The sequence below is a fragment of the Melanotaenia boesemani genome, chromosome 7 (genome assembly GCF_017639745.1).
Source record: "Melanotaenia boesemani isolate fMelBoe1 chromosome 7, fMelBoe1.pri, whole genome shotgun sequence".
In the NCBI taxonomy this organism is placed as follows: Eukaryota; Metazoa; Chordata; class Actinopteri; order Atheriniformes; family Melanotaeniidae; genus Melanotaenia; species Melanotaenia boesemani.
The window spans coordinates 3,250,084-3,322,172 of NC_055688.1; the positions used below are offsets into that span (position 1 = coordinate 3,250,084).

Genomic DNA, 72,089 nt, shown 5'->3' on the forward strand with positions numbered 1-72,089 from the left:
TTATTTCAAGTTAATTGAATCAGCAAAAGCAATTTGTTATCGCTAACCAAAAGAATTAAGTATTATGAAAAAGTTCTTTAGAGCAACTACAGCCCAATTACTCTTTTTAGAGAGGGCAAGAAATGAGCAAATGAAATATTTACAACCATAATTGTGCAATAGGTGGGAAGTATGTATGCGGGTGGGTCAGCTTGTTTTAACTTCCTAACTTATTTTAGTTACTCAGTAATTTTCTTAAATTTTATATTACTTGTTTTTTTCAGTATTTCTTTTATATTGTTGAAAGTCAAATGTAAGTATGACATGACTTAAAAGTGACCTTAAACTCATCAACACTTTAAATTTCGCCCTATATGCAGTATTGCAAAGCCTATTTCTATTCATATGATTTATAAAATTTATAAATATGATTTACACTGTCGGACTCACTTACATAAAAAGACTGCAGATATCGTCAGTACCCATGTTGTGATGTTTCTGCAGTGAGCCACATTCTCTGCTGTGAAATGGGTCCATTACAGCCATAAAACAAGTGCTACGTATGTGAGAATGTACAATAACACATACTGTTTGATCCCGACGCTGCTTGTATTTAGTTATTTAGTGCTGTGCCAGAACATTTCCACCTGGCAGTGAACTTGATCTGGAGCAGAGTAGGCATGTAAACTGTAGCTCCCAGTTTGAACTCATTATTTCTGCAGTTGGTGTCAAAAGGGAAAATGACAACAGATGTGTGCAACAATCTGCTGAAGCTTTGGTGGGGGAGGATAAATCCAATTTTAATGTGTATACTGGAGATGCATTTTAACACCAGGTGTAAGTGTAATCCAGCTAAACCAGAGCAGAGAATGGTGCCAGATATGAGACACATGCTGGTGCCAGTTGGAAAAGAGGCTAGCATCAGAGAAAGAGGGGATATCGAGGGATCATATCCATCCTTTTGTTATTCTGCTGCTGATCCATTTCCTGCTTTAGTAAGAGAGCTGGCAGCCACATCCACAGGGAAGCAGCAGTGTGTTAGGGGAGGCTTCTGAGGAAAAGGAAGAGCTCCACCTAGTGGTGTGAGATTAATGCAAACACTGAGAGGTGACTGCACACTGTCATCATGCTGGCTGTGGCTCAAACATGAAACACAAAGACTCCTCTTAATGCAGATGAATGAAGTGGGTGTTTTTGTGAAAGTGCTAATTATTGCATGGAACACAAACCCATACACACACAGGCTTAAAACCATTTCCACGCTACCATTTACAAATAACCCTTCCTCCTTTCAGCAATAACCACTTGTACCTCATTTTCCACACAAAAGCATTTCACCACACACACAGCCGTATTCATATGAGGAATTAAGACATTTTCAGACTTTATTCATGTCCAAGGTTTGTCTCAGGATGAGTTTATAAGTTGTTTGGTTGGCGTTTGTGTGTCAGACATTTGTGATGCAGCTCTGTGTGGAGGAACGTACGTGGTCGGCTCATGGTGCAGCCAAGTTGGCTCTTACTGGATTTTCTTAAACAGAGGCTTGTTGGCAAGCAGAGTGATGCTGGCACTGAGGAGGAGGATGTGCTTACACACACACAGACACACACATAAAAGTGCATCAGTAATTGTTCTCATTTGAATGTCCCTTCCTGCTAGAAAGCAACTTTTTCACCTTTAACCTCTTATTAACGACAGCCCCTGGGTTCAGGAGGCAAGGAGATCCGTGTGGTACAGATGTTAGCAGACACCAGGAAGCAGCGATGCTAACATGTAGCATAGCAACGTGATGGGAGAAACTCAGCTCTCTACCGAGCATCGGCATCCAAACCTTTGGTTGGCATCATAAGGAGTCGAGTCACATGTAAGAGTTTTCAGCAATCATGTGATTAAAGGTTTGGAAATCACTTTCCTACAGTTCTCTTGGGTCCTTTTCTGTTAGCTGATGACATGTCGGAGCTAAACTGAAGCTCATGGAGTGATAAAAGTGATAGATGCTCTCGTTTTACTTGTCAAGATTGTGGTTGCTAAGCAGCAAGTTTAATTTGAACTTGAGCCAATGTTTTAGCTTCATCCATCAGGATGTTGTAGCAGTCTTCTGATGAAGACCACATGAACTGGACTCCTTTGAAGAATCTAGACCAGGGCTATTCAATTCGGTCCTACGAGGGCCGCAATCCAGCAGGTTTTCCATGTATCCCTGCTTCAACACACCTGACTCAAATTAATTAGTCATTGTGCAGAACTTGATTGGCTGTTAGATCCATTTAATTTGATGCACGTGTGTTGAAGCAGGGATACATGGAAAACTTGCTGGATTGCGGCCCTTGTAGGACCGAATTGAATAGCCCTGATCTAGACAATGACAGAGTGCAACAAGACACTGCAATCTGTGCTACACCTTCACTGTGTAGATGCTGTTTTATGCTGTACTTTGTTCTGTCTTCTCGTCCAACACATTTCATTGACGTTGACACGCCTGCACGTTAACATGCATGTGATAAATAAACCTGAACTTGAGTTAGAGACACAACTAGGACTCTCATATCTGACCAACTAAGGAAAGGTGGTAGAGACCAGCATTGCTCTATGAGAAACGCTTTCTCCCTCAGTCTCAAATTTGACTCCAAAACAGCTGCTAAACTAATGATGAAGACTTTTATCTGGGAGACACCTGAGAATGAGAATGAGTGTTTTCTCTGTCCCCATCTCTGTGCAGCTCATACTGCCTTCTGCAAACTGTCTGTATTTACAGGAAGTATTGGGAAAACACACATCCGTGACATACGGTTCAAGAAAGCATCCGGAGGAAGCAGGCGTGAGGAGTCTGGGGGTAGCTCTGAGGTTTCCAGCTGTATGGCCGACTGTCTCAGCTTCCTGGGCTCAAAGTCAATGACTTTAGTTCGGTAAGAATGTGATTGGAGTCTTTATTATTATGTTATCTACAGTAGTGACTTTTGCAGAGCTGGAGGAGACTTTGTGTAAATGTTGAGAGGTTGAAGTGCGGTTGAGCTCATTAGCATATTTATAGATCCCCCACCCACTCACTGAATGAAGAACGAACTGGAAAGTCATGAGTAGCTGCTGTAGTTGGACTTTAAAAGTGACCAACGCAGCTGTGTTACTTTGAGAATACTGAAGACACGACATTACTGTTAATGAGTATGACTCTGTTCTGGAAAGGTTGTTACCTAATTTTCTAACACAAAACTCACACTTTTAGTCTAATTATGCAGTTTATACACCTCTATAATACAGTTTTATAATTCTAGATCACTTCAGTGGCCTCAGATATCCGTTCTTAGTGAGACCCTTGAATATTTTAGTTTCTCTAAAGCTTACTGCACAGAGTACATAAATAGCCAACTTAAAAAAAATAAAAATAGTGATGATAATAAAGACCCTGGGGTGCTGTCTCCCAGGGGAGGAAGCCAGAAACAGGAGCTCTAGCAGCGAGGAAGCAGTTGTTGCCTAATTCTGTCTGTGATTTTATTACTGTTTGATCATTACAGTATGACTGATTTTACTTGTGACATGTCTTGTAACATAAAAAATTAACACATTAAGAAGTTGAATTTTAGTAGAAGGGGCTTAGTTACTGTCATGTTTTACTCAACCTCTATGCTCTTCTTGCTAATATGAACTATTAAATAGATGTGACACATTGTACTGAGAAAACTTTAAAGATTAATAACTTCTCACAGATCCTGCACTGTCCAGTCCTGTATGATCGGCCAATGTGACATGAGCACAGCTGCTCTTCTCCTTTCTTTCTTAGACATTTCTGGAACATTATAGCTTTCCTCATTGATCTCAGTGCGCTCTGCGTCACGCCTGCCTCTGACTCGCTTCGGCAGCCCAACCAGAGTGAACACGGATCCTGTGTATTCCAGTTGTTTACAACGTAATGGTAAAAATACTTTGGGTGGGGAGGGGGAGGGGAGCATTTTTGCCCTCAGTGTCTCCACCAAAGATAAAAAAATAGTTCAGCAGAGGGTAGGATGTGAAAAAACGGGGGGGTTCCACACCCACCCACCCACCTACCCACCCATCACCATCCCCACCGGCAAATCGCACCCTGAGTGTAATTATTCAAATATTTGGTGGTGTACTTTGCTTGTACACTAGGGGGCGCATTAGTGAACTCAGATCAGAGTTGCCAGCTGTGTAGGCAACTTGTGTGCAAAATGATAACATGGTCACAGTAAAGGAGGCTAGCATTTGGTTCATTATGACATCATGGTGGGGAAAATGCTATCACTGATAATATGTAAGGCCCCTAAAACAAGCATGGTCTCTACAAACTGGTCTCTACACTGCCCCTACTGGTTACTTACATGTTCAGCTTGCAAACATGTAACATTAGTTTCTGTAAATGTGCACAACTGATGCTTTAAACTAAAATATGCTACAACATTCTAGAGGCAGTTGAAATAAACACATGTAAGCAGCATTAAAAGCAGTATATTTTCAGCCTTATGATGCCTATTGACCCTTCTCACCCTCCAACCGGGCCAAGCAGGTCGCCGTCCTTCCTGGTTCTGATGGAGGTTTTCCTTTCTGGTTCTGATTCTGATGGAGGTTTTCTTTCCTGGTTCTGGGTCTTTTGGAGGTTTTCTTTCCTGGTTGTGGTCCTGCAGCTCAGGATGGAGGACTGAATTAAAGAGATCTGATCCAACCCGTTTGTTCTTGAGGTAGGTCATTATTTTATGAACTGGTTTATATGAACACAGTTGGACTGGTTTGTTTTACCTGGATCACAATGAATTGGACTATGATGAATTGTATTTTACATTTAACACTAGAAACAAAACAGTAATTTTGACTGTTTTGAACTTTACATATTAAATAACTTTGTCAAATAAAATCATGAAGCCGTACTGGTCCCTGACTTTTCCTAAAACAATATGAATTTTTATTAAAACTAGTTTTAATTTTTAGTCTGTAAAGAACAAAGGAAATGTGATCATTTCTACCACAGGTAGTCATTTTACCACACAGGATCTGGATCAGATATTATGAAAGGATGGTATGCACAGCTTGCTTGGTGCTGTATTTTACATTTGAGACCTTGTAGAAATAAAAGTCTACATCAACTTCAAGAGTGCACTGAAACCCAAACAGCTGAAAGGGGTTTCTGCAGCAGTTGTAGAGGAACGTCTAGCGGAGTTTGTGAAGGGAAACAGCAGCAGGGCAACAACGTGAACTGCAGCACAGTCCAAAGCTGCAGCAGACTCCTGAAGGGAGGCATTGTCAGGTCTGGAGAAGCTGCAAAGAAAAAGAAAAAGACTTTTGACTCCGGCAGCACGTGCTGCAAGGCTGGAGAAGAGACGTGATCCGAGCTGACTTCTAAATACTAGTCTTAATCTCATAGTAAATAGTGTAAATTGTCATGACAGTATTAATATTTTTACCTTCATACAGTCTCATTTTTACTTCGGCCGTGTTGGCTGTGTCTCTAACACTTCTGGTTGCTCCACCCCTCTCCGTTTTTTTTCTTTTTTTTTTTTTTTCATTACAAATATGTAGCCATTGCAAGTTAGAGTTAAGATTTTGTTTCTGTGGCAAACAAGACTACATTTGTTGCTTTAAACTTTGTTTTGGAAAACATTATTTGATTATATTAATATTATCTTAGCTGTGTACTTAGAAGTGGAATTAACTGAGTGAAATGTAGCGGTCCAAATGACCACTAGCGGCCGTTTTAGTGTTAAAATAGTGCTGCATAACCATCTAACCTTTAAACTCTGCTCCTCTGACTTCTTTGATGGTACCAGTATCAGTGTTTCTCAATCCTGGTCCTCGGGGACCACTGCCCTGCATGTTTTAGTTCTGTCCAACTCCAGCGCACCTTATTCAGATTAATTGAACTGCTTGTCAAGTTCTTTGCAAGCCTGCTAGCGAGCCATTCATTTGAGTCAGGTGTATTAAAGATGGACACCTCTAAAACATGCAGGACAGTGGATTGACCAGGATTGAGAAACACTGAGTTACATCTATTGTGCACATCTCTGGAGCCATCGCTGCTCAGCAGCACCCTGAGGCTGAGAAACCGCATGACATTACAGCTGAGTTTCACTACAGGTGTCATGATTGCTGCTCTGCTGAACCTCCAGTCCCTCATTAAGCTCACTGGCTCCACCTGTAGCTTCTCTGATGATCATACTATTCTCCCCTGTTCCCCACCCTTCTTAAACCCTCTCGTGTTCTTGCTTCCCTGCCAGATGGTAAGCATTTCTCACTGTTGATATCTAGTGTTTCACCTTGTTTCTAGATCCCTGTTGCCAACCTTGTTGCGTTCCTTGGATTCCCTGTTGCCTTATTCCCTGTCGGATTCTCTTGCCCGCTGCCTATTTGGATTATGACCCTTGTTCTGGACTGACTACTGAACTCTGGCCCCAATAAGTATCTGCTTCTTGCCTCATGTTATGACACTTGCCTGCCTGACCATTACTTTTTGTGGATTGTGGACCTTCACTGTTTTCTTGTGGAACATTCGTGGATTCAGTATTCTCCAGTGTTTTCAGGACTTTGCCGCCCCTCCCTAAGGAGCTGCTTCCAGACTACATCTGGACCCCTGACGCACAATAAATTTAATCTTGCTTATACCTCATCACTGTGTGTGTGGCTGATTTCCCAAGTTCTCAGGAAATAACTGTTACATACAGGTACCGCATCACACGCTAGCAACTGGACATCAACACACCAGCGGCTTTGAATGCACACTATTGCTGATTCATCAAATAAACATAAAAGGTCATTATCAGAGGAAGAGAGGAAAATAAAAGAGAGAAACAGACGGAGATGAGACAAGGGTAAAGATAAGACTGTTTTTTACTGGCTGGACAGATCTCACAGTACAGGTAGGAGGCAGGATGGATGCTGGATTAGCCGTTGATAGGGGGCACGTCGCTGTTCACTGTCCACCTGGGCTGGAGGAAAATAAACCCTTGCACATCCTGACTGCTTCTGCTTTCTGTTTGAAACCCGCACATACACACACCTAAACACTCATATCAAGCTAATCTGCTGTGGGCAGCCCCGGCGTGTTCACAGATAGTGGCCAGAATCCAGCAAGGTGTTTACTGCCACATACGGAGAGATTACACCGGCTTATTGAGCCCTAACACACACATACACTCCCCATTGTGCTGCTTTCCTGCTGCTGTCACACACACACATACCCACAAACATTAACTGGTGCATCAAGGCAAATGCATACTGGTCAGATACTGGCCAGAATTACACACATACAGACGCCCTCACACACTCTCAAAAACACGTTTTCACACAAAACAACTGAAAAATCAAAATGCTTGGGGTCCAAATGGAGGACAGAAAAAAATAAAGACACACGTGGACACACACATAGGTAATAATACATTTACGCAAAGAAATTCACACACTCACACACACACACACACACTGAGCAGCTATTGTTCAGCTGATGGTCCATTATCTAACCACTGCCAGCCCTTCTCATCATGGCGTGGGTGTGTGTGTGTGTGTGGACAGAAAACCTCCCACTGTGGTCATAAGCTTTCTGTCACACTGTACTGCTGCCACAACCACGCTGCACACACACAACAAAAACACACCTGCCCACACGTAAATGGACTCGCACACAACACAACTACTGCTGCTGCGCTCCAGTAAAAAGCATCTGTTGGTGAAAACAGGAGCGTTTTGTTTGGACCGCAGAGAGCAGCCATGTTGCTTTATGAGAGGTGAAATCCACAGTGTGATTACCTGCAACATGTCTGTTACATATCACACATTTACAGCAGCGGTGTTCAGCTCTTGTCCTCAAGGGCCGTTTCCTCCTCACCAGATAAGCTGCTGATGTCTGAGCTTCCTAACAAAATGGCTGACACCATCGTTTTAGCAGATTAATGCGCTCTTCATGGTTCTAAATCTTGACTCCCACAATGAAACAATAATTAAAAATTCAGCTATTTTTGTTATTACCTGAAAATTTACAGTGGTGCTTGTTTTGTCTCTGTGGACTGAGGCTGCTGCTGCGTACAACACCAGACTGTACATGTCATAACTTTATAGATACTGGACTGGTCTCAACAAACGTATCTCCAAGCTATGTTTTTAAAGCGCTGATTACAGGAAATATGAATCATACTGACTTCCACTTCATCAGCTCCACCAGTTCACCTGCTTGTTAACATGGATCCATCCCGCCTTGGATCAACGCTTCAGGCTGCTGCTGGTGTAATGGTGGGGGAAGATTTTCTTGGTCCACTTTGGGCCCCTTAGTACCAACGTGGCCTGGTTTAACCAGCACAGCCTACCTGAGTATTGTTGCTGACCATGTCCATCCCTTTATGACCACAGTGGAGCATCTTCTGATGCTACTTCCAGCAGGATAATGCACCATGTCACAAAGCTCAGATCATCTCCACCTGCTTTCTAGAACATGACGGTGAGTTCACTGGACTCCAGCGGCCTCCACAACCACCAGATCTCAGTCCAGTAGAGCAGCTTTGGGATGTGATGGAATGGGAGATTCTCATCATGGATGCAGCCGACAAACCTGCAGCAACTGTGTGACGCTGTCATGTTAATATGGAGAAAACCTCTGAGGAAGGTTTCCTCCACCTACCTCCATCTATCACACCAATAATTAAGGCAGTTCTGAAGGAAAAGGGGGTCTAACCTGGTACTAGAAGGTGGACCTGATAACGTGGACAGTGAGTTTATATTACATGCTGTAATTTCATTGACAAGGTAGTGGACTCAGTGGACATGGTTTGGGAAATGCTGGTTAAAAAAAGAAAAGAAAAATCAGCTACTGAAAGTCTCAGATGGGAGGAGGGCCTTCATCACAGCTGCATATTCAGCATGTTTTCCTCCACACATTTAACCAGGTTGATGCCCATCTCTGTCAGGCAGTGGTGTGGGGAGATAATGCTGGTTACAACTCTGTGATCCCCATCAGAGATACAGGATTTCATTAGTTCAGTAGCTCAATTAATAAATAAAAAATAAATAAAGACTAAAGGAATGAAAATATTTTTAAATATTTATATTGAAAGTCAGCTGAAAGTCATGATGAAGTATAATAACGGTGATATCAGTGATGCTGTGAGTTGAACTGAAGGGTCTGTAGAGACAAAGCCTGCAGAGTGATGTGTCTGGTTTCCTGTGGAAGCTGTTGTACCCCAGTAGCTCCTGCAGGGGGCTGTGTTTGGTTATCTGCTGTGTGTCTGCTGCATGCCTGGGCTGCTTGCTGCTGCTGGTAGGATCAGTGGTAGTAATGTGCTGGTAAGAGTCCATGGCTTCCAGTGCACATGGCGAACCTCTAGGTGTCACTCATTATCTAGCTGTTAAGACAACAGGAGGCAGGCGTCTCTGTCAAAGAAAGCCTTCTATGAAACTCTGTGTCTGCATCTGCATCTATTCCTCCCAGCAGCAGCATTCATGACCTCTGTTATTTTTAACTGAGACCACCATCCTACCTTGACTCATATAGAATTGGAGAACACCATCAGGATTGCAAACCAAACTAAAAATAAAACATTTTCTCATGTGACTCTGCAGTCTTGTGATGGGGTTAGTAAAGAAAATCCCGCCTCATCTGGTTGCTCCGTTTTACCTTTTCAGGCTTTGCTTACTGTTTTTTTTTTTTTTTTTACCAGATTTCTTACCAAACGGCTGCAGCTGTTAGTTTCATTGTTTTCTCTAAGCAGTTTTTCTTTATTGCAACTACAATAAAAAATGGTGTAAAATATAAATAAAATCCACATTTTATTCCAGATTGAACGTAATATCAGATGTTGAAACTCAAACAAATATGAGCTGATGGTGAATCTGAAGGCAGCAACACGTCTGTAAAAGTAGTTCCAGTGATGGTCAGCACGGTGTAGCATCCCCTCTTCTTCTAACAACTGTCTGGTTTGCATGGTTTTTTTGAAAGTGCTAATTATTGCATGGAACACAAACCCGCACACACACACACACACACACACACACACACACACACACACACACACACACACACACACACACAAGCTAAAAACCATTTACAAATAACCCTTCCTCCTTTCAGCAATAACCACTTGTACCTCATTTTCCACACAAAAGCATTTCACCACACACACAGCCGTATTCATATGAGGAATTAAGACATTTTCAGACTTTATTCATGTCCAAGGTTTGTCTCAGGATGAGTTTATAAGTTGTTTGGTTGGTGTTTGTGTGTCAGACATTTGTGATGCAGCTCTGTGTGGAGGAACGTACGTGGTCGGCTCATGGTGCAGCCAAGTTGGCTCTTACTGGATTTTCTTAAACAGAGGCTTGTTGGCAAGCAGAGTGATGCTGGCACTGAGGAGGAGGATGTGCTTACACACACACAGACACACACATAAAAGTGCATCAGTAATTGTTCTCATTTGAATGTCCCTTCCTGCTAGAAAGCAACTTTTTCACCTTTAACCTCTTATTAACGACAGCCCCTGGGTTCAGGAGGCAAGGAGATCCGTGCGGTACAGGAGATGTTCTGTACCAGTCAAAAAGTCCATGCAGTGGTTTCCAGTAGAGAATCGTGTCTGCTTTTAATGCAGATTACCAGCATCCAGCCTTGTCCCATACACACAGAGATTCCTTCAGATTCTCAGAATCTTCTGCTGATATTCTAAACTGTAGATGGAGGATCTTCAAAGTCTGAGGAACATTTTTCTGAAATTGTTTCAGTGTTTAGATCCAGTTTGTCTCAGAATGTGAACCTCTGTTCATCTTTCTGAGAGACTCTGCCTCTCTGAAATGCTCCTTTTATACCCAGTCATGTTACTGACCTGTTGCCAGGTAACCTGATTAGTTGTCAAATGCTCCTCCAGGTGTTTCTGCTTTGTACCAGTTACTTTTCCAGCCTTTTGTTGCTCCTGATCCAACTTTTTCCAGACATCTTGCTGCATCAGATTCACTATCAGCTCATATTTTTCATCAGATGGTGAAATGTTTCAGCTATAACATGTGATCCGTTGTTTTTGTTCTACTGGGAATAAGATATCGGTTGATGAGATTTTGGAAATAATTGAATTCTGTTTTCATTTACACTTTTACACACCGTCCCAACGTTTTGGGATATGTGGTTTTAGATAAAGTCTTTTAAATAAGAAGAAATTTCCATCACAAATCTGCAAATCCAAACATTTGTTCTGAATATTTGAAGGGACAGTTGTATTATTAGGCTGTTTATTCTGGTCTGATAGGAGGTTTTCTTATTCCATTTCTTACTTTGGTTTCACATAAAGTTAATTCTTCACTTTGAACCACCCACTGCAGCTTTTCTGCAGCTGTTTTTGTGAGAAGTCCAGGCTGAACACGAACACTTTCCTCATTACTGAGACGTCTTTCTGAGGCAGAAAAGTTCATTCTCCTTTAACTATTTATCTTTATTTTCAGACTAAATTTAATTGGCTGTACTTGCTTTCGGCTAGGGGGATGAGGATTAATGAATGAAGCGGTAAATCCGCAAAGTCTACATGTTTTCCTGGAGTAATACTACATTCATTCAGCCTTATTAAGGAAAATAAATAACTTTAAATTTACCACAAGAATATTTCTGTATTATTTTTATTTTTCTCCCATCTGTTTCCCCACAATTAATCACAAACACAAGTGTCCATTAATTCATTATATATTCGTGTTTACAGGTAACAGAGACAATAAAAAAAGAATCACGATACAAAAGACAGTTTAAATATGCAGAACTTCAATCGCATGTCAAAGTCTTGATTCAGCATTTTGTACTCAACATGCAATAAAATATAAAAATAAACTTTTGATTAAATTTATATACACTTTTTTATAAATATAAGTATACAAATGTATTTTTAAAATACAAAGATAAATACAGTCACACAGTGTACATTGTGTACCAAACTAGCAATTAACAAACATTTTTGGATATTTAGCATTCACAAAACACATTTATTTCATTAGAAATGCAAATTTAACGACAAGTGCAAGTCTTAAATTTATTTGTCTTTGTTTCTTATTCGAGTTCCTGTCTTTCTGTCTTTTGACACCCACCGACTCACTTTCATCCCGGAGGAAAGGAGGCTGTGAGTGTGTTAATAAATAAAGGAGGCGGCTAACTCTGCCGGACGTCCTGTAAGAGTTTGTTGATCTCGGCCACCAGCTCGCTGGCGTCCACCAGCTCGTGTCGGCTGTCGCTGCGTTTGCCCTGAAGGTGACCCAGAACTGAGTCAAAGTCATCCTCCTCGTAGTTCTCTGGAATCTCCTCCATAGCCGGCAGCCACTTGGAGGAGGGCCCGTTGAGCGGGACAGGCAGCGGGGTCGGGGCCATGGAGGGCTGCACCAGTGTTGGGCTGACCAGCGCTGTTAGCAGGGGGCTGCTGTGGGGTTTGGGGCTGTGGCCGCTGTTCTGGGGGCTGTTTTTGGGGGCTTGCGAGCCCTTGTGGTTGCTGCTCTGGGAGCTGAGCTTGGTGTTTGGCTTGAGGGTGTGGTAGCTACCCCCCTGGTGCTGGCCGGATGGACCAATGCTGCTTCCTGGATTCTGGAAGTGAGTGTTGGCAGCCCAGGCCGCCACGCCCTGCTGGTGAACAGAGGGACTGGGCTTACCAGGTAGATGACCCCTCCTGCGATCTAAAGAACCGGTCATTGGCACGCCCACTCCACTTAGGCTAGTCCCCTTCTGGTTCTCGTTGACCTGGACGTACGAGTCCAGACCCTGTGGCAGCAACCTCTGGAACACGCTGCTCATCTCCGACAGCAGCGACGTGGTCCCACACAGGTCTTCATCTCTGGCCTCGTCAGAGCCACCTTCTCCTCCCTCCTCCTCTCCGCCATCCTCCCCACCCAGGTCCTTGCCGAAGGTAGAAAAGCTCTGGTTCCGGGAGGGGCAGGTATCAGTGCAGGGCTGGGGGACTTTTTCCTGAGCAATGTCGGTGGCCTGGCGGGCTTCCTCCCCTGGAATGTAGAGGTTGCTGCGATAGTCGGAGGAGGATGAGGCGGGGGAGGCCAGGGGGGGCATCCAGCACTGATCCGAGTGGCCCAAGACGCGACACTCCTCAGTGCAGAGCCTCATAGCTGAATAAAACACAGGAAATCCTCATGAGTCGTCAGTAAATCTAAGTTGACATGTTCATTGTAGTAAACTGTAAAATGTAACATTGGTTTTACTAGAATACATTTAAGGAAAATAACCTCATTTTACCTCTTTGTTATGAATACTAATCTTAATTAAATCATATGAAAGTTGAAGTGCAGAAGGTTAAAAAAAAATGATGTACTTAAAAGTCCAGTGTGTAAGAGTTACTGACGTCTAGCAGTAAAGACGGGTATAGAAGTGACTTCAAATAACAAACAATTGTGAATGTACGGTAGCCATCAGTAGCCAAACTTCTACCAGACATAAAGATGTTTTCCTGTGTGAGTGGATCCAGTGGCCTCAGGTGAAGCGATGACTGCACTGCAGGTAACTTCAACTTCATGTACGCGTGCCGTGTACTGTCTTCTTCTATGGTGCTTTTTAGGAGTTACTTATCTCAAACGGAGCACTAGCTCCTATCAAACTAAGGTGGTACTACAGTTTAAAAGTTTTACACATTCAATTACTTGACCATTCTGAGACACCGTAGTAAAAATGGTGGCAGCTGCCATGTATGTGGACCTACAGCCAGTAGATATAAATGCTTCATTCTAAGGGAACAAAAATGTAAAACAGTTATTTTGATAAAGTGATTAGATAACAGTACAAACGTGGTTTTTAATGATATAGTGAGATATGTTTCACAGTATTAAAAAACTAATGACACTAACGTGCATGAAAACCAAAAATACATCTATGTTTCTGAGGTTTTATTTATGTTTGCAGTAAACTGACAATATCACCGAGGTAGAGAAGCTTTTAGTTGTTCATGAGCATCTCTTCTTCTCTCTGTCTCTAAATATGGTGGAAATCTGCCTTAATTAGTCTGAAAGGCTCTCTGCAGGAGCCCTGCCTTACCTTCCAATGTATTTACCACAAAGAGACAATTCACCCTGGCCGATCAATGCATATTACACATTCAAAATAACTCCTTTAAAAGCCCTGCATTTTTCCCTTTCAAGTCACTCTTTTCAATATTAAATCTTCAAATGGAAAATCTCTGAAGAATAAATTAGACAAATCAAATATGCCAACTTAAAGCCTTCATTAAAAGGAGTGCGGCGCTTTTCAGTTGTGCTATTGAGGGACTTCATTATCCCCTCATTAACATGAAAGGAACATTTATAATACATCTTAGAGCAGATGAAAAGTGCATTTGGGTGCAGTGGAAAGGGGAAAAAATACTGTGGAGGCAGCGGCTGATTGGGCTTCCTGCTGATGAAAGGCTAAAAAATGAAAGATTTAACCCTGCTGATCTGTGTGGGGAAATGAAAAGAAGAATGCATCAAGCAGACATTAAGTGAAGGCCTGGCTATGTGTCGATCTGACTACTTGCCAATAAATAATATGACTAGTTTATTCAGGGCTCCTTTTCAACATTGTGCTTGTTTATTTCAGAGATCTGGTTTTATTCAACAAATTTGATTTTTATCCCCTTAAATCTCACTAAACTTCCCAAGATAGCCAGCTTTGGAAAATGTTTGGAATAACCTGTCAAGGCTAAAACACGGACAATAAGTAGTACTCTTTAACTATTGCCCATATCTGAGTATTTATCCATAATTCATGGTGGAACACAAACGAGGTCATGCTCAAGAGTGAGGATATTTTTAACCATCGTTCAGGTCGTCATAGACAAACGCTTCTCTGCTCTTCCTCTCTGCACCAAAGACAGAAACCTTGTGCTGATTGTTCAGTTAACAGTTTAAGAATAATGATAATAATAATAATAATGTGGTAAGGGGCCAGCGGGGAGCTGATGGGTCTCTGCTCTATAAAAGCTGGAGAGATCAGTTTCATATTAATATGTTAACATGAGTTTTGACTGGTTAGCCCATCTTAGCATGCAAGTCGGGGATCAGATTTTTTTTTATTTATTTTAATTTATTTTATTTTATAAGTAAATAAATAAGATTTGGGCTTTGAGCTGCTGTTACTTGCATGGCATGGTGTAAAAACGCCTCACTGCCCAGGTGCTGCCCTCCAGAAACCATAACGTTCAACTTTGCATTAGCTTATTTTTCTCCCTCCTTCCCATTAAACAAAGAAAAGTACACAGACGTTTTTGTGTATGGCTTCAGGTTTGTTTCATGTAGTAAGATGCATTCCCTAACAGAAAGTCTTCTGCATAGAAATGGACTCCAGTTTCTGCCACATTTAGTGGGCTAAGGAGGTTTTCATACGCAGTCGTAATAAGAGAGGTGAATAAATGCTGCTCAGAATCATCCACGCAGCAGTGGACACGGGGGCGGGAGGCGGGCTCATCATGCAGATGGAGAAAGGTGAGCTTTGAGGTGTAATTATGCTCTTCTGAGCTTAATCATGAGCACAACTCAGCACTGACTCCATAGCAACAATTCACCACTTGGCAATTAAATGACTCCTTTTGATCAGAGCAGCACGAGGCTTCGGTTTCAACGACTGAAAGTGAAGGATTGAAGGTGGCAAAAGGAGAGAGACTAACGAGCTGAACTCCTCCACAAAGCTGTAAAGGAGGGGAGGAAGGTGTTAGTGATGAGACTGACTGCCCGTCTGGGTCGGCTTTAATTGGGATGTAGCTCAAATGCAGTATCGAGTGATGGCTGTGTGGGAAGCTGGCTGGAAAGAAGCAGGAGCTCTGGGAGGAGAAGGAAGGCGTGATAAAAGAAGCTGTGGCAGCTTGCAGCCTGGGTGACATTTGTTGAATGTGACTGAGTATTTTCCACTCAACTAGTCTGGAACTTGACAGATATTTGATTGTGAGGGGTGGAATATTTCAATATCTGTTGGGTCATTCAACAAGTGTTCAAAGTTCCTGCTTGTTAAGTCAGCGGTGGGAAGGATGGAAAGACCATGCAGAGCGACAGCACAGAGGAGAGATGGCTGAATGAAAGACAGGAGCAGCTTTCTGGTGCAATATCTCAAGGGCTTAGCCAAAGAGAGAAGCATCATTCACAATCCTCCAAGACAAAAGCACATGCAGCTCACCGAGGGAAGAACAAAACAAGCATGCTCGGGTTTCTGTTCTAACCTGTTTAAACACCAACACTAGGTTTATTATTTGATCATGTTGATGATGATTCTCATTTAAAGAGACAGACAGAGCTCTATTACTCAGTCTGAGTACAATTAGGTGCCATTTAAAGGTTAAATGTAATGCTTCTGTGAGAAAATGTATTTGGAAATTTAGCAAAAACCTAAATAAAGCTGGTTAGATACAGAGGGGATCATTTACATAAGATCCTCCCTCTTCCTGTCGCTGTGCCTGTACAACTGCAGGAAAAATGGCTTATTTTTGTCACTATGACTTCAGAAGACTGAGCTAACTCTGACAGCCTTGTATGACCTCATGCATTTTTAAACAGCATGAAATGAAAAATACTTCATAAATTCCCAAAGGGAGAATGTCAATTATATTATTATAAGGAAATCCTAAATGATAAGTACAAGTTTAGTGTATAGTAGTTGGACTGGGACGAGATCGCATTACGACCAGTACTGCAGGGTTTGTTTGGTTTGCAGGGATCTAGTCTCTTCTGGTGGATGTCCTCTGTGCTCTCCTTCCTGGTCAGATTTGTTTATCGGTCTTCAGCGTGTCTCGTGATTTTAAGCTGCATCTCTCATTACCAACGGGAAGCATGTGAGGCCTTGAAGCAGCGACATGTCGGATCTAGTGACTGAGCTCATCAGATCACCTCTAAATGGGGTTGCTGGGTAAAAACTGAACCTAGTTAAGGTGTATTTAAGGATTCAAGAGAAAAATCTTGAAGCAGTATTTTATCTGAGATGTTAGTTGTATGGAAAACAATCAACATTTACTGGTTCTAATCTCTAAAGAGTGCAGATTTCCAACTTTACTCCTCATTGGATTGTAAAGTTAAATTATAATTATGGTTATTTGCAGCCCTACAATATTTTTCCAAATGCAGCAGGTGCAGCCAACAGGAGAGATTAGGACAATCCTGAGTGAAGATAGCTGATGAAAACCTAAGACTGGAATCTGGCTTCAGGAGTGGATGCTAATAATACAGAAAGGGAATAATGAGAACTAAATGGTAAATGCAGGGTGGGTTGGGAAGTGGGGGGGGGTGGGGTTGTACCTGCATGCGGTCTGTGGTGGCCATCATGGGCATATAGCTCAGTAAAGCCCTCACCAAGGAGCCTCTCCATTGGCGACTCCCTGCCAGGTTCATAGTCGCTGTCTCCGGCTTCACTGTCTCCACGACCGCTGTCCTTTAAACTGAATTTATCCATCTCATTCAGGGCATATCTGCACAGAGCCAGACAGAGATTTGCTGCATTAATCACTGACAGTAATGCTGCCACATGGAGAAACCATGCTACTGATGGATAATAAGGTGCATGGAGAGGCAAAGAGCGCTCTGCAGAAGGGATTTTACATACAATTATGCAAATGTAAAAATATTGAGCATGCAGTTTGACTCTGAACCAAAAAGCTACTAGTTACGGATATAAGAGGTCTAGGTGAAAGTACTGACATCAAACGCAGTTGTGTGGAAATGTTTTGCTGTGTAATGGTACAGAGATACACAAAGATGTGTTTTTCTATTTCTACAAAGTCCTGATAGCAAAGCAGCTCTGTGCATGTGGGTTACCTGTAGCTCCTGGTGTATTTGTTGCCTCTGAAGCTTGGTCGTGGCTGGTACTGGCCCTGATGGAGCATGGACAGAAGCTGTGAGACTTGCTATAATCCCAAGAGAAACAAAAAGAGGACAAAAAAAAAAAAAATAATAAAAATGAAAAAATGAAGAGGGGAAAATGAATGGAGTCAAACAAGCAAGGCCACAAGACAATGTTGGGTGCTGGGGGAGGGGGATGGGGGGCATTCTAGGAAAGGGGGGAGGGGGGGTGGGGGGGTTGACATGATTTTGTGATTTGCTTTTAAATGTGATATGAAAACATGAAACAAAGAATTCAGGCACACTATGGGAGCAAAGGGATCAATTCAAAACAAATAAGAATTAACGATAGAAACATGTTAAAAGTAACATGTTTGGTTGTTTTTCTTAATTTTGATGATCCATAATAAAAAAAATAAATACTTAAAATCAACTGGCATGAGAGAGAGCGACAGAGGGGGGATTGACTTACCTCTACAGGAGGTGTTGCATGGGCCAGCTCCAGAGCAAAGTTCTCTGGGACATGGTTGGAGGAGATGGTGACCAGGCTGTTGAGTGACTGCCTGCTGTGGTGGCTCTGCCTGCTCCCCAAGGTGCCTCTCTCAGGTGTGGGGGAAGGTAAAGGGGAGCGTGGGTGTGCCCGGACAGGTAAGGTCCCATTGACAGTTGGGACCAAGGTGATATCTGCCTTGTGGATCTGCCTGGCGGGCTTCTTGGGGTGGTTCTGGTAACTGTTCTCCGCTACACGGCAGTTATAGTTGTGTCTGGGGTCTTTCTTTTCGCGGTTACAACGGGCCGTTGCGAACATCACCATGACGATGAGTAGAAGGGCGCAAACGGCACCCAGAGAGATGATGACGATGAGGGAGAGATCGAGTGAGGCCTGGCTGGAGCCGGTGGGATACAGAGGGGGAAGGATGTCCATGGTTTCCTGTAGGGACAGCCTGAGGAGCGCTGCTGTGGTCAGCCGGCTGGTGCCTCTGTCCTGCACCTCCACCCGAATCTCCATCACATCCCTAGGAGCCTGCTCCAGGCTGGCATTGGTTCTGAGCTCACACCGCCGTGCGTCCATTATAAACAGCCCATCTTCATTACCGCCAACAATGGCGCAGCTCATCTCTCCGTTGGCTCCAGAGTCGCGATCCGTGACTTTGAGTGCCGTGATCAGCTGACCGGGCGATGCATACTTCCATACAGGAAGCTCAGCTGTGTGATTTCGGAGAGAGGGGGAGTGGATCACGGGTGGGTTGTCGTTTTCATCCAGAACAGTAAGCAGGACTGTGGTGTTGGTGGACAGTGAGGGGTTCCCCCCATCACGTGCCTGAACAGTGAAGGCTATCCGGCTGACGTCCTCGTGGTCAAAGCTGCGAAGAGCGTAGATGGCGCCATTAGAGGGGTCGATGGTGACGTAGGTAGAAATGGGGCTCCCTTGGACTGAAGCTTCTATGATGGTGTAAGTGACCTGGCCATTGGTACCAAGATCTGGATCTGAGGCCACCACAGTCATCAAGTAGGCTCCAGGAGAGTTGTTCTCAGATTTAAAGACTTCATAGCGGCTTTTCTCAAAACGTGGAGGATTATCGTTTTCATCTAACACCTGGACGGTGAAATGTTTGATGGTGGAGAGGCTTGGGGAACCCCGGTCTTCAGCTATGACTGTCAGACTGTACTCTGACCTCTTCTCCCTGTCCAGAGACACATTGGTGAGAATCATGTAGTTCTTCTCGTGGGTCTTCTGAAGCCTGAAGTGGCCATGACCATGCAGCCTGCACACCACTTCACCATTGAGGCCTGCATCGATGTCATCAACACGCACCAGAGCTATGAACGTGTCTACTGGGGCCCCCTCGGAAATGTAGGCCACTTCCTCTTTGCCAGGCGTCATCAGATTGATGTTTATCTCTGGTTTGTTGTCATTCACATCCACCACTTTAACCACAATTTTGCAAAGTCCAGGAATGGAATTAGGGCCCAAGTCCTGAGCCTGAACATCCAGCTCGTAAGAGGCTGTGGTTTCATAGTCCACTTTCTGAATGAGTGTAATGTGGCCATTTTCTGGGTTTATCTTAAACATTTCTAAGATCTTTGGGGAGACGTGGCTGCTGAAAGAGTAAACTATTTTTCCATTAGTTCCTTCATCTGGGTCTGTGGCATTTAAATCAATGATCAGAGTCCCAAGGGGGGAGTTTTCCAGCAAACTGATGCTATAAGCCTGCTCATCAAAGGCTGGGCTATTGTCGTTGGAATCTGAGATACTTATTTTGAGTAAAGTGGATCCTGACTTGGGAGGCACGCCATTATCCGAGGCTGTAAGCTGCAACTGGTAGCTGGACTGCACCTCACGGTCCAGTTCCCTCATCACCACCAGCTCTGCGTACTTAGCCCCGTCCGTTCTGGTCCTCACGTCGATTTTAAAGAAGTTATTGGGTGTCAGGGAGTAAGTGTGCAGGGAGTTCTCCCCAACGTCCGCGTCCATGGCGCCGTCCAGCGGGATGCGCGTCCCAACCGATGCGCTCTCAGAAATCTCAATGGGGACTATGGCGCGGGAGAAGTGCGGGGAGTTGTCGTTTATGTCCAGCACCTCCACCTCCACATGGAACAGCTGCCAGTACTCCCTGGGCAACGTGACCACGTCGAACTCAATCGAGCAGTTCAAGTTTTTCTCACAAAGCTTCTCGCGATCGATTTTGGTGCCAATGCTGATCTCCCCGTCCTCCTCCCGAACAGACAGGAACGGCGTACTCCCCCGCTGCATGGCGCGGAACCGAAACGTCAGGGAACTTGGTAGTTTGGATAAAATCCCGGCAACGTCCTCTTTCAGCCGCGCTATGACTGTCCCCACTTTTTGCTCCTCGTAAACTTTGTATTTCAGAGTCTTACCAGTCGCGCCCTGCAGGAGCGCGACCAGAATCAGCAGCGCAAGCGTCGCCTTGGAGAGTGGGTTTCCTTTGGTTTGGATCATTTTGGCCCCCATTTTTCTGTGCGCACAATGTGGCGATTATTTCCACAGAGGGGGAAGAATCAAGGGGAGAATGAAGTGATGTCTCCTTAGAAGTCTGGCATGTTAAATCCTCCGCTTGTCACTGCTCCAAAAACAAAAACACGCCAGCTGTTACATAAATAAATAAATAAGAGTAAATTAAACTTGTTTTTGAAGAAGAATGGCGCACACAGGCGAACCGCAGCAGCCTCTTTGTGGACTGAACCGTTCCCCGTTTCCACATATGCTCCTTGCGTCTTGTGTGTGCGCGCCCGTGAGTGAGAGTGTGTCTGGACTAAAGGCGCAGCCTTCCTCCAGTCAGTGTGACTGAGTGAGTTAGAGAGAGAGAAGTATAGTGTGTGTGCGCGCGCGACATGCTCCTCGCGCTCTGCCCTGTCTCCTCTTTTTCTTTCTCTCTCTCCGCATGCCCCGCACCCAACTGCTTCTCTTTTCCCCACAAAACACCCCCTCTCCTCCTAAATCATCAGAATGGGCTCCTTCTTCCAGCAGAGGAGGGACTATTCATCGCAGCCAACCCCCCCCCCCCCCCCCCCCCAAAAAAAAAAGACACAGAAGACACCCCTGAATTAAAAGTGTGTCGCAACAATGGTCCAGAGTAGAACTTATTCTTGGCTTGAGTTCTTTTTACACAACCAGTACTGACCCCAGCCGCCTTACATTGTTGTGGCTGCATTCACAACGTGTGCCAAGTCGGATCTTTTGTCATTTCTGCCCAAAAACGCAAAGTTGTCTCACTGACTGTAATAAAGCCAATAAAGAAGTCTGTAGCGACACCTTCTAAGATCGTAACTGCTTAAGTCCTCTTGCTGCTACATGCTGCCTATACGCACACCAATATGTCAACATAAGATAATGAGAATAGAATAGAATAGAATAAATAAAAAAACAAGCTGGAGAGCAGACATACGTAAACATGAGCAGTGTAGGAAATTTGACCGGGAAACTCATTTTAAAAAACTAATGCAGCATTTCCATCTTTTGAAAAAAGAGACAGGCATGAAAAGTCGGGAGGTTTTATAACCCGATAGCACTCAGTAATGTCCTCGTTTTCATTCTCATCTGAACACATTTGTCTCGTTTTATAAGAAGATAAGAGGCCTCCACAATTTCTTTATTTACTGGCAACAATAAAACCAATAAAGAAGTCTGCACCTTGTAAGATGCTTACTCTTTCAAGCTAAGTTCTGTTATTAGTGTGAACATTCTGCGTAATTACGCACAACGTATGTCCACATAAACTGAATCATGTGCCATAATCCCGATCTACATGTCTGAAGGACCAAGTTGGAGACTAGACATGCGTAAAATCAAATGTTCATGAACAATTGGGGCATATGACTGAGAAACTCATTGCAAGGTTAAAAAAAAGTCATGCAGTGCATCTTCTTCAGGGGGAGACGGAAAAAAAAAGCTTTATAACCAAATAACACTCAGTTCTGACACTCAATTAGGTGAACACTGTATTTGATTTGGTAAAGAGCTTCTATAATTCCTTCATCTATTGACATATTTTATATAATAATTATTAATGATAATAATGGAATGCTGAGCATGAGACAGGGTGAGTGTTTACATGTTGAAACATCTGTTTATTCCGTATTCTCCAACAACACAGTGAAGGTAAAGGCATGGTCTGTGCTCAGACATCCATTCAGCTGACCCCCACATGTGTCTGTTCACTACCCCCCGCCCCGCCCCCCCCACCCCCATCCTCTTCTTGCTGCATAATAATGATGCTTTCTAAAAGCGTGCATCCCCCTGATCATCCTGCAGAGTGCAAACAAGTGGGCAAGCGGCATCAGGCCATCTGGCTCCAGCCTCAGACAACCCAAACCTGTAATTACCATCTATTCAGACCCTGCCGCCCCATCCCACAATCAGCCTGTGAGAATAAGCCCCATCTCAGGACAGATAAAATCTAATATCATCCTTTTGCTGTGTAGTAGGAAGAAAAAACAGCCATCTAAACTTGACTTGTAGGAGGTGACTGCTTAGAATTGAAAGGTGTCATGGCCACTGGAGGAAAATCAGAAAGGCCTTTAAATCGTTTATTGTTTGTAATGATCCACGCACTGCTCCTAAATGTGTTTTAAGTTCACAGCTTTGCACACATCTCATAACAAAGAGATATTTTATATGTTCTTCAGATTCTCTTTCACATCCAATTAGTCAACAAGTAAAAACACTTCCAATAAGCTTTATTTGGAGCGTTCACCAACCTCATGTGATAAGCCAACACGATCAACAATCACACTGATTGGTTTCAACACAGCAAATGATTTGGTGCCGGCTGTTGGAGAGGATCTGTGATGTGTGTGTGATGGATTTTATCTGCATTTTAAATTCCTACATGTGACCCGTGGGAAAAGGCTCTCTGCGACGCCATCTGTCCCTCGGCAAACACATGGACATCAGCTCCCAAACTCATAAGTAGACATGCACTGATGCTGCATGACTCAGGGAGGGCAGAGTCCACAAGGTCGCTGCTCAAAGATGCTCATTTCAGGGGTTTCTGCAGCAGCGACTTGTGCTCTGCTTTTAACAAAAAACAGATGTCATAGTTTTCTAACTAGCTGCATTGTTCATGCGCTTCCAGTGGAGATTATGAGAAGTTCCGTAAAAGAAAAACAAAAAAGAAAATTGCTAATTTTAGGAAGAATATCAACCACGGGCATAAATGGGACAAAGTGATCAGTTTTATGTCTTACAAACCCTCCATCTCCACTGATAATGTCCCTGCATGGAATAAATTCTGATTCAGATTCTGTTAGAGTCAAAGTTTCCCTCACAGACCTGCATTTCTGTACGCTCCGCAACATGAAGCACTCCTAAAGTTTCTGTTTTATACATACCATTGTACACTGATTCATTAATTATGCACGTTGTCAACTTGTGTCCACGCCCAACAACGCTGGTGTTTTTCATGAGGGCAGACACAGTCCCCAGGCATGTCCACACCAGCATAAACTTCAGATAAAAGAGTCCTGTAACATATAACCATGTTAGCCACGGGCCGGTGCCTCTCTGAATACAGCGCTCCACCCCAGCAGCGCGGAACTGACGGTGCCCTAATGGCATGACTTGAGTTGGGCACACGTGTAAATCACATTTCCTCTGCAAAAGAAAGAGGGGGAAAGAGGGAAAAGCTCAACATGACATGTTACACTGATTTTAGCCAAGAAGTTTCTTTACTCCCAGCAGAAGTGCTGCTGCAGAGCTGCACCAGGGGGAATATTCTGTGTGATTCTAATGTAAACTGACACTCATAAAGCCTCGCAGTTAGCAGGCTCACAATCTGAAGATGAAACTGATGATGCTGCAGTCATGTTTTAAAGGTCATGTCTTTAAATAAGCAAACAGGTAAGAGACTCCCATGTGATAACTCCTGCATGGATGATAATGCCTGAGCTGCAACAAGTTACTCAACACTAACTGATGCAACGAGTAGCTTCTCATTTCTTTAACAACCATGTGGAAAGACACATCCCGTGGTCGTGGAAAAGATGTTAATTTGTTTCAGAACGGTCAGATTAATGGCATCAAGCAGAGAAAACATCTAAGGAAATGCAGAAACTACTAAAACTTGGTCAAGAACTGTCTAACAATTTATTAAAAACTAGAAGGATAGACGGGAACCATTGTCCAACACAAAGACATGTGGCTGAGAAAAACATCCTGAATGATGATCGGTGGAAGTCAAATCATAAAAAGTACCAGTAGAACGTAGGGCTATGTTTAATAGTGAAAGTAAGGACATTTCAACATGAACAACGTGAAGGCACTCAAGGGATTGAGACTGAACAGCTGTGCAGCCATAAGAAAAAACACTAATCAGTGAGGCTAACCAGAGAAAAAGGCTCCAGGTTGCTAGGGAGCATAAAGACTGGACTCTGGAGCCATGGAAGAAGGTCATGTGTTCTGATGAGTCCAGATTTACCCTGGTCCAGAGTGATGGAGTATCAGAGTAAGAAGAGAGGAGGACGAAGGGATGCAGCCATCATGCCTAGTACTACTGTACAAGCCTGTGGGGGCGGTCTATGATCTGGAGTTGCTGCCATTGGTTCAGGTCTATGTTCAGCAAAGAACGAGGTCAGCTGACTACCTGAATATACTGACTGAGAAGGTTATTCCATCTTCCCTGATGGCATGATGGAGATACCATTTTCACACATGGATTGGCCACCAAAGTCCAGAACTGAACCCCTTGGAGAATCTTAGGGCTGTGCTGGGGAAGGCGTTGTGCAGCAGTTGGACTCTTCATCATCAATACAAGATCTTGGAGAAAAATTGATGCAACTCTGGATGTAAATAAATGTTGTGACACTGCAGAAGTTTATCAAAACAATAACAGAGGCCACTTTTACACAAGAGTTTTAATTCCCCTTTAATTTAGAATAAAAATTAAATCCTCTTTAAAATGATCATGTAAACATCTAATTCTAAATGAAAATGGCCGTTCCGAATTAAGCCTAAATCTGAAGTAAGTGTCTGGTTTATTCTAATTGTAAATACTAAAAGAATAATTCCTCGATCATGTAAATGTTCGTTCTGCTTTAAACGAATTCTGGTTGTTCTGAGCATGCTCGTTCTCTTGTCCTGCCACGGCGACGGTACGGTACTCTACCTCCTTTCTCCTCCTCAGCTGAACAAAGTGAATAGTATGCTGGTGTTGCACTGCTGCTTCAAAACTAGAATCAAAATCAAAGCAAACAGGATTTGTAAATACTCCTCCTGTCCAATCAGAACTTTCAGCCCCAGATCTTAAGCAGAACTGAATCAAGGCGATTAAATGTGTTTTCCATTTAAATTCAGAATGACTAATTCCATGTAAACGCAAAGGACAATACTTTAATTTTGGATTATTTAAATCTGAAAAATTAATTCTGAATTAAAAATAAAACACTATGTAACCGTGGCCATAGAGAATTAACTAAACATTAGAGCGTGTGACTTTTCTTGTGGATGGGCAGTGTATATTAAACATGGCTGCTTCAGCAGCAGCAGCTCATATGGCCAGTTGGTGGGTGATGGGTAGATGCAGACATTTTGCCCTCAGGGACCATAAAATTACTGAAAGGGCTCAGAGATGGGTGCAGGGCCGCAGGGTGGGAGGCTCAGCAACTTTGTCATTGAAATGAGATTCTGATGACAAAGGCAGTACAGCAGGTGGAGAGAAGGCGGCTGGGATGGAGGAGGGGATGGGATTTGTGTTGTGTGGCTTTCAATTTTAGAAATTAAAAAAGCTAAATTAACCATTTTTTCCCAAATGTCAATTTTTTTTTAATATTTCAGATTTGAAAACAGGATGAAATGAACAAACTGAAACCAATGAACAGGTTGAGAGAAAAGTTTTATATAAATGTAGTAAAAATGATCAGAAAGAGTTCTGTTAAAAATCACACCCAGGCTGCAGCTTTATCTCCATCTTTGTAGATTTGGTTTCCAACACATCTCTCCCACCAGGCTGAGGAGGAGTCTCGGCGTGCGTCGGGGTCGGAAGGATTGTAAAGGCACGCGAGCATCTGCCACGAGCTCATTACCATGCTGTTAGCTCGCGCGAGACAGAGGGGATTTGAGGTGGGGACAGGGAGGGAGGGAGGGAGGCCAGGATCTTCTCCACCCACCAAGCCGGTGTCAAACACGACACATCCCAGAGCCTAAATCCACATCCAGAACTGATTTCTGCTTCAAGTGGCTGAAAGAAGTCTGACTGAGCCTAAACTCTGGCTTTGAAGAAAATAAAGAACAACGTCATATAAGTAATAGTCCTTGTCTAAGGAGTCTGTTTAGGAACCATAACTGAAGTCTTCTTGTGATAGTTTGCACTGGTCCTCATTTGTCAAACGTGGAAATGAGATCTGATCACAGGAATGATCTTACGACTGGATCCACGTGTCATTTATGAAACATTCGTAAGTGACCGATCCCAGCGTAGGAATGATCAGACCTTAATAAATACTCAAATCTATCGCCATTTACATGTTAAGCATTTAGTTATTCGTGGTCCAGAGGCCACGCCCAGTGAGGTCAAACTGTGGAGAGGAGACGTTCTGCCAAAATAAGAAAGTTTTTTTGGAGGCCGAGATGGAAAGCCTCACTTGTGAGGTGGAAAAGAATAAAGAGATGGTGTTTGGCAGCCTAACAAAATCGTAACAGCGTTCTGGCCGGAACAAAATTGTAACATGGAAGAGGATCGTGGAGGCAGTTACCTGCCTCGCCGTTGTTGATCTGACTCCAGCTGAGGTATGAATAAGACTCTCAGTAAGTAGCATATATATGCCCAGGATTAAAGTTTCATTGGTTTTAAATTAGGATAACAGCACATGCCCGGTACCCAAAATTCACAATTTTTTTATTTTGTTCTATTGAAAATATAAACAACGCTAAGAGATCAATTAAAACATTAAAAACTGTGAATAAAACTTTTTCAAACTGCTAAACATCTGTTTTCCTGCGTTAGCTAAGCATTGTTGTGTTCAAGGTTCTGTTATATGAAGCCACTTTTTATCGCCTCCAGAAGAGAAAACTGGTGGCCTCTAGTATTTCCACCTGTCCAGTGAAGAACTGCACGTGTTAGTGCACAGCATGGGAAACATTAGCCTGCTGATTAAATAGAGCAGTTGTACAACTTTAGGCTATAGACCAGGGTTATTCCATTCAGTCCTACGAGGGCTGCAGTCCAGCAGGTTTTCCATGTATCCCTGCTTCAACACACCTGCATCAAATTAAATGCGTCTAACAGCCAATCAAGTTCTGCACAGTGACTAATTAATCTGAGTCAGGCGTGTTGAAGCACAGGACCGAACTGAATAACCCTGGTATAGACTACTTGTTAGAAAAACCGGATCTGTCTCCTCCGTATGGCCCCCAGTGGAGGCTGTGTATGATATTTGTTATTTTCCCAAATCATTTCAAGTGTGTCGGTGTGTACTCCAAGCATATCAGTAAGCTATTTTATTTGTTTTAAATGGGTTTTTTTTTTAAACGGGTTCATTTTGGGTACTGAATATGTGGCTGCTTATCCTGAGATGACAGTTTGAGGTTTGTTTAATAATTATTTTCAGCATCTGCTGAGCTGCAAAGCTGATCCACACAGACTCAAACTTGCTTGCATGATGTCAGACCCGTCGTGAGAGTTGATCGTATCCCACGCTCACGTCCAAATTAATGAATGCCAAACCTTGCGTGGAAATGGTTATGCACACAGATTTCCGTTGAACGTTTGTTTGATAAATGAGGGCCACTGTGTGACTGGCAGGTAGATATGCCAGATCTTGATATAAATCACTGTGGAGACATGATATCACCAAACTTAGCAACCTCATTGTGCCCACAGTACCACTGTGGTTCCAGGAAGTTCTTCCCTATACACATCGGTGCAATCAGCATGATGAACACTGAGCTTTGTAGATGTGGTCTGAACTGTTTACTCTTGCTTTGCATTAAACCAGTTAATCATCTGCAGGTTTGACTCCATACTTTTGACTGACACATGGGACTGTCTTTTCTAGCTCAGTCTGGGGAAAAAAAGGCAAGAAAATAACATTTCTTCAAATGTTGATTTCCTTAAAGCTCCATGTTCCACCTGAAGAGTGGCGTGCCTCCTCAGTCTGTCATATTCACTCTGCTTCAGAAGTTACTTAGTTTTGAAACTCCCAAGTTTCAGTTTTAGCTGCATCCTTAGCCTGCAGTGTCGACCTCCACATCAGACAGCGGTTTCCTGCATTTCTAAGTGTTGATCCCTCAAGAGGAAACAGCTTCCCTGTGAGGTTGCGACAGTGAAGACAAGATGCTGCAAAATTAACCAAGACAGATATAGAATGTGTGGTGACAGATGTGCAACGGAGCAATCTGCAAATTGGATTCTTCCTTTCTGTCTCCATCCGTTAAACATGCTGCACATAGTCCATCCCTCAGGATCAAACCCCACCGCTGTTTTGGAGAACTCATGCTGTTTATATCTGGAGGAATCCATAGGAAATACAGGAACACAAACACACTTGGTTTTGACAAGGCGGCTGTTGGAGATCGCTAAACTTTTGGTTTTCTGTCATCAGCTTAGCCTCCAGGTCCACCTCCATGGAAAACTGGATTGCAAGGAAAGGGATGAAACTCCACTAAGAACCAGTGAGCCTAACTGTGAATGTGTAGTTAGCATATCTCTGTTTCCTGGGGTGAAGATGTGCCATCATGCTTGCTAACGTGGCTCAATGTCTCCTTCACTTGTTGCTTGGAAAAACTGCTGATTGGCAACAAACTTGCAGGTGTTTGCAGTCACCTGCTGTTTGACAGTGCTGTGGAAAATATGAGCATTTTCTCCTAACTTTACTAAAGTTAAAAAAGTGATTGTAGAGGAGGTAATCTCTGTGTGCCTTTCTGCTTTAGGCCTTAAGGCAGCTCCTCTCCTCAAACAACTCTGGCTTTTTATAGATGCATGTCTAACTTGGTAAAAACACCTCATCATCCCCAGAACACAACGTTGTTCCTGTGGTATGAAAACACGTTGGAGCATTTGATTGATTTTCACGTGCATGCTGTCGATAATTCTGCTGAATAGTTTGATTTATTTTTTTACTGCAAGTTTTAAAACCTGCACATAAACTACAGAAATCCAGTCTTTTGTTTTCTCAAGAGTCTGGAAGTGGAGAGTGTTCAGTTTGGAGCTATCTATCTATCTGTCTATCTATCTATCTATCTATCTATCTATCTATCTATCTATCTATCTGTCTATCTATCTATCTATCTATCTATCTATCTATCTATCTATCTATCTATCTATGTATCTATCTATCTATCTATCTATCTATCTATCTATCTATCTATCTATCTATCTATCTGTCTATCTGTCTGTCTGTCTGTCTGTCTGTCTGTCTATCTATTCATAATAGGGGTTACTGTCTAAGTATTGTAAATTAAACAGGAGATTGACACCACACATATAATGGTAAATTTAGACAGAACAGAACATGCCGTGTAGCGTCAGTAAGGATGGACGTATCCATACTCTGGAGTCAATACATCAATATCTGCTAGGACCAAAACATGCCATTTGTTTTCACTTCTGAGAATTTAACGCAAGAAAAGTATGTGCTGAAGCCACTGTGTATCCTTCTCAGATGTCATGATGATGCTGCCAGTGTTAGTGATGATGAGGCTGTGTTTTAATATTTCATTGTTTCATTTAAATCTTGTTTGCAACAATGAGTTGATTCAGTCTGAAGGGAAACTAAGTTATGGTTTTGTGATTTAACAGTTTTTAAGATGTCCATAGAAAGGAATTAGTGGACTGTGCACATTCTACAATGGCTCCTGATAAAGGAGGAAAAACCTCAGAAAATGGCTGTAGAAGATAACTGTTTCTGTTTACAGGCTGTTATACACCAGGAAAGACAAATGTTTGTATTGTACACTATTCTGTGTGCACAGTCTTAGAGAAAGAACGCTTAGCATCACGGCAGTTTGAACAGCGGTTGGTGTCACATCAACATCATTTGCGCTTCAAAACATCTCTGTACAGAGGACAAATCTGAGTACAGAGGCACAAAGAAAGGCTCTGCATGTAAATTCAGCGATCAGCGAGTTGTAATTACTGCATTGTCTGCATCACATGTGCCGGGATGCTGCTCATGCTGAGCTGCTCTCATGCTGTAAAGCCTGTTAGCCTTTTCTCTGCAGCAGAAAAGCTTGTTTGCTCTTCTCTGGTCTCTGATCAGCTCTGATTGTCTTCGCTGGGATTGCCAATACAAGCCCCTGTCTCGACCTAGGGGGCAGTCTTGTTAACTGCCCTCCAGGACTCCATTCACATTTGGAGGCTTTGAAGGAGCTTCTTGACTTGGTAATAGGGTCTCTGAGTAGTATACAAGTCCCTTGTCTTGTTAGGAATTTGCTGTGGGCTGTTACCATTTACCTTGTTGGCTTTTTCTGAGCTTTGAAAAGAGGCTTTCATATGTCCCGCTTTGAGGAGAAGCTCTAACAAAGAAACCAAACAGTTTCTAGATAAGGGGGATGATGTGGACTCTGGAAAGAAAAATAAAGCACTCTTCATTCCTGCAGAGGACCTTACACAAAGACATTTGCAGCCTTGGTTCTGAAGGTACAGATTTTAAACTAGGCTGTTGTTGTACTTGTTTCACACATGAAATATTAATAAGCTTCAAAAATCAGGAGCACAGTCGATACTCTGTGAGCAGCAACTTGTCATTGACGCTCGGTAATTTAGAGCAGTGCGAACAAACACCACAGAGGTATCCGTCTGCAGGTACTCCACTGGCTGCTTTTCTCTGCCACAAAGGCAAACTGACTTCTGTGGCTCGCCTCAGAAGACATGCGGTCGTGTTGGATTTCATGCAGGAACAGAGCAGAGCTGTTTCAGGGGATCACAGGCACTTTCAGACGCTGGCATTCATGTTGTGACAGAGTAAAAGGCTCCTCTGACGGACACACGTCTGGCATATGCTGCGCTGATACCTGATCACTTGTTTTTTTAAGCTTTCACAATAGCCTCTCCCAATTTACGCCCTCTTTTCATATCTTAGAGCTGGGATATAGTCTTCACCTAGTTGTAGTCAGTAGTACATTGTGAAGCTTTTGTGTGCATCGAAACACACATTTTACATTTTTTTCTTTTTAAGTAGTATCTGCCAGATGTTAATTCAAAGCCTCCCACTTCTCTCAATTTAGTTAGTCTTTCATGCAGCATATTTACTTCACAAAAACACAGAAGTTCAGGTAAAAACAGGGAGAAACATTTCACTGTATCCCACAGAGATGGTCTCTTCACTCCACATGGTTATTCTGCAGAGTTTAGCTTAGTTTAGGCAAACAAAGATGACAAAAGAGATTGTGTAACATAATAATTCATGGCAGGTTTTCACTCCAGAGCACCTATCAGTCTGTGTAGCTCTCGGCACCCACTTACTGAAGGATTCTGGGTGATTTTAATGCAAATGGACATACATGCAAGCCTGTAAAATCTGGCTAACTAAAAGCTAACAAGCTAACTAAGGGCTGGGATATACTTGCTGTGCATGCAAGTGTGCACGTCAGCGAATGAAGCAGCACGACAGCATCAGGATCCAGCCTAAACACTTGAAACTGCAGGTCAATGCTTGGGGCAGGACACACCACTCAGACTGTGAAGTACTGGAAAGGCCAATTTCACATTTTATTTCTGTGGCATTTTTTGGCAAGTCTCCACATTAACCCCCAAAATGCTTCCAGTCTGTAACATATCTCTGGCCCGTGGTATGTTTTTAAGAATCTGATTTTATGGTGAACGGGGCTGCTTTGCAGGCTTAGCTGGTTGCCTTTTTGGGCTGTGCACCACCTTCCTGTTCTATTACACATATCTGAGCCCTAAAAGTTTACAATGCAGGACCTGCAGACTTGAAACAGGTAGTTGCACATCTGTAGGAACTGTTGAGACAATATGCAGAAGTGTGCTCAGTCGTTAGGCTGAGAATAGTTTTAATGCACTATTCTGTTATTGAAACAAGTCTGAGAAACACCACAGTGCTCATGATTTTATTTCAATTAAAAATAAAATTAAAAGAAATGTAAAGCTGTATGTTGATAGTTACCTTAACTTTGGTTTTATCAAAGAAAAGGAAAGGACTCGGCAAGAATGCGTCAGTTGGTAAGAATGAAAGCAGGTTGAAAACATTAAGCCAAGTTTGGTTTCAGCACGGAGCAGTTGAGGAGGTCCACTGCTTTTTGGTTGCTACATGAAGTGGGTCCTCAAAGAAAATAGGTTAGGAACCACTGTCCTAGACACTACGTGAGACTTCTAAACCAAGCACGCCGTGTCTTGACTTCAAAACTTTTCATAATTTTTAACACTGCTGATCCTCTCACTACCTTTCCGGCTTGGTTGCGACACTGCCCCTAGTGGTTATTTGCATATTAAAACTTGTGAACACGTAGCTATAATTTCTGATGACGTGAACAAATGACAATTCAAACAAATGCCATGTATGCGAGGCAGCAATGAGTACGTTGCATAATTAAAAGCAAGTATGTTTTTGGTTATGCTCTACGTTAAATATGCATATGGACGGGGCCTTCTGTCCATCTTCTGTGTCCTTTACATGTGTTTTTCAGTCTGTTTTCAGAGAGCTTGCGGATGTGTAGCTGAACTTAGTGAACAGAGCAATGTCACAAGCGGCAGTTTTGAGTGGTATAACTTACGTGCAACCAGCAAAAGAATCAAAGAAGTTATGCATTTACATGTACATTGTACATTATCATGATCTCCTTCGCCATCACCACGTTTGTTATTGGCTGAAACTGATGACGAAACTCGGAGGTGAACTCTGAAGTCTGCTCTACCCTCTAGTGGATGTATTACCTAACAATAATGCCAAAGTAAAGGATATATGGGAGTATGTGGGCAGTGACGTTTGACAACGTTTGACAATGACTACCTATTTACGTTCATAAAGGAGTATAAATGAGGGTTTTGCCTGCTAACATCACTGCTTTTTTCTCTCTTTTTTTGTGCAACCATATGCTCCAACCAATCAGAGTAATCTCTTTCACCAATCTAAAAAGAATCGGGCAAGGCTGGTGGCACGTTACACTTCACCAAAACAAGAGAGCCAGACATTCAAGGACACTACAGTCGTACCAACAGCTGAGGTGCCTCAAAGTAACAGATTATTTTCTTTATAGACAAAAGTTATCCAGGTTCTGAGCAGAGGAATCTCCCCGATTACATGAGTCACTAAAATCATGGTTTGACCATTTCAGTTCAGTAGGCTCACTAACACAATGATGCCTTTTTAAAAAATTTTTAGGTGACGCATGCCACCAGGACAATGGAAGGGGGGGTGAGACACAGCAGCAGCCGAGCAGTTTTCCTGGAGCCATCCTAGAGTTTGGGGGAGAATGGAGCAAACAAAGACCTCCTATGTGGCTGCAGTTGAATGTTTACCACGTGCAGGGCCAATGGGTGACATATTTTTCGGGAGTGCTCATTCATTAGATTGAAGATTTACTACCCCCAGCCACCCAGCAGCCCCCTCTGCTTCTTTTCTGTTTGTCTTGGCAGATGTGAAGCAGGCACTATCCTCTCGGTTTCTCTTTTCTTTTCATTTTCGGTGTGGGGGTAGAACCTTTCTTACCAAAGCGCCACGTGTTCTTAATTTTGGGGTCATTTGTATGGAAACTCTTTTAGATCCCTGGATCAGCTTTCACAGCAGGCTAGACGCTCTGCCTCTGTTGTGATTGGGATTTTGAAGTGGTCCAATGCTGAACCCTTTTTCTTTGAATTCCCCTTTGCACTAAAATTCCTTCATTTATTAGTTCTATAATGCACATTTGCGGCTTGCATTTGGATGAAACTTCATCTGCCCAGCACTGCAGAGGTTATCAGCAAGTTATTTAACTGTAAACAGATTACTTAGTGCACATAATTTATTTAGCGGACATCTTATTTGTAATAATGAAACTAATAGGCTGATGCAATTATTATAATTTACCATCTTAATAAATACTATTGCAGTTAGTTGCAAGACCAGTTATAGTGTTTGTGTGTGTGTGTGTGTGTGTGTGTGTGTGTGTGTGTGGGATGGCAGTTATCAGATTTGCTTTTCTGTAAATGCAATTACTTTACCAACTTCACAGGCAAACAAATTTTCCTCGGAGTACTTTGCTGCAGCACAGAGCTTTGTTAATAATTGCCTGCCACAGAAGCCCACACAGATGCTAACCATCTCTTCAGGGTTTCACAGTTGCTGGCTATTGCAGGCAATCCAGTTCTATTAGTTATCACTGCAGGATCTTGTTTTATGACCTTAATTAAAAGGTCCAGACAGTGAAAACAGGAGTTGTGTTTATCATAGCGGTCCAAAGGGAGGACGCTCCTAAAGGATGTACTTATTACACGGCCCATAACCAGGCCAGTCGTAATGATTCTCAGACCCATGTGCTTTATCCAAACACATTCCAGGTTTGCCTTGGGGAAACTGCAGGGGCCGCAACTAGTGAACCTTAAAGCCTTCAACATTTAACTAGCTAATGAACACAGTATGCTCCTGCATTTCTTTCACCTTCACTGGAGGTGGTTTTTTTTCAGTTCCAAATCAAATTGACTAAAAGGATTCTCTTCAGTCGCATGGCATCAGCCAGTCTCGTGTTATACTTACTCTGCCAAACACTCGCACAAGCCATTTCTTCCCCAAAAAAATGTTGGGCTTGTAAACAAGGGCTTGTAAGTGTATATTTGTTCAAGTTGCCTCTCAAATCCGCCAGTTGGTTTGAGTCGCTAAAGGAAATAGACAGGGGAGAAGCAGAAATGCAGGCAGTACAAGTTCTGAATGTGTAACAGGGATGAGAAAGCCCCAGAGTGGGGCTGTGGTGCAGTGTAAAATGAAAAATAAACAAGATTTTCTGACAGCTAAAGAGTCTCTTGGCATCAGTCGAGCTAATGTTCTCCAGACTGATTCACTCCTGGTTACTGAGGGAAGTGTAGAGGCAGCCTCGGGGCACTGCGGACACAAGCCCCCAGTGTGTATATCTGTGTAGATTTTGTGTGCATTCGCATGGATGAAATGTGGGCCAGACACAGGCCAGTACCTGCGTGTTGATCAGGAGGGACACATTAAAAGCAGCCATGGATTCACTCCAACTCTTCCTGGCGTGCTCTTTCCTAAATCATGCACAAGACCCGAACGTGGGGGCGGGGCGGCACAGCGAGATCATTTGCATTAGGAAAAGTTGACATGTCAGACACCCCTGGTGAGCTTCTTTCACATGCAGGAGTTCCTGCATGCATTTTAATCGTCAGCCTAATTGACTATTAATTTGAGCCAGAGCTTTGCACAGGATAAAAATAACGTGGAGAAAATACCCTAATGATCTGATTTAGTGTGTTGTGCGCTCTGTTTCTCCTCACTTCTCCCCACCACTTTCCCTTTTTTCCCCTCCATTCATCCCAGTGGGTTTGTTAATGAAAACTTAGGGCTCAAACAAATCCAATACTCCCAGGAGGGATTCTCTGCTGGGTTAGGCTGGAGAACGATAGATAGATGCACCAGAAGCATTTCTTTGCCTAACTGTGTTTAAGCTAATGAAAGGGCGTCCTAATTACTTGCCAGGGTTGATTTCCATGAAAAAGTCCCAGCCATCAGTCACGACACCTTATTCATTAGTCTTGCCTAAAGGAAGGTCCCTCCAATGCTTCAGCCCCGTCCTTCCCCCACTCTGACTGCAGCTTTCAATCCTGATCTGCTCTCCCTCACTTCTCAGCCTATTATTTTAAGGTACAGAGTTTTCACAGGGAGAAAAGGGAGAGGAGCTACAGCTCATCATACACGTCGTACTGAACACTAGGACATTGATTCCAGTCAGTTTTGGGAGTAACCAGTTTAAACCTAACGACCTGTGATTAAGAAACAGCTAAAAAACTGGAGCAAATTATTTAAAACAAGGTTTGCCAAAAATAAGTGAAAATGAGGGGCATCAGGTAAAATCTAGTTTTGCTCTGTCCCGCATTTTTGTTTAAACGCTAAACAAATGAACACATTACGATAGCTGAGTCAACGTTTCATATGCTGTGTTTTATTGTGCAAGCTAAATGTGAGAGGTCCGGCACTGAGCCTAAAAGATTAGCACAAAAAGTAAGAAAAGCGGTGTCTGGTGGATTTTTACTTTGTTGTAACAATGCTTCTTCACATGAATCTCATACGATTACAAAGTCTGTTCATTTCTTTTGCACATGGTAAAAAATGCATTTGTGGGATGAGCAGCAGAGTTAGGTATGTGGGTTGCACCCATGAAAACTTTCCAAATCTTCTCTGCCAACAACAAACAGCTGATTCTGCTGTTGACTCGTTTGGCGTCATTTGTTGGCTGGCTGAAGAAAGACATGTCTTCATTTAACAAACAGACACCTCAGTATCATGTACAACATCCCATTCTTCAATGCACACAAATGCATTTCCTTACGAATGGGCTCCATCTGAAAGAGAAATATACAGGCCATCCAACAGTATTTCCGTACCTTTTGTTTATATAAAATCTTGAGAATAATAACATCTACAGTATGTTTGAATTCAAATATTTAAATGCACTAAACTGTGTTGCATATCTGCAAGCTAAAGTGGAAGTAATATTTCTCAATGCTGCCTTTTGCCCTGAACAACTGATTTACACCCTTTACTTTTGCTGCCTTTTGACTTAATTAAATTTGCTGAGAGGAATTGTTCCGTTTGTGCCCATTTTCATGCTTTTTTTGTCAATATAAAATTCTGAAGTAAGCTAATGGAAGCCCGGAATTTCCATCCAGCAAGACTCAGCTGGAATTCATGTGGACGTCTGAGGGAAGAGGCAAGCTGTCAGCCATCCATCATACCGCCTTTTTCAAGTGACATCTGTTGCAGCTAATTTAACCATGGTAGCACTTGATAACACTAACCCAGGACAACTCTCAGCTCTTCGGATTTTATCACATCCCTTCTGTCACAGATGATGTTTGAGGTTGTTCAGGCCATTTTACAGCATGTATTTGCAGGTAAGAATCTCTGCTAACTGACCCACGGCACTGTGATTGCATCTGAGGTGTTTTGATCTGCAAACTTTAAGTTAAAACTGAGTCTTCTGCTGAGACTGAAAAATGGCTGAAATTTTAAACTCCGTGAAGATGAAGCAGTCGTATCATTTCTATTGTTCATCAAAAGTCCTGCAGCATCTGTATGAGCACTGGCAGATGTGAAAAGCTGTGTAGAATAATGATGGTGTTGTTGTGTTGGACTGCAGATCCAGTCTGAGCAGATGAAGGCTGAGCTCTGCACTTTGCACCTGTTCATCTGCTGGTGTTTGCAGCGCTCGCCCTTCACCTCTTACTGGACAGGGTTACTTTTTCCAATTCGAGTCGGTGAATAGCTGCAATGAGATGCAGATGGACGGCAGCCTAAATCAGCCGATCTGCTGATGCCTGACAGCCGGCGCTGCTCAGCGCAGCGACATGCTGTTACATATCTACAGATGTCCACCAATCCACCCCTCCCTCTGCTGCTCTCCACCATGGTCTCTCTCCCACTGAGGGATAAGTGTCAGTGTGTCAGGATGTACAGATGCTGATCCATCATTGTTAGAGGCCAGGCGAGTGCCCATGCTAATAATCATTCTCCTCCCAGCTCCCACTCCCAACCACATGACTTTTTGTGGAGGGCTCATGCTCCTTTGTTCAGCCACAGGTGATCCCTGACCTTTCAGCCCCTCCTCCATCAGGGACACACATACTCACATTTAGTTAAATCTTAAGTCCCACTTTCTCACAGATCCTGTGCAGCGTCACCCCCCTGCAGGCACACTTTTACACAAAGGCACTTTTACGCTGACATTGATTCAATCTTCTCCCTCTGTTCCTTTCTTCCTGGGAGCTCTGTGTGGCGGGTGAAGCCCCCTGCAGGTCATTAGTGTGCTGTGTGCTGAGATCAGAGAGCCTCCACCTTCAATTGAGAGTAAAGGCAAGAGATGAGACAGAGGGGGACAAACATAGGACAAACTTCTTAACTTTCCCCTGAATTTGCTTCTGTCCATCAGCGTCCGACTGACACACTGTTTAGAATTATTGTAATTTTATCTGTGAATAGCTGTGAGTAGGTCATGTCTCATCTGGTTCTTTCTATGTTGAGCTTGCATGTTATTCCCGTGCATGTGTGGGTTTATTCTGGCTTCTCCGGCTTTTTCCCACAGTCCAAAAACAGGCATGTTGGCTGAGGGTGCATTCACACCGGGATAGTCAGGGGAATTGATTCGATTGGATGAATATCCCAAAAGTTTTGCATTTTCCTTTGGTTTAGTTTACTTTTACTCAAGCGACCAAACCACCTGAACAATGTCATGCAGTTACAACGACCGCTAACTAGGGGCGACATTCTCCAAAACAGCCACTCTCCAAGAAAAAAGAAGAATATCCAACTGGTCGACTAGCCAGGACAAAAAAAATAAAAAATAAAAAAAAAATAAAAAAAAACAAAACGCAAGTAAACAAAGGAGCAACAGTAAATTTCTGTAGTCTATTTTTTCTGATTTTACTTTGGTGTTCAAACCTGATCTGTTGTGTCTGTTGTGAGTTCAGGGTGAAACCAGGATCCAAGTGCGCACACAGAGCTGAGTTTAAGTAAAAGGTTTATTGTAATCTACTGGTGGTGAGGAGGGTGTGGCAGGCAGGCAGGTCTGGGTTTCTGAGAGGAGCAAAGCAAAGTTTAACGTGAGGACAAGATGGACCCAATGCAGAATGGGCTGAGAGCTGTTACCACTGGGTAAACCAACAATCTGGCCATGACTGGAAGGCGGAGCTGGTCTAAATGCTGCTGCTGATTGCGGATAAGGTGCAAGTGAAGATCCTGGTTGCCAGGCAGACAAGCATGCCCACCACATTCACACACCAGAGCAGGAACACGGAGCACATCAGTGTCCCGTATGAGCAGCAGGAGAGGCAGCAGACATCCAGCACGCCGCTTCCTTTTGCTTTCACACTGGAAGAGAACCCACCCAGGGTTCACTTTCTAGTGAACCGAGACTCCCAGTTTTCATTTCTTCGTCCAAACCAGAGTTTCGGTTTGATTTGTCACAGCTTCGAATTAAAACAGAATTTATCTTTCTAAATCTATTTTCCTGAAAATAAACATTGATGATGATGATGATGATGATGGTGGTGGTGGTGTTAATGATGGCAATTGTGATGATCATGATTGTGATGACAATGGTGATGAAGATAATGATTGCAATGACGATGATGATGATGGTGAAGATAAAAATTCTGATTAAAATAAGAACAATGATGATTTAAATGCAGATAACTGAGGATGATGATAATGAAAATGAAGATGATGATGATAGGGATTAAAATCACAACAATAGCGATGATGATGATTTTGATGATGATGATTAAAATTTCAATGACGACAATAATTTAAAATGAAGGTGATGATGATAATCATTAAAATGACAAAGATGAAGATGATGATGATGATGAGGTATTTCCTGTTTACATCTGTTAGTATGACATGTAAGTGTGTGTGTTCTCCTGTCTGACTGCTCTGATCATGTGCAGCTCACTGGCTGCTTTATGCATGAAATGGATGGTTATAAATAAACTCGCCTTGCCTTTCCTTCAGGGAGATTCAGGAGAGAATCACCTAAAGTTTGTAAAGCATTGAGCGTTTCCATTTAAAGACGTACACAGGGCTCGTGGAGTTTGTTGCTTCACCGTACATCCTGAATCCTGAAACATTACACAGAAAAGTCTCACAAAGCACAGAGTTGAGGTAAAACAAACGGGAATTAAAAATGTGAAAAGATGAAAGTAGACGACTTATTGGGATGAATATTGATGTTGAGTCTGTTTGGAAATTAACCTACTTTCTCTACATCAAACCAGGAAAAATCAGCATGATACTGACCTCCTTTTTACCCTCTCCTCTCCCTGAGTCGGAGGAGCAGGTAGACAAACTAAACTCACCAGGTAATTAATAAAGTCAGATCATCTGTTCTAGAACATTTCTACACATCTGCAAATTGAAATTGAAAGAGAAACAGCATGTGATGTTATCGTTTTTTAACAAGCATTTGAAGTTATATGAATACGACCTGCAGCACGCCACCCTGAAAAACAAGTGTTCAGGCATGAAATGGATTATGGGATGTTCTGCAGCGTGTCATTCAAAGACAACAATCTCCAACAAACCAAAAAGCCTCCTGAAGGTACTGCCCTCTGTTTTTGGACATTAAAACTGTTATCCTTAAGGTTTTAGCTCATTTTAGATAATTACCATATTCTGCAAAAACCTTCTTTTTTACTGAATTTGCCAGTTTACACGTGCAACCATCCATTTGTGGGCGGGCCAGCCAGAATTCATGTCACAAACCGGTGAAAACTTTTTAAATTTAATTGAGGTAGAGCAGCAAGTGTCTGAAAACATTAAGATGAGGACCTGTCATCTTGTAAATCATAATGAGGGTCCCAAACCAGGAATAGATGAACAGGAATATGATCAATAAAACAAGGCTGGAAAGACATTTCAGACCAAACATCAAATATCAGTGGCTCTCCAGAGGTCCTCAGCTTCCATTTTTTAATGTTGTTTTTCTCCAAAACCTGACTAACCAGAAAAGTCCTGAACTCCAGCGTGAGCGCTCGTGTTTCCAGCTTCGGAGGGGACTAAAACCTAAGCAGACTCGAGCTCGTTTGTTGGAAACTTGTGTCCAATGATTTTTTTTCTTTTCTTGTCATCTGTAATTTACACTGAGGAAAGCAGAGAAATGATCATATTTCATCAGAGTGAGAATGTGAGCCAGAAGCCAGATATTATTCTGCTTGTCTGCCTGTTCCCCGGCTGCTCTTGGTGTTCTGGTTTCCTACCAACGAGCTGCAAACTGGTTAGCTGGTGAGTCTGAAGATTATTTGTTGGTAATACTGCAGTTGGATTCACTTCCTCTGGCCCCCTGATGCACATCCAGCTGGATCAGACTCTTATCATCACAAAGTTGACGTATCGGTCCCATACTCAGATCTCAGTGGTGAGAGAAGCACCTTAGCTAATCGGCACAGTAATCAGCCTGTTGTGTGTGTGTGTGTGTGTTTGTGTGTGCGTGTTTACTGCAGCATGCACTCCTCTCCACTTAGACGTCTCCTCAGCCAGCCTCAGCTACTGTCCTCTCCCAGTGTCTCACTTTTTTTTCTTTTCTTTCCCACTTCCTCACGCTCTTTATTTTTGTGGCAAACTCCGCCCCTCCCGTCACCGGGCTGCAGCTAAGCAAAGCTCCATGGATTGGTCATGGTGTGTTTGTGTGTGCGTGTGTGTGTGAAGGGGATTTCAAAGTTAGGCTACAAATACACAGGAATTGACTTTACTAACTAAATACCCATATGTGTGCAAACACAGGCAACCGACATGCCAACAAAGACATGAAAGCTAGAGCTGCTCCAAAACACACACACACACACACAATCCATACATGGAAATGAACCACATCACAGACATAACATTATTCCACAAGACACACACACACACACACACACACTGCTCCTCTTGAGGAAATCAGTGTGTTTTCCTCTCCAGCTGCATCAGAACTGAAAAGACCAACTAACTGGACTTGATGGGACCACTGATCACAGTGATCCACACACATTCTTCGCTGGTGAAGACCGTGAGGCTGAGGCCTCCTCTCTAGCAGCTTCTACAGCTGCTGTTGTGGCTGCAAACATTTTATCAGTGCTTCTGAACAAATAAAAATTTAATACATCATTTTAAATTTGATAGCAGTGACATTAAATAGCTGTAGCCTACCCTTACAACGAACAGACCGTTGTGTAAATACTGCATTACAAATACAATTAGAACATTTTTATGTTGTATCAAACCTTTACTTTATATCGTTTTGACATTATGACATGCATGTTTTTGTTTTTTATATAGGTGGTTCCTTAATTATTATGTTGTTCAGATATTGTTGTTATTGTGCAATAGCATCTATGTTAGCTAGCGTTAGCCTGCTGTCAATGTCAAAATAAAAAAGTTAACACACACGCTGCCTTAATGTTCAGTAACTCAGACAAACCTCTGGGCTCGTTTTTCCTGCTTCCTACGTTTTCTGTAAGCAGCAACTGACGGCTTGGATTGTCTTTTCATTATAAACTTTTTTAAAGATTTTCTTGTTGGAAACACACGACAAGGTGACGTCGTCCATCAGTATTATCATTACGAACCTGGATGCGCCGCTCCCCTCCCCCACTCTCACCTGCCAGCCGAAGCAGCAGCAGGTCAGACGAGGAGGTCGTCATCATCACAGAATGTCGCAGCTTCTTTTAGTTTTTATCATTTGTTTGGTCTAGTTGTTATTTACATGGAAATTTAATGGAAATCAAATGAGCATTAAAAAAAGAAAAAAGTTTTATTTTATTTTTTTTGTTTTGTTTGTTTGTTTTTTTGACAGCAATATGGCGCCCCTTCCAACAGATGGTGACCTATGCCCAGGTGCCCATGGTGAAAAGGGTTACATGAGTTTTAACTTGATTATGTTAACATGAAATGAAAGGTAAAGCATTTCCCTTAAACCTGCATTAGGAAGATAATTCTCATCCTTTGTTTTTGTGTCACATTCTTTTCTATTGTGATTTATGGAAGGCTTCACGCCGTTATGGCATCAGGCTGTTAATGTGACCCATCTCCCGGTAAGGGTAAGTTAGCTGTAGAAACCAAAGAGTTTACCCAATGAAACTGTCCCATTGCAAGGTGGTCCTCTTGGTGGAAACGTCACTATACATCTGAATCACAGGTGCAATGCTAATCTTTTCTTCAATATAAATGGAGATGTCTTTCTCGTTTTGGTTCTTTATGTTTAAAAAAGATAAAAAGAAGACACAGGAACAACACGATGACATCACAACCCTGACTGTGCTTCATAGCTGTTCTCCCGTTAACTGACACCTCGGTGGCAGGTAGAGGTTTTTAGAAAACACACAGCACAACTGCTGCAGCTTTAAAAGCTGCAAACAATCTCATGAACTCTGTGGACAAGAAGAAACATTCTGCAGCTCTTTTCATTGACCTGTTCAAAACCGTTGGCTACATTCACACGTTACGTTAAAAAATCTGATTTTTTTGCGTGGTCGTTCACATAATGATATCAATGCAACCTGAACGGTTTGTGGCCCTGAAGTTACGTGTGCTCACAGGAAAACACCAGGTCAGGCTGTACGGAGTGTTTACAGAAGTAAATCTGGATACTTCACGCATTTGTGTATCAATCTGAAAGTTCTAATAAAATGTTTTGATATTGTCCTGTTTCGACGTTCCTGCGTTTCCCTTCTACCGCAGCAGAGATGTGACGTTTGTCTCACTTCTGTGAGGCCGAAGTCAGATGAAATGTGTTATCACCGTTCAGACTGAGGTCGCTTCCACACAGATTGGATATGTATCTGATTTACGACCACATATGGAAGTGGCCTGGGTCAGATTTAAAAAATTCTTTTATTAGTCACATATGGGGAAAAAAATTAGAATTGAGCTGCATTGTGAACATAGCCTTAGATACAGTGGTTCATAAAAACCCTGTAAGACTGTGTGTTTGTTAGTTGATTAAGATGTCTGACAGCTCATGTTCACAAGATGTACATAAATATGTTGTATCACACACACACGTTAATCTGCATAGCTGTGTTTTAAAAATCACACACACACACACAAACATATGTGAATAATAATGCATGTCATCATAGCTCCGGTCTTTGCTTCTGTTTCCACCCTGCAAAAATGTGTGTGCGTGAGGGAGGGAGAGGGAGGCGGAGCAGGTTTTGATTGGAAATATTTCTTTTGGAAACCGAGGGCTGGAAACCACAGCTTTCCCCTCTTTCTTTCCCTCTCTTCCTTGCTCTGTTTTTCTCCAGCTCCACTCCCCCTCACCTCCGCCCTTCTGGTGTCCCATAACCAAAATGGACCATTCCACATCCCTTGAAACATAATCCCTCCCCGCCCCACCTCCATTCCTTTAAGGGAATTCAAAACAATAAGATCCTTTATACTCTCTCTGTCTGTCTCTCCCTCCAGACACCAGCTAACCCCATGCACCCCCTCCATACCTCCAAACCTCAACCCCTCCTTCTCTCCAGTGTCTTAACAGTCAAAGAGCTCCCCCAGTTTCAAACACCAGACTGCAGGTTTCAAACATGGCAAATGTGCATCAACCCACAAACACACAAACTCCTTTTCTTTGTCCATTATTATCAAACTGTAACATTTCTACAGAGATTATCTATTTGAAGCATTATATGATGGCAGATTGCACACACACACACACACACACACACACACACACACACACACACACACATACTTCCACAGCTGTCCGGGGATGTTGCAATGACTGTCAGTTTAACCCAAACAAGACCTATAATTTTAACCCAAACTCAGTCTAAACCTGAGCCTTGTTCAAACAAAACTCATCCAAACACTGAAAAGTGGAACTAAATGAGACTCCAAGGCTTGATGGCTGGTTTCTAAGGAGGAGTGGGTGGTGTCCATGTCACAGATCACTGGTGATTCTGCAGAGGAGCATTCTGTCCAATACATCCTACCTTTTAGTAGTATGAATCTTTACATGCATGGGCATGTGGTAAGTCTCCTACTGTACATTGTGGAGTCACTCACATCTCTACAATATTGATCCAGATGCAAGTTCAGCCAGATCACTCAGTCCAGGTGGTTTAAATGCCTGTGCTGTAAGTAGATGTCTCATGCTGCAGTTGTCCTCCTGCAGCCTCCTCAAAGCAAGCATCCATTTCAGTCCTTTCAGCCTGTCGTCTCCTTTGTCTTTTTCATTTGATCAATGATTGATTGATTGTATTCTTGCATGCTCATTGTTACTAATTTACTTATTTTGGGCTGCGTGTGGTTGGTTGCAGAGAGACCTGTAGAACCTTGAATTTCATTTCAAAGTTTATGAGGAAAATTGAGTCTTAACGACACTACTGAGATGATGAGGATGCGCTCGTCAGGGACACGGGGAAGATTACAGAGAAAGCACAAGACACCATTTTACTGCTGAAGAAACTTCTCAGCTTTTAGCCAATTCTCAGTGATTATGCAAAAGAGACGAGTAAATTCACTCCCAACATTTCTCTCATATACACATGGTGCGCTGAAGCGTCAGCCTTTGTGTCAGCCCACGTCGGGTTAAGACCACAAAGGGTAAAGACCTGCGAGTCTACCTGCACGAGTCCACCGAGAAAGGGCACAAGCTTAAACCTCCTCACAACTATATTAACGCACAATGTGCTTCAAACCCATCCCTGTCAGATATGGGTACAGACCAAGACGTGTCACCCATAGACACTGCAATCCGCAAAACCTGTCCTTTCCAATGGCATGCACATCAGTCACACCCTCTGTTACCTTTGGTCTCTGGAACTGTCAGTCCGCAGTTAACAAAACAGAATTTATCAGTTCATTGATAAATCTCTCTGACATTCAGGTCCTAGCCCTGACTGAAACCTGGATCCGTCCAGAAAACACAGCTACACCAGCTGCCCTTTCTGTCAATGCAGAATTTAGCCAAACACCTCGCTCAGCTGGACGAGGAGGTGGAACGGGCATTCTTATTTCTAACAAGTGGAACTTAACTTCTGTCCGTCCTATGGCTAACTGCTCATCACTTGAGTATCACGCAGTAAAGGTCTCTACACCCATCACTGCATACATTCTGGTCATTTACCGCCCTCCGGGTGGCAGTATAGCTGAGTTTGTCTCTGAAATGGACATGATTCTCTCTGACATTCCTGATGATGGCACACCACTAATTGTCATGGGAGACATGAACATTCACATTGGCAAACCACAGGCAACTGACTTTCTGGCTCTTATCTACTCTTTCAATCTCAAACGGGTTCAGACTCCTCCAACACACAAAGCTGGCAATACTCTTGACTTGGTGCTGACCAGAAACTGCTCCACAGCCGACCTGTCTGTCACCCCGCTGCACCTCTCTGACCACTTCCTGGTTAAATTCTCTGTCTTCCTTCCTCATGTCAATCAGGTGGCTCCAAAAATGGTGTCCTACCGCAGAAACTTGAGATCCCTCAGACCTACACAGCTGTCTGATGAGGTTTACTCTACCCTCCCTTCCCACTCAGACTTCTCCTTACTGTCTGTTAATGAGGCTACAGAAACACTCTGCTCCTCTCTCGCCTCCTCTCTGGACAAATTCTGTCCTCTGGTGTCAAAACCAGCCAGACAAAACCCTCCCAGTCCATGGCTCACAGAGGCTCTAAGGGATCACAGAGCCGGACTCAGGGCGGCAGAAAGAAAGTGGCGCAAATCAAAAGAGCATGCTGACTTGTCTGAGTACCAGCAAAAACTTGTAACTTTCACATCCAGCCTAAAGGCGGCCAAGATAACCTTTTATCAGAACAAGATCCGCAATGCTCCCAACACACGACAACTGTTCATGGCGTTTAACTCTCTTCTATCTCCACCACCTGCTCAGCCTCCCACTGTGCTGACTGCAGAAATGTTTGCTTCCTACTTCACTGAAAAGGTTGCTACCATCAGTAACCAATTCACTGAGCCTGACCAACTCAGCCTTACCAAACCAGCTACTGGTGCCTCACTATGCTCCTTCCGCTCTCTAAATGAGGACGAAGTCTCTAAACTTCTAGTCAGCTCAAAACCCACAACCTGTCCTCTTGATCCTGTTCCCTCTGACATCCTGCAGAGCATTTTACCTACAGTCAAATCTGCAGTAACTCATATTATCAACTCCTCTCTTAAATCCGGTGTCTTTCCTTCTGCCTTCAAGCAAGCTCGGGTTACCCCGCTGCTGAAGAAACCCACACTCAACCCAGCCCAGGTTGAAAACTACCGGCCGGTCTCACTGCTTCCATTCATGTCTAAATTACTAGAGCGTGCCGTCTTCAGTCAGGTCTCACAGTTCCTCCAGGACAACAACCTGTTAGATCCATATCAATCTGGATATAGGCAAGGTCACTCTACTGAAACTGCTCTCCTGTCAGTTACTGATTCCCTACGGCTTGCCAGATCCACTGGTCAATCCTCAGTCCTTATACTGCTGGACCTGTCGGCTGCCTTTGACACTGTCAACCATCATATACTGTTCTCCACACTCTCGGAGCTTGGCATCTCAGGATCTGTCCTCTCGTGGTTTACATCCTACCTCACAGGGAGATCATTCAAAGTATCTTGGCGAGGGGGCGTGTCCAGATCACATGGGCTAACAACAGGGGTGCCTCAGGGCTCGGTGCTCGGCCCTCTTCTCTTTTCCCTATACACCTCCTCAGTCATTAGCTCTCATGGTTTCTCCTACCACTGCTATGCAGATGACACTCAGCTTTTCCTTTCTTTCCCACCTGATGACACAACCGTCTCAATGCGAATATCAGCATGCCTTGCTGATATCTCTGCATGGATGAAGGATCGCCACCTTCAGCTAAATCTGTCCAAGACTGAGCTTATTGTCTTCCCAGCCAGTCCTTCTTTACCGCCACAGATAAGTGTGCAGCTTGACTCAATCACACTAGTGCCTACATCTTCTACCAGGAATCTTGGTGTCATGGTAGACAACCAGCTGACCTTTAAGGACCATGTTGCCTCGGTTTCCCGGTCTTGCCGATTTGCTCTCTACAACATCAGGAGGATCAGACCCTACCTGACTGAACACACGACCCAGCTCCTGGTCCAGGCTCTGGTCATTTCACGCATTGACTACTGCAACTCCTTACTGGCTGGCCTGCCTGCACGCTCAGTTAAACCTCTGCAGATGATCCAGAACGCAGCAGCACGTCTGGTCTTCAACCAGCCCAAAAGAGCTCATGTCACTCCGCTGCTAATTGCTCTTCACTGGCTTCCAGTTGCAGCACGCATCAAATTCAAAGCTCTGCTTCTGGCTTACAAAACAATAACCCAAACGGCTCCGGGCTACCTTCACTCCTTAATCCAGAGCTACACTCCCTCTCGAAACTTACGCTCTACCAGCGAAAGACGCCTAGTGCTCCCACCACAACGTGGCGCAAAATCAGTAGCTAGACTCTTCTCCTCTGTTGTTCCCCGGTGGTGGAACGATCTACCAAACTCCGTCCGATCCGCAGAGTCCGTATCCACTTTTAAGACCAAGCTAAAGACTCAGTTGTTTAAGGAGCATTTCCACATTTAGCTTAACTAAATGAGTCAGAAAGATTTGTCCAGCTTTTTGGCTCAACCAAGTACTGAAGAAGCTGTGTGCACTTATGCCCAATTTGATATTATGTGATGAAATCATGCACTTATGACCTAGTTGATATTGTTTGATGAAATCGTGATCCTGTATTTAAATAAAATGACTAAAAAAAAAAAAAAAAAAAAAAAAAAAAAAAAAAAAAAATTATATGCACTGCACTAGCACTACATGACAGCACCTGGGTCCAACTGGACTCAAAAGCGGTCTGACTATCACTTAATTATGACGTCCCATCTTGTTTGAATTCATGCTTGTGTTGTTCTTCCTCTCAAATGTAAGTCGCTTTGGATAAAAGCGTCTGCTAAATGACTGTAGAATAGAATAGAATAGAATATTATATGCCTTTATCTCCAACCACTTCCAAACTAAGGGCTTTTCAGTTCTAGGTATAAAGATTTTAAACTTTTATTTAAATGCAGCATCTACAGGGGAAAATGCTGCTATCGAGTAGAAGGCAGTGCAACAGGATTCGTCTGTTTAACCAGTAAACATCTGTCTGGACGTGAGGCACTCCTGGAACATAGCTCCTGAATGTTTGTCTTTTAGGGCTGTACAAAGTCTTCTGTGTTCAGTTTTAGTTTTTAACCAGGTAATTTAACTTTCTCTCTTGTAAAAATGTTTTTCTGTGCGACAGGGATGAGACGACGGTCCAAAACTTCAGCTGAGCCTCACAATCCTAATTATTGCTGAATATCACAAAGGGCTTATTAGCCCAATTCACAGCCAGTTTTCCACTAATCCAACTCTTTGTGCCAAACATGTCCTGAACTTATCTGTTCTGGATCCAAATGGATCAAATGTTTGAAAAACGAAAGGAAAAAAAAAAAAGTCTAGCCATCCTTCTGAGTTTCTTTCAGTCCTGTGAACTGAAATGGATCTAATGCAGATAAGGGCTAAAAAGTCTTTGGCTCAGAAAATTGTTGCCACACTCTGTCCACTTAGCAACCACATGACCCCCAGGATGGTCCCCAGATATGGTCTCCTAATGTGTGAGTGTGGTGTGTGTTTCAGGGCTGACTCAGCGGCTTCATGAAGCACAGACAGCCATGGGACAATACCCAGAGATGATGCCAAATGGGCCGTGACACATGCGGTTTGTGTTTGGGATTTTGTGTTTGCACATGCGTGTATATATTCCGTGTTAAAGGAGTCTTACAGTTCAGCTGTTGGACTCGCTTTGTGTTATTACTTACACATACACACACACACACACACACACACACACACACAAACAGTCCTACAGTCCAGCTGTTTGAATGACAAGAAATTGTTGTGCTCCATTTAGAAATGAAAAACACAAGATGCTCCATATGTGCACATAGTTCATGTGTGAGGATTATGAATCCACCAACTCCAGAGCCGGCCCAAGACATAAACCAACTAAGGTGGTGCTTTAAGACCCCACGTCACCAGCAGTTCCCCGAAGTGTGCTTGAAATATTAAGATATCTTGATTTACAGAGAATTTTTGTACTGTTTTAATCATGGTTGTGTGCCAATCAGGAAAACTTCAGTTGACATGTAATAATAGTTTAATCCGTTCACGCAGCCTCTCCTGTAAGGGACATGCAGTGTGATGTACGCCAGCTACAAATGATAAAAATGAAGGGGTGGGGTGTTACGTTTACAGTGGATGTTATGATCAAGCACCAGTAAATGTTAAGCAGCAGTGGTGCTGATGTGGTCTGGGGGGACCCTAAAATCAAACTGCATGGGTCCTCTAAGGCTTGGGCGCACTCTGACCAACATGCTAGTAAAGCCACAGATTTACACATGGCTCTTTTTTCTATCTTTGCTGAGAGCTGCTGGAAATCTTGTGTCCTGTCTGCATCACTGCTGCATCACACAGTAATGAGCAGCTGATCTGCTCCATGTTCAGGGAATACTCTCCACCAGATCCTGAAGATGGAGGTGAGCTGGATCAAGTCCTTTAAGCCTGCTGCACACAAGAACTATCTACTGAGCTAAAAGTCATTTGAGACTGTTTTCTCAGCAGAGAGCTCGCCGTGTGCGCCTTATCTTCGCCAAACTTTCTACCTCGCGAGGCCTTCAGGTGAAAATCAAACATGTTTGATACTTTTTGCCTCGTGAGGCAAAAAACTCACCGTGTGCGTGCTACGAAAGTTACGTGCTGAGGGCAGAAATTCAAGTGACCAATCAAGACGCGCCCTCCGCTCACATGATTCCAAGATGGTAGCCCCCTCTTGTCAGAAATGAATGAAACGGAGACAGAGGTGGATATGGAGGATTGTTACTCCTTCTGTTGATGAGGCGCTGCCGTCGCCGGCGTTCTAAAGTTAGGGGAACATGGGTGAGGTCATGGCTGCAAAGGTATACAGGTATGTTTTTTACAATGTAAATTACATTTCATGCAGGATGACTGTGGCTAGCCTGTTTATATGTAGCTAGCTCTATCAAAGAGAATTATATCAGTTTTATTAGAAAAAGCAAGGCCATCACAACTATAGTATGCTTGCCTCCCTTGGTATGACAATTGTGGTTTATATTGTAAAAGATGATCTTGATTCATTGTAATTTATGGTTAAGTTTTTGATCCTTTGTCTTTGTAAGGCTCATAAGATTTTAGTGTTTCTATATTTTAAGGTGAAACATTTTGAAGTCTGGCATTTCAATTCAGGATTGGAGAAAGGACAGTCTCAAATATTGTTGATGAGACATGCCAGGCGTTGAACAATGAACAGAATTGTAAACAATAACATGAACCTAGTCTTAATTTCTTTAGAGGTCTCAACTGTGTCACTCTGTTTTGGGAGGTTGACAAAATAAAAAAAAAAACATAAAAGCTGAGGTGAGGAAGATAATACATTCACACTGACACACACACTGACACTCACTGGTGAGGAGGCTGTGAAGTGGCACTGACACACACACACACACACACCCACACACACACACACACACACAAACTCAAAGTAAAACATATAAACTTTGTATGTATACACAATATTTGAAAAGAAATTATTACAGTGTTTCGTACACTTGGTCAACTGAGACATGATTTTGGTAAACTGGGTTGTGTGCTTGTTTGGGACCGACCCACTCATGTTGTTGGGGATGAAATGGTTGTGGCTGGTGGTTAAACCTTGGTGGTGGTCTTGGGCTGATGGGGTGTGTACTTTTGCCAAGTGTTCCCATTTATGCCTGAAATAAAATATTATTAATATGGAATTGGGCCATGTTTCTAGTGTATGGGTTAAAAATCAGATGTTTGTGTGACATACCGACCAAATGCCCAAACTGCATCATCTTCCAATGAATTTTTTTGTGCCTTGTTTCTCTGAGTAATTGACTCAGCCAAGCCTTTTATCAACTGATAGTCTTCAGCATCTCGTTGCTGTTTCAGATGGTTTGGTTGTATGATGGGTTGTTTTGTGAATTTGGGGGTAGATGTGCTTGTACTGCTTTCTCCTTCATCAGCTTCACTTTCAAAGACAGAAGATGTATCATTGGGGTCTTTGCTTTGGCCATCATCTAGCACATCAATGGTGTCCTCACTGCCAGTTGTATCAGATGGTGATGGCTGAAATTATTAAATTAAAAGCAAACATTAAATATCTCTTTTTTTTTCAGGTCCCGACAACGACAGGTGAATGAATGGAAATTGCCAAGGAATTCAAGGAGAGGTGGAACTATCCTTGTTGCGTCGGAGCAATAGATGACAAACACATTGCCATCCAACAGCCAGAAAACAGTGGTTCAGAGTACTTCAACTACAAACATTTCTTCAGTGTTGTACTCTTAGCTCTTGTAAATGCAGATTACAAGTTCACATATGTAGATGTGGGGGCAACTGGTCGTGCAGGAGATGCTGGCATATTTGCAAACTCAGCATTAAAGAAAGCACTGAGTGAAAACTCCCTGAATTTCCCACCAGCTGAAGAGATAAATGGAATATCCACCAGCAAAATTAACTACCACATAGTTGGTGATGACACATTCCCACTGTCACTAACACTGATGAAACCGTACCCACACAGAAACCTGGACCAGCCGAAACAAATTTTTAATTATCGGTTATCCAGGGCTAGACGGGTGGTCGAGAAAGCATTTGGCAGGTTCAGGGTGTTTTTGACAACAATCAATCTCAGGCCTGATAAAGTGCAACAAGTCATTTTGGCTGCTTGTTGTCTACATAACTATATGGTGGAAAACAACAAGCTTTCCTACATCAGCATTTGTGATAGTGAAGACACTGCTAACCATACCCTGACTGCTGGAGCATGATCCCCCCTTGACAGGAAAGCAGCCAACCACTGATCGAAACCCCAAAGCTGATGCAAAGTTACAAAGGCAGCTCCTAACTGACTAGTTCAATTCTGACTATGGAGCTGTGCCGTGGCAGCATGACATGGTCAGTCAGTGATGGTATAAAGTAGACAGGAAATCAAAACTAAGGTAGTGTGAATTCAGTAGGATGAATCTAATGTCATTTGTCTCCAAAGAGTCCCCTATATTTCTAGTTGGCAAAAATCAGTTGCCTTTTCTCCTCCAACAAGTCCAAAAGCTGATTAGACAGACGCTGTACATTTCTTATTGTGAATCTTTCCAACTGTGTTTTTTATGTACACATATGTTGCAATTTTGTAATTGATAAACACATTTTTGAGGAAATACTTACCGTATCCAAGTTTGTTATTGTTGGCCGAGCAGCGATGTAAGGAGTAAGAAATTGCAGTTTTTCCAAAAGCCATTTGGAACATTTGGTCAAGTGTTTCCTGGCACTTCCACTTGTTTGAGGTTTTCTGGCCTTGGTATAGCTGTTCTGCAGCAATCTTATTTTTATTTTCACCCACTCCACTGAAACGAATAAGTTTGTTCTTTTAAAAATGCACTGTATTTGTTGTGAATACATCTAGTATTATATTAGAATAACTAATATGATTAATTACATCTGGTAAAGTACATTATGCACTGGACATCTTAATTGCAAGCCACAATGGAATTGTGGTTAAAAAGTGAATTGTATACCATCCAAAACTTAACTATCAATTTACCCATCCTATCTATGCAGAAATACAATCATCACAGGAAATACAGACCATTCTATATACAAGTATAGCCTATTTCCACAAGCAAGTATGAGTGGTCTGGATAGGATTATTGATATTTATACCATGGTCAGTGTGAATTGTAATGTCAAGTCAAATTACAGTTATATAACATCGTATGCAGGATGTTGAAAGCTCCTGGCTAATACAGGGCAGTTGGAAAAACTAGCTGGTACCCATGACGTTGCACAGTCCGTACCTGTCTGGTCCAGTTTTGCTGCCATCTCCTTGAATGCCTGCTTGCGCTTGTTCCTGTTTTTAAAGTCTGACAAGGTGACATCATATAAACAGGGATAGTCTGGCCACATTTCGACCAATTTATCTTCCAAAATGTAGTCATTGACAACTTCGCTGTGGGTCGCCATCTTGGAATCATGTGAGTGAATCATGTGAGCGGAGGGCATGTCTTGATTGGTCACTTGAATTTCTGCCCTCAGCACGTAACTTTCGTAGCACGCAGATGGTGAGTTTTTTGCCTTGCGACGTAAAAAATATCAAACGTGTTTGATTTTCACCTCAAGGCCTCGCGAGGTAGAAAGGTCGGCGAAAATAAGGCGCACACGGCGAGCTCTTTGCTGAGAAAACAGTCTCGAATGACTTTTAGCTCAGTAGATAGTTCTTGTGTGCAGCAGGCATTAAAGGAAGCTCTTTCTTTTAGCATTTTTGTAGTAGATGGCTGGTTTCCGTTTGTACCTTTATGGCTCTATGTTGACGTGGCCATGATAGATAAATCACAACCCATATGGACATGTGTATGAAACCTGCTGATCTTATTACAGTTTTTATGAAGATTAGGCACAATTTTGAAAGAGTTTTAAAAAAAAACTTCACAGAGTTGAACCACAGACCCAAAGAGCAGAGGGGTATTGCACGAAACCAGAATAAAGAAATGCAGGATAATTAAGCAAACCCACCTTGACCTAGGTTGCGCGGCCTATCCTGGCTTAATTGGTTGCACGTTTGCTGAGCCTGGATGAGAAGGTGCGGCTAGGTTAAGCCAGGTGAAGATAGTTGGGATAAGTGCGTGTGCACGGCATACTGAAGCAGACCTCGCGATCGCTCACAGAATCACCGATGGGGAAATGGATAAAAGCCGCGCGTCCTACGTCACGGCCGCTGAACAACAGCTCCTGACGGAGTTCTCTGACGAAGTTAAGGATATTATAAGGAAAAAAGGCAATACCAAGTAAATAACGCGAGAGAGCCTGGCAGACAATAGCCGACCGGCTCAATGCGTAGGTAGTCAAAAACTGTACAATTAATAAACAGTGCTCCACTGGAACTGTCATAATTAGGCTACAATTAAAGGAGTTACTTTTCAAATCCACTAACTGTTGTATACTTTAAGAGTGACAAGCAGGTGCATGTTACTCAGGAAATGTAGAGTATGATTAGGTGCAAACAATTATCCACAATGTGTCATTTAATCTATTTTCCTCATGTTACGTTTTTATCTATTTTATCTTTCTGTCCTTCATAAAGGACAAACCTGTCTGGCCATAAAAGGACCTGGCAGCAAGTAAAAATTAAATATAAGAACATTTTGCAGGCTGGTAAGTGACTCCAAAGTAGATAACCGTGAACAAATGAGGTGAATAGATGAGGTGTCTGCTGACATGTTCAATGTCTGTATGATTGTAGCAGTTAAAAATAGGCCTATAGAAGTGGCACAGGGGGCGGCCCACCAAGCCAGGATGTGACTCCAGCAGAGGAACTGGCCTCCATTTAAATAAAGGGAGGCCAGTGATGGAGGGGATCCAGGGAGGGACAATAACTGACTCTGTCCCAGCCACAGAAACTGTCCGCTTCATACAAGGTACACAAAGTACTGCAATTCTACTGCACATGGAACACAATCAAATATAATATAGTGTCTGACTTTGGATAACCTTGCAGTGTCTGGGAACACAATTACACTTTTGGAGCCACCAGAAGATGATCCGGTTAGTACAGTGTCTCGAAATCACAGGCTTGGTATGTTCTGTGAAATCTTAATCCGAGTCCTCTCGCTGCATGTATACGGCAGGGGGAAGGCACATCTGCAGCTGCAGAATGCACGTCTGCAGATGAGGAGACTGTGTCAGTGGAGTCCAGAAGGCTTGAGGCATGTCAGTTTTATGGGATTGGCCTGCTTATTTATTCCATGAAGGATATGAAGTCAGTGATGTGGTGCTAATAGAAAATGTGTAGCAGGACCCGGATGCTGCACAGTCTCCTAAGCGGCCTGGTAACATTGAGTATTGGCTAAAGTACATCTACGTTATGCACAAATCCTGCTGTGCTAATTGACATTTCTTTTACAGACCTCACAAACTGTCAGAACGCTTTATTCAGGGCACCTGGAGAGAGAGATAGAGCTGGCAGATGTTAAAATCAGACTCAAAAAGAGCAAGCTCCAAGGAATGGAGCTGGATCTTGAGATTAAACGCCGGACACTCAGAAAACTGCTGGAAATCCAGTAACCGAAAATCTGTATCTCTCAATGACATAGTCATCTCCGAAGGCCAGGGGATGTGACCTGTCCCTGAAGACTCGTTCACGTCTGAATGCTCTTCTGAGGATGCGGGCTTCCTCGTCCAGCACATCCTCCGAAAAAGGGCAAGCCATTATGAAGAGGGAACAGGTGAAGGGGAGTTGGACCTATATATTCTACATTGCCCTCGTCACAGATTAAATTGAAAACACCTTTGAAACCTCATCAGCTGTGTTTTGTAATCTCAATTAATGCAATAAAACACATATTTATAAAACCTCTGACAGCAATTTGATGAGCAGTCTTCATTAGCATAGCAATATAACACTTGGCCTGATGAAATCATGCACTTATGACCAAGTTGATATTGTGTGATGAAATCGTGATCCTGTATATAAATAAAATGACTAAAAAAAAAAAAATTATATGCACTGCACTAGCACTACACGACAGCACCTGGGTCTAACTGGACTCAAAAGCGGTCTGACTAACACTTAATTATGACGTCCCATCTTGTTTGAATTCATGCTTGTGTTGTTCTTACTCTCAAATGTAAGTCGCTTTGGATAAAAGCGTCTGCTAAATGACTGTAGAATAGAATAGAATAATAATACTACAACTTGAATCCATATAAAAAGTTGGTTGCGATTACGAAAAGACTTCGATTAAATGTACAGTGACTGTATATGTAATATTTTAATACTGGATGATTAAAATGACGCGCCATACTTAGGAAGACCATGGACATGCTGTAAAACACATTAATTCCTCACAGAATTGACGTTGGACATGCAGGTGACTCGCTAGGATTAATCTTAGCCTTAGCAGTTAGCCTGGTCTGGAGCAGGCTAGCTGCAGCGGATAAATCACCACAGTAACTTGGCCGGGTTTAGTTTGAGCTGCTTTCATGCAACCGACTTAGGGCTAAATTCAGCCAGGATAACCAACATATCCCGGCTTAATCCCTTATCTTGGTTTCGTGTAATACCCCTCTGAAGAGCTCAGATCCTTTGCAAAAAACAAAACAAAAAACAAACAAAAAAAAACAAAACATAAAACAATTTGTCACCATATGAAACACATATCATTCATAGAATCATTATTTTTCAAACACTCACACAGATATAAAAAACATGAACTCTTTCAGTCCTCATGGTTTTTGTCAGTGAGGTTTACAGAAACTGAGCAATAAGAAAATAGGCAGGAACTGCACACTTCAACCCTCAGGAGTTTGATGGAAATGAATATTTCCAATCAACTCAGTCAAAATGGAAGACAGAATGAAATACAATCCAGGTTTGTTACAACCGTAAACTCAGCAAACTTTTATATATATGTCAAATCCATCCCTGCACAAACATTCCACCCTTTGAATTTCTACCAAATAGTCCTCCTTAAAGTTGCTTCATTTGTAGGCAAGTAAGTTTATTTGTAGAGCACATTTCATGTAAAAGACCATTCAAAGTGCTTCACATAAAACATTGAAAGCATTACAGATGCTGCAAAAAAGCATTAAAAGTAGTAAAAGTCAGCAACAAATAGCAAAAATAAGATAAATAAGATCATGAATTAAATGAAAATAAAAGCAAGATTATTTAAAAGTTACCGAGCAGATTTCATGCATAGACACGATAGAAGTGTTTTTAACCTGAAATTAAAAATGTCTACGTTTGGTTAAAGTTTAATCTCCACTGGCAGTTTGTTCCACTTGTTTGCAGCATAACAGCTAAATGCTGCTTCTCCATGTTTAGTCTGGACTCTGGTCTGGACTCTGGACTGGACCCTGGTCTGGTGTCTAAGCTGGACTCTGGTCTGGTGTCTAATCTGGACTCTGGTCTGGACTACTGACCAGAGTCTTTGGATCGAAGAGCTCTGCTAGGTTTCTATTCTGCAGATGGATCCTGGGTCTAAACTGTTCTGGAATGTAAACAATCAGAAGGGTTTAAAATCTATTCTGTGACTGACTGGAAACCAGTACAATCTGGAAACCAGTATAATCTGGAAACCAGTATAATCTGGAAACCAGTGTGAAGATGTTAAAACTGGTGTGATGTGTTCAGACCTCTTAGTCCTGATTAAAACTCTAGCAGCAGCATTTTGGATGAGCTGCAGATGTTTAATGTTGTTTTTAGGAAGTCGTGTTAAAAGACCATTACAATAATCTAGCTGACTGGAGATGAATGCATGGAGGAGTTTCTCCTGGTCTTACTGGGAGACTAAACAGCATTATTGGCCAAAACCATGTTTAGAATTTCTCTCTCTTGTTACTGAGTGAACATGGAGCTCCATCCACCTTCGTGTTGTTGACCTTAAATCCTTTATAACCAAGGAAAACTACATGTAGCCTGTAAAATGTCAGGAATGGGAACCAAACATGTTGATGTAAACAGCTAATTTATTACTCTGGGGGTAGGAAATTTTAAGCAAAATCATAAAAACTATAATTAAATGGTCATTTCCATTAAGATGGAAAGAGTATGACATCTTGAAGCAATAACATGACCCTGTTGTGTCTCAGTTTCTAAAATATTTGTTTAGCAAGCTTTTCCTGTAAGTATTTAGAGGTCAAAAGGAGAGCGGACTCAGACCCATCAGAAATCTGATGCTGTCCTGTTCCCATCAGCTCCTGCTCATGGTACAAATTACCTTCAGTCATTGTTCTCCTTCAGAGAATTACTGAAATGACAGAAACCCAGAAACTGTGGATCAGATGAGTTTCCATTACCTGTTTGTAGTAAATAAATTAGGTTATGCAAGGTCATCAGTTGTTTTACACATGGCTGTAGCAGACAGAAGAAAGGTTGATCACCGAACTCCAAACTGAGTGCAAATAAACAGCTGATCATTCATTCTATCAGTCAGATGACAAACAAATTGTTGTCAGCTTTACTATTTGCCAAAATCAATATTATCTGATGTGATATTTTTAAAAAGAATGTAAGTAGTTTTTGTGTCTACACATAACTAACCCACAAGAGTTCATCTCCATTTTGCAGAGAGCATTTCTTTTAAGCAGTAAAATGGGCCATTAATGGGGCAGCCATATTTACCAGTGGTTTGGAACCAGCAACTAGCCTAAATCTCACTGGGATCTGCAGTAGGACCATTTATTTCCTCCTACATATGATTCCACTGGTCAGGATGTAAACATACACGTGGATGGATGAGAACCCGACTATACCTGGACATCTTGTTGCTGTTGAATAACTCCTATCATCATGAAACTCAACCGAGAATTATGACAAAACTGATATTTGATGGTATGAATGTTTGGTGGAGGTCAGAGAGGCTGTAGGTGTGGATTGGCTGCCACGTTTCCGTCAGTCTGCCCCAGGAAAGCGGTGACTACTATGTAAAAGCCTTGAAAAGAGCTATATAAATATAATCCTTTATTAATATTATATTGTTATTTTTAATCATTTTTCTGTGGGAAAGCTTTCATTTATACTTTTTTATTTTATTACTCTCGTATACTGTGAACTATAATGAACAGCACAAAAAATATATATACTTCCTAGTTTAGAATCTGCCTTAAATGGGCTAAATAGGAGCCCATTTAAGTAAAAATGTGAAATTAAACGTTTTACTTAAAGTAGGAGGCTTGAGACTTGATTAAAAATGTTAAAAATAGTCTGAATAGAATTTCTAATGGCCAGTAATTTCAATGGAGAATACATTATTATTGTTTTTATTATTATAAAATCAAGTTAAATAATTGTATCTCTCGTATCCTAGCAGAGGCCAAAACAGCCACAAGGTTTTCCATAGGACTCTTCAGGGAGACAGAAAAAAGTGGTATTTCTCACACAAATGGCTTGAATATGCTCAAGCCAAAGATTGCCTACTGTTACGCCTATCGGCATATGCTGAGGTGTTTGACACAGTGTTTAAACTTTGAAAAATAGCAGTTGCATTACCTGTGAGTGCTGCATGGTATGAGCACAGTTTTTCTGAGCTCAGATTAATCAAGACTCGCTTGAGAAACACTGTGAGCAATGAGCGCCTCAGAAGCTTGTCTGGAGTATTGAAATAGAGCAAAAAGCATCAATCTCAGTGGTTTTGTAGACTTTTTGCTAAAAGATATAGCAGCAGGAAACAATAAATAATGAAATAAAAATTAAAATAACACTTTGAAATGTTGTCTTCTATTCTGAAATGTTTATCAAAATTGAAGTAAATTTGTTAGATGCATTTTGTCTTTTTAATGACGAAGAGTGAAAGGGCATGCAGCACTACAGGCTGAACTCTACCTGAGTAAGGACGACCAGTTTGGTGTTATATGTTAAGTTTTCACTGACTTCATCTGGCCATGCCTATGGAAATTTTCTGGGGGTGCCACTGACCCATCCATAGCTCCACTGTGGCCACGTCCACTCCTGTCATTTTAGGGATACCCTTTCACCTTCTTTCCTCTCCCCACCACCACCACATTCACAAACTTAATGGGTCTATGGCACAGGGCCACCTGAGCCACCCCAGTCCCTGTATGCACCAACATTTAGCAGGAAATGGAATCTGCTTTGCTTTCGAGTAAAAGTGCACTCCTTTGTTCTGTATCCTCCGCATCCTCCAGGTTCCATTTGCATGAACCTCTGCTAACCCCATACTCAGATATTACAGCAGGTATTTTCTTCTGGAGCTCCCATCCACACACCTTCATTTGAGCTTTTGTTATTGAGAACTTAAAAACCGTAGTTGAATGAACTTTTGGAGAAATCACAAAAGTGTCAAACAGTCGACACAATTAACTTTCCAAAACTCCCACATTTAAGCTCAAAATCTACAACTTGCCAGAGCTCTACGTTGATGATGTCAGGTGCTAGCTGTTAGCAGCCATTCACATTGATTTATTTATCCCTTATTTAACCCTTGCAATAAATATGCAAGCACACTTTACAATCACAAATTTCTTTTGAGGGGAAAACAGTACTGACATTGGTATCAATATTGTAAACTAACGGTGTTGTACCAGCAGGAAAAATATTGGTGTCACCCATCCTGGCTGTGGACTGGTGCAAACACCCCCACCGGCCCACTCAGCTGCAGAAATCCAACCAACCTGCAGCCTGTTCCTCCCTCTCACTTCATGAGTAGCACTTCGTTAATAAATAGCAACCCAAAGTATCAGTGTGTTGGTTTTACATCCATTCAGAAACATGGAGTTGCTCACACAAGCAGTCATAGTTTCCACTTACATCCCTTCTTTGCATCCCTTCTTTATTTAAAGAATTTTGCACACTCATTGGACCTCATAACTGACTTCAGATGGGCTTTAAAGAGTGTGAAAGCAATGCACAGGGCATGTGTTCAATCATTCTGGGAGAGTAGCCATGGTTTGATTAGTCTCAGATTTCTTTCCGTCTTTCATTCTCTCTACTTCTCTGGGCTCTCAACCTTTAATTCTTCCTCTCCTGTCCCTGCTTCCTGTCTTTTTTTCATCCTGGACAGATCGTTTCCAGCCACAAACTTGAATCCTCACATGCACCAAAAGAAAGAGAGAATGATAGACATAAAGTTTATGCATCTTGTACCATATTCAGCAGAAAACCACGCTAAGCCCAAGGGATCCCCATGCGCCAGACATAAAAAATAAAAGAAAAAGCAGGCCAGAGAAAGAAAGGAGGAGGCAGGAAGCCTGCGGTGGGAACAGCTCTGGCTCCTCTGACGCTCTCATACTGCAACCTCTCTCTGTTTAAAAGAAAACACCGGAGTGCCTCAGAGTTTGGGGACTGCAGCTAGTCAAATATTGGTTTTGTATGATGTAAGGAACATGCTATTCAGGAGAGTCACCACCAAAGCTCAGCTCTGGAGACCAAGGCTCGCCTTGGCAATGCGTCTCAAGTCACAGCAACAAGGCTCTGTCTCCCACTGGTACATGTTGAAACGCAGAGCAGGAGGGAAAAGAATCGCACCGTGGTCCTCTAAGACAGCTCATCTTTCTGCTGCAGATCCCTCACGATCTCTGGATGAGGAAAAATGACTACACTCAGTCTGTGGGGGGGCTGAGTTAATTCTTGATGAGTGCCAGAGGCTCCTCAATAATCTGGCCAGCTGCTGTGGTTGTTGGCTTTCAGGCTTCTCTGTGTGTAAGGCTGGCTCTTCAGCTGGAGCTGAGGTCTGCTGGACCTCCAGTCCCAGAGTTTTGGACTGGAATTTAACCATCAGTTGTTTTTTTTTTAATGAAGACAGTGAAACTTCTTTGTGGTTTTCCGCTGTGAATATCGGATACAGTAGAGTGTTATGCTGATTTACAGTTTTTGTTTGTTTTTCTGTTTTAAATGGGTCAGATACATCTGGCCTGAAACAGAAAGGAGATCCAGCTAACTGAGAGTCTAGACAGCAACTGGTTTAACTTTAACTGAGCTGAGCAACTCCAACTTTTTAGCCCCAGCTGCTGTGAGTTTGTTTAATCAACTAGATCAACAAGTATCTTTACTCAGAGTTGGGAGCCCCAACAAAAAGCCATCATCAATGGAGCACTTATACCTGGTTTCACCATGGTAACCGCTGACAAAAAGCTAGTTATTTTACACGACTGGAGCGAGAGGTTCTTATTGAAGCATTTCATAAAGAAGGGAACATTGCTGCTGCTGAGGAGAGAGATGCATGATGGGAGAAAACTGCTGCCTGAGTCAATGTGGAGTTGGAATCCACTCGTCCACTGACTGGATATTTAACTTCATTAAAACTGCAGCATGTGAGTTAAAATATTTTTGGATAAATCAAAATCTTACTCTTATGTAGGTTTAATCCAACTGGGGAAAAACACCCATGGAGGAAACTCCAAAGACATAAAGACATCTTAAAACTTCACAAAGATTGTGTATTGTACCAGAACTCGATACACACACACACACACACACACACCTAAATATATATATATATATATTGGACCTTGTTGGAATGACATCATCTTCAAGGAGTGCACTGGTACCCAAATATGATGGAGGAAGTTTCTATAGTTGCACTTTTATACCCTTCGTCTATGACCAAGATTATATGCAAGATGCACCTTTTAAAATGTGTCCTTATTAAAAGATATGTTACTAAAATCAATCTAAATGTTGTTTCCTTGTAGCTTAAATAAGTATTTAATTAAGTGTTTTAAGTTGACTTTCCCTGAAATTAAGTCAGACTATTCAGATTCTTAATTTGAAAGAAACTAATGAGAAGTCTGATGAGTTAGTTTAAGCAACTTGAGGGTACAAATAAAATTAGTTAAGAGAACTAATGAACTAATGTTTGTTCCGCTCCTGCTGATTGCTGTTGGACTACAGACATTTTCTTTAAGCTGCACAAGTTTACATTTGTATGTTTCTGTGAAAAAGGTTGCAGTCTCAGATTGTTTTATGGTTTTTGCAAAAACAATATGTGGCTATAATTAAATGTGGTGTTAACTAGCTGTATACTTATAAAGACAATTAAGAGGTTTATAAGTGTAGTGGTCAAAGTGGAAGCTGTTGTAGTTGTGGAAGAGTGGCTGTTCTAATGTTACCACCACACCAAGGATCACAGCAAATTTAAATATAACATAACATATAAATATAACAATATAACAACGTGGTAAATATGTTCATTACCTACAAATGGGCAACATTACTGATTATGTCACTCCTTAGTAACTTACTGTATATGTATGTTTCTGTATATGTTCAGAGGAGCAGGGGTGGGAGGTGTAATAACATGCCAAACTGAAGCTAAGGTGCTAATGACTTTTCTTTGCACACGGTGTGTGAAGGTGTGTCCGTGGAGTTGGCTCTGTGCTTGAACTGGGCCTGAACACAGCGCTGAAGCAGAAGTAACGACCAAGTTCAGAGCAACCCTGGAGAATGTGTTTATACATTAACACAATACGTTCACACCACCTTCACAATGCAGAGGAGGCGCCTCAGTAACAAACTCCTGTCACTGAGGTGCTCCATCAGAAGGCTCGGGAACTCTTTACTACCACCAGCCATCAGACTGGACAATGACACTGGTGGAGGAAAGAGGGGAGGAAAGTTTTACATTTATTTTATTCATATCTTTTTTAAAAATTTCATATCCAGCATCAGAGTTGACTTTTTCATTTTATCTTTTGTATTCGTGTATTGAATATTTTATGTGCCTTTTGGTATTTATTAATCAGTACACTTAGGGGCTGAGTTATGACGAGGGCAAAACTGCTGCGCTATTTAACATTTGCTGCGCAGTTTTGCTCTGGTTATGTTTCTACGATTAGCGCCTGATCTATTAAGACTGCTCCTGTTATCATTTGCGGAGCAAACAGCAGTATTTAAATGAGGATTTAGCGGCGCTGTTTGCTCTGTCATGTAAGGTTCTGGAGAGCAAGGAAACCGCAAACGCAAAATTAACTTTTATCCGATAGAAGTTGAGACAAATAAAGGAGACAAATAAAAATATTGCGGAAGTCGAGGAAAAAAATCTAAATGTCACCAGAAATGCTGCAATATAGTTTCATATTCAAGTTCAATTTATTTATAAGGCACACTAACAACAACCTTTAGGAACCAAGGTATTGTACATATAAAAACATGCAAGGAACAAATAAGAAATAATAAAGGTTTAAAAGCTATAAAGAAATAATAATAATAATAATAATAATAATGATAATAATAATAATAATAATAATAATAAAAGACAGGCATGATAAAGTCTTTAAACTTATCCAGCAATTCTAATATTGCAACGCTGGATCGTCTCCACAATCCTCTTCTCTGGCATTCTAAATATATTAATATAATAGAAAAAAATGCATTATCTTAGTCGCCTTTCATGGTGTCTGTGCCTCCTCCTTAAAATTATTACTGCAGCCATTGCGCGTATACTGTTGTGCCAATTAGCACCTGCTTTTCAGAAACGCTATTTTTAGAGCAAACATAAACACCGCAAACTATTTGCGGGCTACATGAATCCCACTGCTGCGCAAACCAGATTTATTTGCATAGTCTCCTCCCACTAATGTGCACTTTCTGGCCGGACCGCCCATAATGCATATGCAGTAGCTTCAGAAATGCAAAGTGGAGAGCGGCGCAGTTTTGCCAGGATAACTGACGCAGTTCCATGTTTGCGGCTTTGATAGATAAGCTTGGGCCGATTTTAGCGGAGCAAAGCCGTCTGCACCTGTTTTAGTACACGCAAAGCGTTAATAGATCAGGGCCTTAGTTTTTTTTTTTTTTCTTTATTTTTTTGAATATCTACTGTTTGCCTTTGTAGGGGGGTGAGTGTGATGTGATGAACGTAAGTAAAGTGCAGACCACATTTAATTTCCTTTGGGATTAATTATTTTATCTTATCTTATTTTATCTTACTTATTTTCTCTTACTTACCTTGCTTTATCTTTTCTTATTTTATTTAATCGTACCTTATTTTATTTAATTATGTTTTATCTTATCTTATCTTATCTTGTCTTATCTTATCTTATTTTATTTAACCTTGTTTTATTTTATCGTATTTTATTTTATCTTATCTCATTTTATCGTATGTTACGTATCTTATCTTATCTAATCTTATCTTGTCTTATCTTGTCTTATTTTATTTTATTTTATTATCTCATTTTATCGTATGTTACGTATCTTATCTTATCTTGTCTTGTCTTATCTTGTCTTATCTTATCTTATCTTGTCTTATTTTAGCTTATCTTGTCTTATCTTGTCTTATTTTATCTTATCTTATCTTGTCTTATCTTATCTTATTTTATTTAACCTTGTTTTATTTTATCGTATTTTATTTTATCTTATCTCATTTTATCGTATGTTACGTATCTTATCTTATCTTGTCTTATCTTATCTTGTCTTATTTTATTTTATTTTATTATCTCATTTTATCGTATGTTGCGTATCTTATCTTATCTTATCTTGTCTTATCTTATCTTATCTTATTTTATTTAATCTCGTTTTATTTTCACTTATCTTATTTTATTTTCTTATCTCATTTTATCGTATGTTGCGTATCTTATCTTATCTTGTCTTATCTTATCTTATCTTATTTTATTTAATCTCGTTTTATTTTCACTTATTTTATTTTCTTATCTCATTTTATCGTATGTTACGTATCTTATCTTATCTTGTCTTGTCTTATCTTGTCTTATCTTATCTTATCTTGTCTTATTTTAGCTTATCTTGTCTTATCTTGTCTTATTTTATCTTATCTTATCTTGTCTTATCTTATTTTATTTAACCTTGTTTTATTTTATCGTATTTTATTTTATCTTATCTCATTTTATCGTATGTTACGTATCTTATCTTATCTAATCTTATCTTATCTTGTCTTATCTTGTCTTATTTTATTTTATTTTCTTATCTCATTTTATCGTATGTTGCGTATCTTATCTTATCTTATCTTGTCTTATCTTATCTTATCTTATTTTATTTAATCTCGTTTTATTTTCACTTATCTTATTTTATTTTCTTATCTCATTTTATCGTATGTTACGTATCTTATCTTATCTTGTCTTGTCTTGTCTTATCTTGTCTTATCTTATCTTATCTTGTCTTATTTTAGCTTATCTTGTCTTATCTTGTCTTATTTTATCTTATCTTATCTTGTCTTATCTTATCTTATTTTATTTAATCTTGTTTTATTTTATCGTATTTTATTTTATCTTATCTCATTTTATCGTATGTTACGTATCTTATCTTATCTTGTCTTGTCTTATCTTGTCTTGTCTTATCTTATCTTATCTTGTCTTATTTTAGCTTATCTTGTCTTATCTTGTCTTATTTTATCTTATCTTACCTTGTCTTATCTTATCTTATTTTATTTAACCTTGTTTTATTTTATCGTATTTTATTTTATCTTATCTCATTTTATCGTATGTTACGTATCTTGTCTTATCTTGTCTTATTTTATTTTATTTTCTTATCTCATTTTATCGTATGTTGCGTATCTTATCTTATCTTGTCTTATCTTATCTTATCTTATTTTATTTAATCTCGTTTTATTTTCACTTATCTTATTTTATTTTCTTATCTCATTTTATCGTATGTTACGTATCTTATCTTATCTTGTTTTGTCTTGTCTTATCTTGTCTTGTCTTATCTTGTCTCATTTTAGCTTATCTTGTCTTGTCTTATCTTGTCTTATCTTGTCTTATTTTATCAAGATCTCCAAAATAACTGCATGTCAGATCTAGAAGGAGGTTGAAACAACCTGTAGAAACAAGTAGAACTGTAGAAATACTCATAATTCTCTGGCTATCAGCAGCACTTTGCTCTCTGTACTTAGACATGTGATTTATAGATAATTTCAAATAAATATTGATTACAGAAGTTTTAATGGGTTATTTTATGGTGGCTTCAAAGGATGGATGGATTCACATTATGTTTTCTGGTAGAGGTTTTTCCTTTAGACCATAACTCAACAAATTTTATATGGAGCATGATTAAAAAGGTATACTTGACAGCTTTGGTGGTATAGATCAGTCCTTTGATCCATCAGTCTTGTCGGATTTATGATTAGATTGATTGGTGAAACTTTAATGGAAAGTTTTATGTGTGGTATTTTACTTTACAGCATTTACAGGTTCTGTTACAAAGTTGGGACTTCAATTGGTGTATTTCATGATCTCTCTTTCACTGCTGCTTATTGTTATTGTAGAAACCAAGAATTTCTTAAGTTAAGCCACAACTCCTCTCAGACTTGTATATATATATATATATATATATATATATATATATATATATATATATATATATATATATATATATATATATATATATATTCACACACAAAAATAGCAGAGTATGCGTGTTGTCAGGTATATACTGTATGTGTTAATGATGTGACTTGTCAGTTAATTCCCCAGCTAGCTAGCTTGTTTGTTCTAGTTTCTATTCTTGCCTGGGATGTAGGAAAGCAACTGGGAGAAGGAATGTGCCCCATGTCCCCAAGGAACTCAGGTTCTTGTGGGAAATATTTGGAGCATACTATGGCGGATATTTCTAAACCTATATTTAGGTGTTTTAAATAAGTAAATTAATAAAATAAAACAAAACAAAATAAAATAAAATCAAGGAACGCAAACAACAAATGTGGGAATGTTTTGGTGTTCTTATAGCAGGTTGGAATGGGGCCAGGTTGATCCACACTTCTGATTACGGTCACAGAAGTATCACCACAGATGGTAAATGAAGCAGTGCCAAAAATATCCATTTTATGTCACATTGTTTTCATAAGAATGTATAAATAAAATGTGCATTGAAAATGTTTATAACTACAACTTTTTTCATTCCAGTTTTCAAAGTTTGGCACATTCATTGAGGAGGACCACTGAGACTAAAGACTGAGTCTGAGTTTTAGAACAAGTTTAAGGCCATCTGGGTCAATCAATTACATGATAGTATATAAAAAATTAAACCAACAAATAATTGTGTTTGTTCAGCTTAACCTTTCTTGAACCCTCCACTTCAAGCAAACCACACAAACAAGACTCTGCTGGTTACAAAGATGTCTGTCACATCAAGCTCGGAGGTAGAAGCCAGAACCAGAACCAGAAATCATGTCTTACTTTTGCTGTTTTGTGGTGAAAAGTTTGATTCCAGCTCTAAAAACTCTGCTAATGTGTTCTCCTGTGAAGGTCCTGCTGGTTTCCAAGAAGATGAAGGAGGTTTTATGGTGAAGGATTCACTCTTCCTACCAAAGACCATCTTCTTTCTGGATCCTCATGGTGTTTCTAGGGTGAATGTGGGGGCTATCCCTGGATCCTCCTAACTCTGACCATTGATAGAGGCGTCCATCATCATCGGCCGATGCCTTCTCTAGCACAGACCCTAAAACCCAGATAATGTGGTTGGATGTTGAATTGCAACAAGTCCATTCATATGTTTAATGGGACTCACTGACCCAGAATTATCAGAATAAGCTAGTACACAGAAGAAGTGGACATTAACCCCAAGGGATAGTATACATCGCATTTGTAATGAATGAATAAAAACTCATTTGTGATCCTAAAACCCACCCATCCATTCCTTCATCCATTTTCTATGCCCTCTTTGTCCCAGCCTATACCAGCTAGTACAGGGTGAGAGGCAGAGAATGCCCTAGATGGGTCACCAGTCCATCAAGGGTCAACATAGGGACAAACAACCATGTACAGTGGCCCCTTGCTATAATGCGGTTCACCTTTTGCAGCCTCTCAGTTTTGCAGATTTTTTTTTTTTTTTTTGTGCAATTTTGCATGTTTTTTTTTTCAGCGCATGTGTGTTCTGCGTCCTGATTGGTTGTAGACCATTGTCAATCAATCTCCTCTGTGCCGTGTCTCCTGTACAGTACAGAATGCATTCAGCTTGCCAAATATACATAAATGGGCTTATTTTTCTACAAAGGTTTGAACTTTGAGGGTGTTTAAACAAGAGAGAAAAGTATTAAAATGTTAATGCCTGTCTGAGAAAAGTGTATAAAGTGTGTAGTGAGGGGTTTTACAGCCTTGAAACATCTATAATACTTGTAAAAAATAAAGCTGACTACTTCATGGATTTTGCCTATTGCGGGTTATTTTTAGAACGTAACTTCCGGGGTTAATGAGGGACCACTGTACACTCACTCCTATGATACAACCTAAAATCAAAACTGAATCTAACATGCTAGCTCTACAGTTTTGCTGCCTCCTCTGACTTTGCAAAAAGAACTCTGCTAAACTCAGATTGTAAAGACAAAATGGCAGTAAAATAAGACCAGGAGGGCTAACTCCAGCTCACTGAAGAAGAGACTTGTCGTCTTTTCAGATGCCATGTTCATAAAGGTGCTTGCAGAGTGGGTCAGAGGTCAGCAGTAATTTATTAAGCAACTCGACTACAACTGAGTGGTCAACAGATAAGTTTTTTTTTGTTGTTGTTTCTTTTTTCTGTCCCTCTCCCATTGGAAAAAGCTTCACTGAGGCCATTGGGGGATCAAGCCCTTGGCAGACCCGGGAGTCAGTAAGGTGGGTTGCTTGAGCAGGGAGCTGGGGCTTATCAAGACAGTGATGGAGAGTCAACATATAGATAAATAAACCTGTTCAAATGTCAACAGAGACCACTTGAACTCCAGAATTAACATATAACTAGTTAATACAAAGAGTCACCTACTTTTATGCGTTTCTTGGTAATACTTTGCACCCAAGAGAAGAAAGCAATGACATGGAAATATAGCAGGGTTTAGGATCTAAATCTAGATAATTGGAAAAACCTTCCCTTTCTAAATCCTAAGGTCCCCCAACTGGAGGGCATTGAGAATAAATGGTGCCAAACTGGAGACCTGTTCTGACCTGGGTGTACTAAAAACCTCTGATTTTATTTGGCTTCACCTTATCACATAGAAAATGTTCACATAATGTTCTATGATATGGATCATTCAAAAGAAATATTCATTTTCATCCTGAAAGTTTTTTTTTAGGCAATTGTAGCATGTGCCATCTTCATGGGGCTGCATGGTGGTCTGGTGGTCCTAACAGCAAGAAGGTCCCACATTCAAGCTAGGCTGGTCTGTGTGGAGTTTTCAAACTCTCTCTGTGTTCTCCAGCTTTTTGCTTTTCTGCTGGGACAAACTCCGACTTCCCTTTGACCCTGAACTGAAATAAGCAGATACAGAAAAAGGATGAATGAGCAACTTAATCTGTTCTTACACATATAAAGATTTCCATTTCCACCGCTCATGCTTGCTCAGAATGTGGAACTGAAATAAAGTCGAGATTTGATGCAACTTGTTTTTTTTTTATTATGAATTGGCTCGAAGTGATTTGTCTGTAAAGTGCCCTGCGATGATGTTGTTGTGAATTGGTGCTATACAAATAATGATGAATTAAATTGAACTATGGGGATACTATTTTTGAACAAAGCCCTAAAAAATGAGCACATGGCTCAAAGGGTTAAGCTCCCCATCTAACGTGGCTGTGTTTTAATAATTCTGTCAAAAATAATGGGAACAGCTCTAAAATGAAGGATATGTTTTATTGTAATAAGAAAGACGAGGTTGATGTTGAAGCCAAAGTTTCTTTCACTTTTACATTTTTAATAAAAGCAGCTTTGGCCAACAAAAGCAGTTTTATAATTCTGTGCTGTGACTTTAACTCTACTTTAATTACATTTGTTTGTGGCCTCTGCTATCACTAGAAGATCTCTCAGACATTGTGTGCAGGCTACTAGTAGGTGGTCTTCTTCTCCACACACTTTAGGAATCACACGATTAACCCAATAAATCAAAGTTGTGATGAAACTCTTAAAGGTTTAAGTGAAAATACAGCTTAATGTGAATATAGAAGCTGAAAATAGAAATTCTGTGAGTGAGTAATCAGTCTCCTTCTCCCCTTCTTAATCCCCGGGCAACCATACAATGCTGCTGAAACCACAAAGCATCATGAGGTCAGAGCCTGAAGCCAACTTCCCACTGCTGCACATACACATTGTCAGTGTGTGATGGTGGGGGTGGCGTTATGTGACATCAGAATGTGTGGGTAGCGCTGAGACAGACGGTAGCTGAGGAGAGTGTGACAGATGCCCTTTTCACCACCTAATGCAGGCGGGCTGCCACGGGTCAAAGTGTCGGTCAGAGGTCTCCCTGCCTGCTGCATGCATGAGCACGCGAGTGATGGAACCGAAATTATGCTGAAATATGGAGGGAATTCTCACAGAAGCATCCAAACTGACACATACATTTATCTGTACATCCATTTGCTTTGTTCACTCCACTAAACAACACAAAACTCTTTTCCAGATTCATAAACCACAACCTGAATAACATGTTCTACTAATCTGTTTACAGATCAGGGGCCTCATTTATCAAACTGTGTGTAGCAAAGCAAACTACAGGTGGCTGCGCACTTCTGCTTTCAGATTTATAAAAGCCTGCGCACGCACGTCCTACACCTGTTTCTGTTTATAAATCAGAATCAACTCTAAAGCGGCCGCACGTGAGGGAACGCCTTCCCACGCCCACATGGTGGCTATAAATGATCAGGTGCACTCCTGACATACATATTCATCACATCATTTCCTCAGTTTTATTCTGTACCACTGGTGTTGCAGTTTCCTGTTTTCCCATATTTTGTGCGTATGCCTGGGACAGAGTTTGCATGGAGGTAGGAACATTTTCCCGCCAAGTTTGGTTTTCAT

At 41.6% G+C, this 72,089-nt stretch overlaps 1 protein-coding gene across 3 annotated transcripts; it reads right to left on the minus strand.

Moving 5' to 3' along the window:
• Positions 1-11,557: 11,557 nt before the first annotated feature.
• On the minus strand, positions 11,558-21,072 carry pcdh18b (protocadherin 18b). Of its 3 annotated transcripts, none has more exons than XM_041990970.1 (4): positions 18,197-21,072; positions 17,701-17,789; positions 17,239-17,354; positions 11,558-13,044 (listed from the first exon to the last, which is right to left on the minus strand). In XM_041990970.1, exons 1-4 carry the CDS (start codon positions 20,696-20,698, stop codon positions 12,086-12,088), a joined length of 3,666 nt encoding a protein of 1,221 aa, XP_041846904.1. In that variant the 5' UTR covers positions 20,699-21,072; the 3' UTR covers positions 11,558-12,085. The 3 variants fall into 3 exon arrangements, with proteins under 3 accessions (XP_041846904.1, XP_041846903.1, XP_041846902.1); XM_041990969.1 differs by having other exon boundaries at positions 17,185-17,354; positions 17,701-17,756; positions 18,197-21,071; XM_041990968.1 differs by having other exon boundaries at positions 17,185-17,354; positions 18,197-21,071.
• Between the last annotated feature and the right edge of the window lie 51,017 nt (positions 21,073-72,089).

Coding starts and splice junctions, on each gene's coding strand:
- pcdh18b (XM_041990968.1), bottom strand. CDS start 20,698: ATGGGGGCCAAAATGATCCAAACCAAAGGAAACCCACTCTCCAAGGCG. Junction 17,355..17,700: donor AAATACACCAGGAGCTACAG/GTAACCCACATG, acceptor GGCTCTGTGCAG/ATATGCCCTGAATGAGATGG. Junction 13,045..17,184: donor CCACCACAGACCGCATGCAG/GTACAACCCCAC, acceptor TGTTTTATTCAG/CTATGAGGCTCTGCACTGAG.